The sequence below is a fragment of the Schistocerca nitens genome, chromosome 6, assembly GCF_023898315.1.
Source record: "Schistocerca nitens isolate TAMUIC-IGC-003100 chromosome 6, iqSchNite1.1, whole genome shotgun sequence".
NCBI lineage: Eukaryota > Metazoa > Arthropoda > Insecta > Orthoptera > Acrididae > Schistocerca > Schistocerca nitens.
Window position 1 is genome coordinate 435528432 of NC_064619.1, and position 72089 is coordinate 435600520.

Genomic DNA, 72089 nt, shown 5'->3' on the forward strand with positions numbered 1-72089 from the left:
TTCTATGTATTCGCAGCATATTACACTTGTCTACATTAAGATTCAATTGCCATTCCCTGCACCATGCGTCGATTCGCTGCAGATCCTCCTGCATTTCAGTACAATTTTCCATTGTTACAACCTCTCGATACACCACAGCATCATCTGCAAAAAGCCTCAGTGAACTTCCGATTTATGTATATTGTGAATAGCAACGGTCCTATGACACTCCCCTGCGGCACACCTGAAATCACTCTTACTTCGGAAGACTTCTCTCCATTGAGAATGACATGCTGCGTTCTGTTATCTAGGAACTCTTCAATCCAATCACACAATTGGTCTGATAGTCCATATGCTCTTACTTTGTTCATTAAACGACTGTGGGGAACTGTATCGAGCGCCTTGCGAAAGTCAAGAAACACTGCATCTACCTGTGAACCCGTGTCTATGGCCCTCTGAGTCTCGTGGACGAATAGCGCGAGCTGGGTTTCACATGACCGTCTTTTTCGAAACTCATGCTGATTCCTACAGAGTAGATTTCTAGTCTCCAGAAAAGTCATTATACTCGAACATAATACGTGTTCCAAAATTCTACAACTGATCGACGTTAGAGATATAGGTATATAGTTCTGCCCATCTGTTCGACGTCCCTTCTTGAAAACGGGGATGACCTGTGCCCTTTTCCAATCCTTTGGAACGCTACGCTCTTCTAGAGACCTACGGTACACCGCTGCAAGAAGGGGGGCAAGTTCCTTCACGTACTCTGTGTAAAATCGAACTGGTATCCCATCAGGTCCAGCGGCCTTTCCTCTTTTGAGCGATTTTAATTGTTTCTCTATCCCTCTGTCGTCTATTTCGATATCTACCGTTTTGTCATCTGTGCGACAATCTAGAGAAGGAACTACAGTGCAGTCTTCCTCTGTGAAACAAATTTGGAAAAAGACAATTAGTATTTCGGCCTTTAGTCTGTCAACCTCTGTGTCAGTACCATTTTGGTCACAGAGTGTCTGGACATTTTGTTTTGATCCACCTACCGCTTTGAAAAAAATGGTTCAAATGGCTCTGAGCACTATGGGACTTAACATCTATGGTCATCAGTCCCCTAGAACTTAGAACTACTTAAACCCAACTAACCTAAGGACATCACACAACCTAGCGCTTTGACAAAAGACCAAAATTTCTTAGGGTTTTCTGCCAAGTCAGTACATAGAACTTTACTTTCGAATTCATTGAAAGCCTCTCGCATAGCCCTCCTCACACTACATTTCGCTTCGCGTAATTTTTGTATGTCTGCAAGGCTTTGGCTATGTTAATGTTTTCTGTGAAGTTCCCTTTGCTTCAGCAGCAGTTTTCTAACCCGGTTGTTGTACCACGGTGGCTCTTTTCCATCTCTTACGATCTTGCTTGGCACATACTCATCTAACGCATAATGTACGATGGTTTTGAACTTTGCCCACTGATCCTCAACACTATCTGTACTTGAGACAAAACTTTTGTGTTGAGCCGTCAGGTACTCTGAAATCTGCTTTTTGTCACTTTTGCTAAACAGAAAAATCTTCCTACCCTTTTTAATATTTCTATTTACGGCTGAAATCATCGATGCCGTAACCGCTTTATGATCGCTGATTCCCTGTTCTGCGTTAACTGTTTCAAATAGTTCGGGTCTGTTTGTCACTAGAAGGTCTAATATGTTATCGCCACGTGTCGTTTCTCTGTTTAACTGCTCAAGGTAGTTTTCAGATAAAGCACTTAAAAAAATTTCACTGGATTCTTTGTCCCTGCCACCTGTTATGAACGTTTGAGTCTCCCAGTCTATATCCGGCAAATTAAAATCTCCACCCACAACTATAACATGGTGGAGAAATCTACTCGAAATATTTTCCAAATTATCCTTCAGGTGCTCAACCACAACAGCTGCTGAGCCAGGGGGCCTATAGAGACATCCAATTACCATGTCTGAGCCTGCTTTAACCGTGACCTTCACCCAAATCATTTCACCTTTCGGATCTCCGTCAATCCAGGACGGTGTTCCGTATTACCCTCCTGAACTCACCGATTCCATATTCTGCTAAGAGTCATTGGATCTCGACCAACGCGAGCAAGCAATGTCGCGATGCGATAAACTGCAATCGCGATAGGCTGCAATCCGACCTTCATCAAAGTCGGAAACGTGATGGTACGTATTTCTCCTCCTTACACGAGGCATCACAAGAACGTTTCACCAGCAACGCCGGTCAACTGCTGTTTGTGTATGAGAAATCGGTTAAAAACTTTCCTCATGTCAGCACGTTGTAGGTGTCGCCACCGGCTCCAATCTTGTGTGAATGCTCTGGAAAGCTAATCATCTGCATATCGCAGCATCTTCTTCCTGTCAGTTAAATGTCGCGTCTGTAGCACGTCATCTTCGTGGTGTAGCAATTTTAATGGCCAGTAGTGTTTCATTGACTGGAAACGGTTGTACTCGACTAAAATGACGGAATTTTTATGGATGAATATCGCCATGGGCCGAGCCACAGTTGTTCGCGATTGGTTTGAAGAACACTCTGGACAATTCGTCCTATGATTTGGCCCGACATGAATCCCGTCGAACATTTATGGGACATAATCGATGAGGCAGTTCGAGCACAAAACTCTACACCGCCAACAGGTTTGGAAATATGGACGGCTACTGACGCAGCCTGATTAAGTATTTGTGCAGGAGACTCCCAATGATTTGTTGAGTCCATAACAAATCGCTGCACTATGCCGGGCAAAATGTGGTCTGACCCTGTGTTAGGAGGTATCCCATCACTTTTGCCGCATTATTGTAGGTGGTTAATGAAAAAGTGTGGATCGTAGAACTCACGCCAGCCTCGTAGTTTAATTACCACTGGCGTCAGGCCTGCACATGCCTCTTTAGTCGCGTAATAAGCACTTATTACGAAATGTAGGCAGACGTGTTTTCTCTGCTGCCGATAACCCTGAAAGTCGTAAGCGGAGGTTGTGTGGCTGAAAAGCGCAGTGATCGGGGGAAGCTCGGCTTATCTGAGGCGGCTGCCCTCCGTGCTATCTCGGGCTACTGCCACGGAGGGCGTTACGCAGGAAGAAGCGGGCAGCCGCTGCGACGCCAGAAGACACGCCAACACCGCACCATGAGGACCACGACAGCCCTGCTCGCCGCCTTCTGCGCAGCCGTGCTGCTGGCCGCGGTTCACGCCGACGTCAGCATCGAGATCGTCACCGAGTGCCCGCGTAAGCAACCACGCTCTTTTTCGTGCCATCTGTACCATTAAACGACGTTGCGTTCACCTCCGTAACTAGATGCAGGGCACCTAGGATAGATTGCCGTCGGAGTTGCAGATTTTCTCCTATCGGGGACTGGGTGTTGGTTGTCCTTATCATTCTTTCATCTTCACTGAAGCTCAAGTCGCCTAAATGACCTCAAATAAAACGGCTGGCACTAGGCGGCCATTAATACCACACGGTTATTTCATATGAACGGCGCTGCGATGTACCGTAACTACAGCTTTTTGAGCAAGCCTATACTTGTTCATCACTAATCTAAATACAGGGTGAAGTAACTTAGACAACTTAAAAACTTTGTGTTCTGCCTTATGGCAGGTCTTGCCATGAGGAAAGCCTCCTCAGAGAGGTCCACCGCATGAGCGTCTAGGGAAGTGATTCCAGTGGTGGTTTCCCGTTGCCTTCCGTTGATGATGATGAAATGATAATGAGGACAACACAACACAGAGTCCCTGAGCGGAGAAAATCTCCAACCCAGCCGGGAATCGAACGCGGGCTCCTTGGCGTGACGGACCGCCGCGCTGACCACTCAGCTATCCGGCGGACTACTTAGACAACCACACACAACGAAAGAAGATTTTTTTTTTTGAGTCATTAGTCTTCTGACTGGTTTCATGTGGCCCGCCACAAATTCCTCTCCTGTGCCAGCCGCTTAATCTCAGAGTAGCTCTTGCAACCTACGTCCACAATTATTTGCTGGATGTATTCCAATCTGTACCTTATTCTACAGTTTTCGACCTATACGGTTCCCTCTAGTACCAAGGAAGTCATTCCCTGATGGTTTAACAGATGTCCCATCATCCTGTCCCTCCTCCTTATCAGTGTTTTCCAAATATTCCTTTCCTCTCAGATTCTGTACAGAACCTCCTCGATCCTCACCTTATCAATCTACCTAATATTCAGAATTCGTCGGTAGCTCCACATCTCAAATGCTTCGATTCTCTTCTGTTCCGGTTTTCCCACAGTCCACGTTTCACTACCATACAATGCTGTGCTCCAAACGTACATTCTCAGGAATTTCTTCCTCAAAGTAAGGCCAATGTTTGATGTTAGTAGACTTCTCGTGGCCAGAAATGCCCTTTTCTCCAGTGCTAGTCTGCTTTTGATGTCCTCCTTGCCCCTTCCGTCATTGGTTATTTTGCTGCCTAGGTAGCCGAATTCCTTAACTTCATTTACTTAATGAACATCGAGCCTAATCTTAATTTTATCACCGTTCTCATTTCTCTTACTTCTCATTACTTTCGTCTTTCTTCAGATTATTCTCAATCCATATTCTGTACTCATTAGACTGTTCATTCCATTCAGCAGATCACGTAATTCTTCTTCACTTTCATCAGCGAACCTTTCATGATATACTTTCACCTTGAATTTTTATTCCACTCCTGAACCTTTCTTTGACTACCATCACTGATTTTACGATGAGCACATTGAATAGTGTGTGTGGGGGGTGGATACTACATCCAGGTCTTAAACCCTTTTTAATCCGAGCATTTCGTTCTTGGTCGTCCAGTTTTGTTATTCTCAGAATTTGGAAGATCTTGCACCGTTTTACGTGTCCTATGAACGTGTCTTGATTGTCCTTTAGTCTTGCTTGCATTATCAACTGCAACGTCAGAATTGTCTCTCTGGTGCCTTTACTTTTCCTAAAGCCAAACTGATCGTCGTCTAACACATCCTCAGTTTTCTTTTCCATTCTTCTGTATATTATTCTTGTCAGCATCTTGGATGCATGAGCTGTTAAGCTGATTGTGCAATATTTCTCTCACTTCTCAGCTCTTGCAATCTTCGGAATTGTGTGGATGATATTTTTCCGAAACTTGATGGTATGTCGTCAGACTCATACACTTTACATACCAACGTGAAGGTAGTTCTTATTAACTTTTAAAAATCCCTGAAGCGACGTAGTTGACGCTGGCACAAATACGTTAATATAAGACACATGGAGCCGGCCGCGGTGGTCTCGCGGTTCTAGGTGCGCAGTCCGGAACCGTGCGACTGCTACGGTCGCAGGTTCGAATCCTGCCTCGGGCATGGATGTGTGTGATGTCCTTAGGATAGTTGGGTTTAAGTAGTTCTAAGTTCTAGGGGACTGATGATCTCAGCAGTTGAGTCCCATAGTGCTCAGAGCCATTTGAACCATTTTTTAAGACACATGGAGTCGCAAATGTCGGGAAATACTCCAAAAGTGGATGACAAGTGTCTAAAATGGGATGTTACTAGAGGGTGTGCCTCGCCATACTTTCCGCACTCTGGCTTGTCGATTCTACCCTCGCTATCAGGGGGCAGTCCTGCACGTTCATTCTTGCATTATCCAGTGTGATACGGTAATGCTGGCATATAGGAACAAAGTATAAATCATTTTATACGTCACATCTTGTCTGATAATTGACCTCGACTTCAGAACACAGCACGTGTGACGACTGTGTTACATTTCCTGAATATATTTTTTTGCCTTCAGTGTTTACTTAAATACAGAGCCCTGTTTCACGCATTGGACAAGCCACGGTTGCAAACCTAATGTGAGAAGGTAAAAGACGCTGTGAGAATCGTTATGCGAAAGTGCTGCAAGTAGCATCATAACACAGATAATCATATGCAAGCTCACTAAATCTGAATCGAATTCATCGTAGTATTACCACTACCGCGAGCACTACTGTATCACATTGGATAATGCAAAATCGTAAACGAATCAATCTAGCGGAGCACTGCCCCCTACTGGCGAGAATAGGTGCGACAATTTTCTCCTCCGAATGCGGAAATATTTTGTTGACACCGACCTACATAGGGAGGAACGATCACCAACATAAAACAAGGGAAATCAGAGCTCGTACGGAAAGATATAGGTGTTTATTCTCTCCGCGCGCTATACGAGACTGGAGTAACAGAGAATTGTGAAGGTGGTTCGATGAACCCTCTGCCAGGCACTTAAATGTGATTTCCAGAGTATCCATGTAGATGTAGATGTATATGTAGACAAGTCCAAATGCTGCTGGTTCGAAGAGGTGCGTTATCTGGTGACGTCACATGTTAAACATTTGTCATCCGCGTCTGGGATATTTTTCTACATTTTCGACCCCGTGTGTCTTATACTAAATCAATTGTCTCAGCGTCATCTACGTCGCTTCGGAGGTTTTAAACATTAATAAGAATAAACCTGTATACAGAAATCAGGCACCACTCGTGGTTTCCAGACTGAAATGGGAAACTCCTCATAGCATCCCATTCAGATTTAGTGGTAAGATGGCCCTGTGGATAGCTCGTCAAAAATTGAAACAGATGAGGCATGAAAACAGGAAGAAGGTGTGCTGAACTGTGAAAAAAGAAGAAAAATAAAAATAATGAACAGTCCAATTTTAAGATGAGCAACATCATCACAGTAATATTGTACGAAGAGTATTCTCTAAGAAAAGTTCTGGTCAGTAATTAAGTGTCGTGCCTTGTGAGACACTGCCGTATTCACTTCCAGGGCGTGATAGCGCTCTGAAGAGTACTGTTTCTGTCTATCGCTTGCGTCTTTGTCCCGCAGCCTTCGCAGGGTCGGCGTAGTTACAATCGGGTTTGTCATGGTTAGTTTGAAGGGGTGACCGGATGCCCTTCCTGCCGCCACCCCGTATCCCTCGGGACGAAATTAGTCCACCCCCGGCTGTCTGCATCTAGTGTGAATCATGAAACAGTGCGAACGTGTTGGAAATGTTTGAGCGTCGTGTAACGAGGCGGGACGTGGGTACCAGCGCGCTACTCATGTAGTGGGATGTCGAAAACCGCCTAAAAACCACAGTCAGGCTGGCCGGCACACCGGCCGTCGTCGGTAGTCTGATCAAAACGTCGATTATTCTTTGAAGTGGTCCGTAGATACAACATTGCACCCTGATTTTCACCTGGATTTATCGCACACAGTCCTGTGTTACAAGACTTTTGTTGTCTTCCGGATTCGTCGACTGACGTTTTAATTTTTACCTACCTGCGTAAGTCCAGAGGCAATAATTCTGGTGAGCGCACACACCATTTTGTGTTTCCTGAACGACCTATTCAACGATCTCCCAATGTTCTATTGCGAACATCTGTATTTATGTGCACTTCGTATTTTCGCTCAATCCGAAGATGGCAGGACGGTATTCAGTCGAAATATTAGAAGAGGAAGTCGAATTTATGAGGCTGCCCGCCAGAAATTTTATGGAACCATCTGTAATTATCTTTTCGAAATGGGCGGGACATTCGTCGTGTTGGTACCGCCAAGTATAATCTTATGTGTAGTGGGACGTCGTCCTGTTGTTCCTGACGTTTCGTATCCTGACGCGGTAGTCCTCAGAGGCCACAGAAATACAAGGTGTGCAAAATGAAACAGGTCTGTAAACTGTAAATCACAACGCCTTAAAAAAAAAAAAAAAAAAAAAAGTGAAGCACTCAGAACTAGAAACCTCACGATTTGTAAGGATATGTGATGCTGTTACAGTGATCACAATATCGAGTAAAATTTTCAAAAATGTTGAAATGTGTGTGAAATCTTATGGGACTTAACTGCCAAGGTCATCAGTCCCTAAGCCTACACACTACTTAACCTAAAGTAGCATAAGGACAAAAACACACACACCCACGCACGAAGGAGGACTCGACCCTCCGCCGGGACCAGCCGCACAGTCCATGACTGCAGCGCCTTAGACCGCTGGGCTAATCCTGCGCCGCGTCAAATTTTCAAAGAACTTGTCAGCATGAGCTCCCTTACCAGAATGAGACTGCACTCCCGCTGTCCTGGATGCATGCACTGACTCGTTTGGGAACGACGTCGTAAGACTGTCGTATTCTCTCCTGAGGCAAGCTGGCAGTGTTGACGTTCGAGCTGGTCTTATGCGTGTTTTCTCGGGGTTGGGTCTGGCCACGAGAGCTCCTCAACATCACGCAGACAGTTCACAGAGACGCATATCATGTACGGATGGGCATTGTACATTTCAAAAGTAGAGGTCGCATCGCAGGTAACACGTGAGAATGCAGGATGTCCGTAACGTACCCTCAGTCACTACCAGCCGTGAAATCAAACCAAACAGCATGCCGCGCGGGATAGTCGTTCGGTCTAGGGCGCCTCGCCACGGTTTCCGCGGCTCCCCCGTCGGAGGTTCGAGTCCTCCCTCGGACACCGGTGTGTGTGTTGTCCTTTGCGTAAGTTAGTTTAAGTAGTGTGTAAGCCCAGGGAACGATGACCTCAGCAATTTGTTCTCATAGGAACTTACCACAAATTTCCCAACTGCTTACCGCACCATTACGCCTGGAGTAACATGGGTCAGGAGTAATACCATTGCTCCTCTCCTAAACGTTGAAACAGTGGAACCTCCGACGATATTCGTCTGGGGTAGTGCAGAATCGCGATTCATAGTGAATACAATGCGACGCCATTCATGAGCGGGCCATGCTTCCCGGCCAAGGCAGCACTCCAAAAAGCGGCAGTCTATGTTGTCGTGTTAATGGCAACATACGTATGGGATGGTAATTAGTCTCTGACCAGTGTTGAGGAATGACCCAGAATGTTGCAAGGTGTCCGTTACTCGTTCTCGGACGGCAGGCGTGGATGTGTGTGGTCGGTGCACAATACTGCCTTCTCCCCGTCTGGTGATCAAATACGGTAGACGGGAACCTCGACTATTAGTGTGCCTTACTTGACGTTCCCATGCAGTTCAACATTGGATCGCTGTACCATCCGAAAGCCTCACAAACTGGATACTGCACGATTCGATGAGCCTGCTAAGTGGAGACCCGCAGTGGGGTGCCTTTCAAACTCTGCCAGCTGCCGAGAATACTGTCTCACACGAGTACTTCGTGTCTCTGTGTCCTTCTCAGCGGTCACTCAAGCCTCTTATATGCCCTATCAGGCCTGGTAACAACATTAAACACGAAGAACATTAATGCAGTCTATTAATAAAATGGAGGACAACGGCCTTGCCTTTGGATACACCGGTTCCCGTGAGATCACCGAAGTTACGCGCTGTCGGGCGTGGTCGGCACTTGGATGGGTGACCGCCATGCGCCGTTGCCATTTTTCGGGATGCACTCAGCCTCATGATGCCAATTGAGGAGCAAGTCGACCGAATAGTATCGGCTCCGGTCAAGAATACCATCATAACGGTCGGGAGAGCAGTGTGCTGACTCCACACCCCTCCTATCAACATCCTCCTCTGAGGATGACACGGCGGTCGGATGGTCCCGGTAGGCCACTCGTGGCCTGAAGACGGAGTGAGTGCTTAATAAAATGAAACACTTACAGCTATCCTTATGATGACATTTACCACATGGCTTCAGGCCTTAGCCGATGTCGAGGAGGTTAACACCATCTGTATACACGATGCACCAATGGCCAACATCTTAACTGGTTTTCGCAAACTATCTTCAACCGCAATTTTGTGTCTCCAACCATCGAATTGATGGTATTAGCCCCCTCAGTGTCAGTTAAGACCTGAAGATGGACCACTGAAGCACCGAAATTGGTACCGGGTGGTAAATGACGTCATAAGGACTGCTGTAGGTGTTCCGTTTAATTATATAAGTGAACGACCAAAGTCCATTTGTAATACAACAATGCAAAAATGTTTCAGTATGTAAAGTTTGTGATGTGCATCGTTGCTTAACACAATAAAAGTAATATACCATGTCTTATTACGGATTTGCTCCACCAAATAAATAATATGTATCTTGTGTGATCTGTGGTGCTGCTTCTTGGTGCTGCCGTAGGTTCATCTTGATGTTACTGCATCGCCACATGGGAGTCTTGTAATGGTGTAAATAAGTTTCACTGCTTCTTGTTCACACAAAATTTTATTTCGCACGCTAGATGTTTGGCGGCGAACTACATGCATAAAACTGATCTGAAGACTGACTTAAGACTGTCTTCGGCGGCGTACAAATCACTGCTATTTACATGATTTCAAACAATTACTGGTACTGTTACATATTGAATTTTGCATATTTACCCATTGAAGTTTTTACATACATCTTCCTAAACTCCATTGAAAATTACATGGATAACACTGAATAATTTCATGCAAAGACAGGAAAGAATCTGTTTCTATAAAGACCATAAATTACTTGTTTTATCATTGCAACAATATTTTTTACTAATTTGCATACATTACTTTATTAAGTAAAAGGAGAATTATCCTAGAATTTTCAGGTGAACAGAGCGATTAATTTTATTGAACAAAAGGCCTAGATTTAATTAATTAAATTGTAACAGTAAAATTTAACATTTTCTTTATGTTCGTAATTACAGTTCTATTAACTGACACCATTTAGGACATGACCGAGTTTGATCCTGACTGAAAAATCATCATGTCATATTTTTATTAGGGATACAAATTATTTCAGATCTAACAAAACACAAAAATAGCTGTCTCTCGATGACATTGGAACTTTAGTTACGCTATAAATACAATAGCAATTTTATTCCTACTATGTGCCTGTAGTTTTTATTGTGTGTAAATTGTGATGGGACATTAGTTTTTAATCCAACATGTTTCCTTCATTCTACATACTGGTGAGGCGCAGCGCAAACAATGTCAGAACAACAGTTTAAATTAGTATAAAGTACTAACATTACATGTATGTCCTCTTCGGGAGAGTGGAGATGAGACTGGAATGGGATACAGGATCCCAATAGGGGTTGTGGTATTGCACCTCAGACCTCCAACCCAATGATGGACATACTAGAACTGAACGCACTCTGATGGCCATGTTACACGTCAGATTGCTCCTCTAGTCGCTTGCGGTCTCTTTTTATGTAATCCATGTCCTCTCTATTTCTCTATCCTTCCTTTTTTTCATTGTCGACTAAACGCAGAGCGATTGAGATACGCATGAAGCAAAAAAAAAAAAAAATTATTTTTTCCATTTTGGTTGAAACCAACAGCAGAAAAAACAGTAAAACTAAAGAACTAATGACGTGTTACAAACAGATCCACGAGATGGGTGCGATTATGCCCTAAAATGTGAAGTACACAGATGAAAAAATTTCTGTTGATCATAATGAGCGAAAGGTTTCCGTCCTAACAAATGATCCTTTTATTGTCATGCGATAAAGCCCGAGTTCTGATTGGACCACACTATGAACCAAATGACGGACCCGACTCTATGCCGTAAGAGCACATGTTAGACCTTTGGCCTACGAACTGTCCAATCAGCGAAACATTCGCTTCGTCTTTCATTTAGCCGATAACCTCGTTAGCCGGCTTTGTGACTTACCAGTTATCAGCTTAGTATAAAAACGAGTTGAATACGTCGGAGGAGCACCTTATCGCTTCACATGGGTCGCAGTTCATTACGCTGAGGTGACACGGACTGTATCCATAGAGAGCATCTTTGCTTCTTCAAATATGAGTCTTAGCGAGTTCATAGTGAAAACATTTCTCGCGGAGCTTAAACATGAACGCAACATTAACGGATTTCGATCATTACAGTCCTACGTTCGTAATTTCCGATGTCTCAAAAAATCTGTCACAAAAAATTGTAATTCGATAAAAATTTGGCTCGGAGAAAAACTTCTGCAACGTTCTCCAACCTCCATCTTTTCCTCTTTCCCACTTTTACCACTAGCTTACCAATCTACTGGCGCGGTGTTTTTGCTCTTTTCGATCGTTTTGCCAAGCTCCGCTTCATTTACTCATTTGAAAACAGTTTTTCTCAAAACTGCACCCCGCTAATAATCTTTAAACGACTCAAACCTGTATAACCTAACAACCAGCAGCGCTGATTTAAATTTAACGACGCATCGGATTTTTATTACTTCCGTCTCCATTTCGAGAAATTCCCGGAGATACCTAAAGCACACCATTATTTTCAGCCCCCATCGTCAACAGTCTGAGAAGGTTACGTTTGAGAAATAAATCGCTTTCAGCTATATATGAACTTTTACAGCTACGCGACCAGTTTCGTGATGTCAAATCACATCTTGAGGTGTAGATACGCCTAATACGTATAAGAGGGGTACTCAACCTTCTCAAGGTAAAAAATCATTACCGGCAACAGCAGGGCGTCATAGTTCATACTGACCACGTGAAAAACTGATATTTCGAGTAGCCGTGCGGTTCTAGGCGCTACAGTCTGGAGCCAGGCGACCGCTACGGTCGCAGGTTCGAATCCTGCCTCGGGCATGTATGTGTGTGATGTCCTTAGGTTAGTTAGGTTTAATTAGTTCTAAGTTCTAGGCGACTGATGACCTCTGAAGTTAAGTCGCATAGTGCTCAGAGCCATTTGAACCATTTGAACCATTTGAAAAACTGATATTTCATTTCTGAAACATGGATTACTTCAGCTGCGGTTGCTCTCAACAGGAAACCACTTGGAGCCTGAGAAAGGAATCGTTTCGCGTAACTTGGTACTCTGGACATAGTGGCAAATCTTTGTGATCGTCAGGCAAAGTAATAAGTCACATCAGGTCCATCTGTGGTTGCCGTTATGTAGCTACTGGTCACTGAAATTCACTACATAGCCTCCTTCAAAAGACGAATATTTCCTACTACAGAGTGTTATCTCTGAGCGCCTAGAACCGCTTGGCCACCCCGGCCGGGTATAGAGTGTTCACCATTTCATTTATCGCTTATATAAGAGATACGTTTCCGAAATATGAGTGCTGAGATTCTCTACATGCGTAATGATGGTTCGAATAGTTTTCTTTTTCTGGGGCCTAAACGAGTTTTAAGAAGCATGCGGAGGCCCACCTTACGGTTGTTCGTCCCTATTGGTCCTTAACGTCACGAAAACACAAAAAGCATTCACACTAATGAAGATGGAAAATGTTGTTTGGTTAGTGGCGAAGATAACGGATATTTTTCCACCACCGAGTGCAGTGGAATACGTTTTGAGCATGATGATCCCACCCCTGTCTACAGTGGCTTATGCAGCGCACACACACACACACACACACACACACACACACACACACACACACACACACACACACACACACACACACACAAATTAACCACCACGCAGGGATTATTCGAATGGGACGGAAAATTGTAGATGTGGTGTATAAGTACAGACAAACAAATGGCTACAATTTCAAAAAAATTAGATGATTTCTTCAAGAAAAAGAGCTTCATGAATTGAACAAGTCAATAACGCGTTGGTCCACCTGTGGCCCTTGGGCAAGGAATTATTCGGCATGGCGTTGACTGGTAGTGCTGCTGGATATCCTCCTGCCAAAGTCTGAACAACTGGCGCGTCAGACCGTCGAAGTCTCGAGATGGCTAGAGGGCCCCTGCCCATAGTGATTGAAACATTCTCAATTGGGGAGAGATCCGGCGACTTTGCTGGTCAAGGTAGGGTTTGGCAAGCACGAACAAAATCAGTAGAAACTGCCGCTGTGTGTGCGAGGGCATTTTCTTGCTGAAATATAAGCCCAGGATGACTTGTCATGAAGTGCAACAAAACAGGCCGTAGAATAATATCGTCGACTTATCCCTATGCTGCATCCAGAAACTCTGTCAATCAAAGCCAAGCCGAATAAAAGCTTGCTCAAGGGCCAGAGGCAGACCAAAACGTTATTGACTGCCTTAATTCGTGAAACTCTTTCTCTGGAATAAATCATCCAATTTTTTTGAAATTGGAATCATATTTTGTCTGTATATGTTGATCGCATCTACTAATTTCCTGTCTATTGAGATAATTCCTTTTTTGATCTTACATGTACCACGTATTGGTTTTCAAGGTGGTCGCTGAATAAACGGAACGATAACAGAACTGAATCCACGTATGGGGCTTCTGACAAAGTTGAAAGCATTCTGGGCGTCTACGTTGGGATTATGCACTCTACTTTGTCATCTGTGTTAGCTACTACTCGACGTATAAGTTCCGAATGAACAGTAAATTGAGGGAAAATATGGAACCAAGAAATAAGCTGAATGGTACAGATGAAGAAGCAAATAAATAGGTTAGGAACTAGAGAATAGATACCTGAAACTATGTATTTAACATAAAGAACAATTTAAGTCATCCTCCGCAGCTGAATAACTGTGTCTGGAATTGAGTAGCAGTAACTTTTCTCAAAATCTATTCCCATCCATAAATTACATAACTTTTTCAGAGATATTTTATGTTCATTTGTAAACTTAGTTCATATTGATGCAATTAGTACGTGGTTTTAGAATTCAGTGAAGTGCCTTTTCACATATTACAATTTCAAATAACTGCTGACAGTGGTGTATTTGTGTCTGCTGTAGGTTTCATACAGTTCAGAAACAAATATTACAATAGACGCAGAGTATCACAATTTGTTTACTGTAACGGATTTTTCAACATTGTGTTCATCACGTAACTTTTTTGGATTTGTTTATTTTGCTTATTGAACATAGCTGACAACGAATTGAACTAGTCAACGTACATATAGAGAAAGATATTCATTTTTGGAATGTAATTTGTTTTTATAAATAATAATAAATTATTTAAAAAAGTCAGTGTGGACGACTGCCATGCTGAGAACTCCACTACCGCCAAGTATTTTTGCCTCATGGTAGGACTGGAACCTCCACTACCTGGCTTGACAAATAAGACAAAACGATCTGAAAATGCGGAGGTAATGGAGATTTCTTCTCTCGACAACTGTAAATGATTTGTATGAAGCTTCATGCTGTACATAATGGTTACCGGACTCTATTATACATCGATTTTCAAAGGTGAAAGAGTCCTTCCTAACACTGATTTATGTAATAGATGTCGCAAACAGTAGCGATCAGAGAACTGACATATGAACAATAGCGATTATAAGAAGAATAAGTTGGAGACGAAGTACCTGGACTTTTTTCATCTCACGTTGTCAAATAACACCAAGTAACCACTCGAGTGAAAGTAGCGGGAGAGTAGAGTAAAGTGGAGTGAGTGAAAGAGCGTAAAATGAGGTAGCTGCACGTTTTCATATCTGATATCAGTGAAACCATAACTGAAAGTAATAAGCGTACATTAACTGCTTCACAAAAAGCGTCGCGCATAGTTCTAAATTAAACCTCTGTTATCTTTTTTATGGACGTATAACCCCAGAAGATTTCAAGGCTCGGTATTTTTATGAGTTGCCTATCTTAACCATTATGGGCCCCTCAAAGGGCGTCCTTGATCTTTACGGTCAAATTTGTACTGATAATTTAGGAACATAAATAGACTTTTCTGCGATGTGGACCTAATGGCCCCAAATTTAGATTTAGTTTTATTATTCATGTAGACAACTTATACCTAAAAGTAACAAAGATTTGTTCAACCAGTCTCACATTCTCAGTGCTGAGAAGCCAATTTACGACGTTGAACCCTTTATTCAAAATCATTCTGGAAACTGCTTAGCCGGCCGTTGTGGCCGAGCGGTTCTAGGTGCTTCAGTCCGGAATCGCGCGACCGCTACGGTGGCTGTTTATGGACGATGTAACCCACCAAATTTCGCGATAATACAAAACGTGCTGCCCTTCTTTGAACTTTTTCGATGTACTCTGTCAATACTGTCTGTAAGAATACCACAGCGCGCAGCAGTATTTTAAAATTCTAAAAAGAGGACGGACAAGTGTAGTATAGGCAGTCTCCTCAGTAGATCTGTTACATTTCTTAAGTGTCCTGCCAATAAAACACAGTCTTTGGTTAGCCTTCCCCATAACATTTTCTGTGTTCCTCCCAATTTAAGTTGTTCGTAACTGTAATTTCTAGGTACTTAGTGTGGAAAGTATGAGAGAGAGGTATAGCACTCAGTCTCATGTTTAACTTTTCAGTTACGATTATGTAAACTGAAGTGACAGACATTCTGACTTCACTTGCAGTTTCTTCACGCGTTTTTCGCCGATCGTCTCTCAAAATGTCATTAACTACAGAGGTGTAGTCTGTTACAGTCAGTGGTCTTCCCTTTCTTGGGCTATGCTCTGTTTTTACCAGATCTTTAAGGAAACGAACAGACCACTGTGATACAGTGCTACTATATAGTACACTATTCCCGCAGACCTCTCTCAAAGCACTGTGAAATTCCGTTGGGTTCTTTCCACACTGGGATTCGACTTAGATGTACGAACGCTTGTCACGACGTTTAACCCGAGCTGATTCGGTTTCAGTCCCCATTATAAAACTGAATTACTCACGACACAGTGACGCGAGCCAGCAAACAACAATACGACTGACATGAATTTCTACTTTATCACGCCACCGTAACGGTCGTTCTTGAGCGTTCTGCAATGACTTTCAAAATGACCATGGTATCTAATCGACGTGAGTGTGTCGGGAAGCACAGCACTGATACTTTATTCGAACATTACAGGATTGGTTTTCCTAATCATCTTCACTAAAATTTTTACTCATTTAGAGGAAGCTGTTATTCATCAAACCAATAGTATTCTTTCTATACAAGTCATCCTGAATACTACGGCAGCCACTCAAAGACAACATTTTCGACGTTTTCCATTACATTGGGTTGGGTTGTTTGGGGAAGGAGACCAGACAGCGAGGTCATCGGTCTCATCGGATTAGGGAAGGACGGGGAAGGAAGTCGGCCGTGCCCTTTGAAAGGAACCATCCCGGCATTTGCCTGGAGAGATTTAGGGAAATCACGGAAAACCTAAATCAGGATGGCCGGACGCGGAATTGAACCGTCGTCCTCCCGAATGCGAGTCCAGTGTCTAATTTCCATTACACTACACCGTCATCATAAACAGTCATAGCTACTGCACACCCTGCCCACTATGGTAAATTTCTTCCAGCTGGACTGATACCTTATGCGAAATATTTCTTTCGTCAATCATTGGGCTTTGCGGGCAGAACATCCACCCGCAACACCTTTCAATAAATGTCAAAATACCAAGATAGTTAAGCACATCTCCAGTTTATTTTATACGCTACCTGTTTCGGCGGTATAATACGCCATCATCAGGCCCTGTATACTAGATACTGGTTGAATTTTCCAGTCACAAAGTTATATATGCCTTATGTGAAAATAACCACTAGCAAGCGACATTACATACGTGTTACTACAAAGAATAATGCTCCATCTTCTGTAACCAGTCAAGAACTGTGAAGAGAGAGAAGCTCCACCATTTACACATTGCAGACGAGTGTGCACTGTTTTTCAAGGTAGCGCCACCAACGTTAATGTGGCAGACAGTTCTTTGTTATGAAACATAAGCAATTTTAGAAACACATGCCTCATACGCAATGTTCATTCAGAATTTTGTACAGCCTTCAATACACTCTAAGAAAAATAAAAAATAAATTAATAAATAAACGAAAAACGGCGGACCACGAAGGAATTACCCGAACGAGACGAAAATCGACGGATGTGACGTGCATGTACAGACTAGCAAATGATTACAATTTCAGGAAAACTGAATGATTTATTAAAGTGAAAAAGTTTCACAGATTGACAAGTGAGTAACGCAGTGGTCCACCTCTGGCCAATATGCAAGCAATTATACGACCTGGAAATGACTGAGAGAGATGGTGGATGTTCTCCTAAGGGATATTGTACCAAACTCTGTCCAATTGGCGCGTCAAATCGTCCAAGATCCGAGATGGTTGTAGGGCACTGCCCATAGTGCGTTCTCAAGTGGGTAGGGATCCGGCCACCTTTCAGGGTAAGTTATGGTTTGGCAAGCAAGAAGACAAGCAGTAGAAACTCTCGCCGTATGTGGCGGGCGTTATCTTGTTGAAATGTAAGCCCGGGATGGCTTGCCATGAGGGGCAACAAAACCGGGCGTAAAATATCATCGACGTACCGCCGTGCTGTAAAGGTGCCACAGATGACAACCAAAAGAGTCCTGCTCAACAAAAGAAATGGCACCCTGGCTGTCGGGCCGTAAGCCGGCAACAGTGTGGTATCCCATCGCTGTCATGGGGTGTCTTCAGAGACTCAGTTCAAAGCGGGACTCACCTCTGAAGACAATTCTATTCCAGTCAGTGAGATTCTAGGCCGAAGACGTATCTCGAGACACCCCGGATGGCGCTTTTCTTCTACAGATTCCCATTTCAGTCTCCCGAACGTCTCTGTCACGTTCAGGAGTGGGCTATTCCGTCCCGTTACAATGTTAGCAGCGCGCTTCTGCATTCGTTCCATGTCTGCTGTCATGACTAGTTGGCAAGGTCAATAAAACGCTGGAGCAATTACTCTTGAATTGGTTGCACCGCCATTTTTATACTCTTCTGCTTTCACAGGTGCTCTGTACTTTTCCAGCATCAACAAATCTGCCGACCATTCGCCTTACCTAATACGCGTTTCACCTGATCGTCCCGTTTCGTATACACTGAGGCGATAAATGTCATGGGATAACGATACGTACATATACAGATGGTGATACTATAGCGTCCATTACGTACAAAACGGCACTTTATTGGCGGTTCTGTCATTCGTACTCAGGTGATTCATGTCAAGAGGTTTCCGAGGTGATACGACCGCACGACGGGAGTTACAGAATCTGAACACGGGATAGCGGTTGGAACTAGCCGCGTAGGACGTTACATTTTGGAAATCGTTAGGGAATTTACTTACGGAGAACGAAGGTGTCAAATTAAACGCCCTTCAGCCGTGAAGTTTCAACATTAAAAATGTCAGCGCACACTCCGCTGCAGAGTGAAAATCTCATTCTGGAAACATCCCCAAGGCTGTGGCTAAGCCATGTCTCCGCTATATCCTTTCTTTCAGGAGTGCTAGTTCTGCAAGGTTCGCAGAAGAGCTTCTGTAAAGTTTGAAAGGTAGGAGACGAGATACTGGCAGAAGTAAAGCTGTGAGTACCGGGCGTGAGTCGTGCTTCGGTAGCTCAGTTGGTAGAGCACTTGCCCGCGAAAGGCAAAGGTCCCGAGTTCTAGTCTCGGTCGGGCACACAGTTTTAATCTGCCAGGAAGTTTCATATCAGCGCACACTCCGCTGCAGAGTGAAAATCTCATTCTGGAAACATCCCCAAGGCTGTGGCTAAGCCATGTCTCCGCTATATCCTTTCTTTCAGGAGTGCTAGTTCTGCAAGGTTCGCAGAAGAGCTTCTGTAAAGTTTGGAAGGTAGGAGACGAGATACTGCCAGAAGTAAAGCTGTGAGTACCGGGCGTGAGTCGTGCTTCGGTAGCTCAGTTGGTAGAGCACTTGCCCGCGAAAGGCAAAGGTCCCGAGTTCGAGTCTCGGTCGGGCGCACAGTTTTAATCTGCCAGGAAGTTTCATATCAGCGCACACTCCGCTGCAGAGTGAAAATCTCATTCTGGAAACATCCCCAAGGCTGTGGCTAAGCCATGTCTCCGCTATATCCTTTCTTTCAGGAGTGCTAGTTCTGCAAGGTTCGCAGAAGAGCTTCTGTAAAGTTTGGAAGGTAGGAGACGAGATACTGGCAGAAGTAAAGCTGTGAGTACCGGGCGTGAGTCGTGCTTCGGTAGCTCAGTTGGTAGAGCACTTGCCCGCGAAAGGCAAAGGTCCCGAGTTCTAGTCTCGGTCGGGCACACAATTTTAATCTGCCAGGAAGTTTCATATCAGCGCACACTCCGCTGCAGAGTGAAAATCTCATTCTGGAAGTTTCAATATTCTTTTGTTGGGCAACCACTTTCAGCGTTTCACTACGCCATCTTCAGGCCGCTGACCGACATATAGGAATAATCTACCTCGCTTGTAAACGAAACAGTGCCCAGAAATACCAGGAAGAAGGTACACGGCTCGTGTTGTTTGTAGTTTAACCATGCCTAGACGGTCAATACCGATGTTCCATCGCGTCTGCTTTGTTACCTTGTGCCAGAAAGGGTTCTCAACAAGGGAAGTGTCCAGGCGTCTCGGAGTGAACCAAATCGATGTTGTTCGGACGTGGAGGAGATACACAGGAACTGTCGATGGCCTGCCAAGGGTTACTACTGCAGTGGATGACCGATACCTACGGATTATGGCTGGGAGGAACCCTGAGAGCAACGCCACCATTTTGAATAATGCTTTTCGTGCAGCCACAGGACGACTTGTTAGACTCAAACTGTGCGCAGTATGCAGCATGATGCGCAACTTCACTCCCGACATCCATGGCGGGGTCCATCTCTGCAACCACGTCACAGTGCAGCGTGGTACATATGGGCCCAACAACATGCCGAATGGCCCACTCGGGATTGGCATTAAGTTCCGTTCCCTTCACCAATGAGTGTTGCATATGTCTTCAACCAGACAATCGTCGGAGACATGTTTGGAGGCAACCCGGTCAGGCTGAACGCCTTAGACACGCTGACCAGCGAGTGCAGCAAGGTGGAAGTTCTCTGATGTTTTGGAGTTGCATTATGTGGTGCCGACGTACGCCGCTGGTGGTCATGGTACGCGACGTAACGGCTGTACGATACGTGTATGCCGTCCTTCGAGCGATACTGCTACCATATCGTCAGCATATAGGCGAGGCATCGTCTTCATGGACGACAATTCGCGCACCCAGTGAGTGTGCACATCTTGTAAATGACTTCCTTCAGGATGACAACATCGCTCGACTAAAGTGGCAAGCATGTTCTCCAGAAACGAACCCCATCGAACATGCCTGGGATAGACTGAAAAGGGCTGTTTATGGACGATGTAACCCACCAACCACTCTGAGGAATCTACGCCGAATCGCCGTTGAGGGGTGGGACAATCTGGATCAACAGTGTCTTGATGAACTTAGCCGGCTGGAGTGGCCGAGCGGTTCTAGGCGCTACAGTCTGGAATCGCGCGACAGCTACGGTCGCAGATTCGAATCCTGCCTCGGGCATGGATGTGTGTGATGTCCTTAGGTTAGTTAGGTTTAAGTAGTTCTAAGTTCTAGGGGACTGATGACCTCAGCAGTTAAGTCCCATAGTGCTCAGAGCCATTTGAATCAATTTTTTTTAAAGCAGAATATTAAGTTTCCATTTGGTAGAGCGAGCCCAGTATAGTGCAGTTCCATATTTGCTTTATCGGTATGTATTAAAAGGGACAGCAAAAGACGAAGAATTCGATCACAACTGGCAGTAGCGATAGCACTGCACGGCCCGTGTTGACTGCTACTGCCAATCACGCAGCGCTACTGGGTCGCTGCTGGAATGCTGTTTATTCTTCGTGTTTCACGTCCCTGTTAACGCACATCTATAAAAATAATGTCGCACTAGAATAATCTGGTACCGCTCTGTCGTATGGGCACGTAAAATTCCGCTTTAAAAATCATTTTGTTTATAACGGGAAACAAACCGACTCTTTCCGTCAACATTTGGCTTCGCATGAAAGACGTGAAGAGCACTATTTCTTTGGGCTGACACCAACTATACAACGCAAAAATTAATTTCCTAAAATCTTCTAAAACATCCGAACAAATGCGTCTGACTACGCTTACGAGTTATTTATTGCCGTTGCGCAATACGAGGTGTCTGGCCATTGACGCTTAGTGCTAACCTTGCGAACCCGAGGTTCGTCGCCATTTTTTTAAAAGAAATTCCAGTCCTGCGAGAAATATAACCTATTTTTTAAATTTTTACTCTCAGGTTGAATTACATTGTTCTAGAAGATGTGTATTCGTCTTATAGTTACGTCCGTTTGTTGCAGATCATCCAGGACAGTGCTTCCACTCAAAGACGGGCAACTTCTACAAGAATGGCGAGAAATGGCGTGTCCCAGGAGAATGTAGGGAGTACAGCTGCTCGTTCCCGCACATTAATGGTGTAGGGTAAGTCCTGCAGCACTTCGTACTTAAATTTTTGTGTGCTTAGTAAGTTTCGTCACTTACTGTGACCAGAGTCTTCCAGCCGCCTCCCATCTCTCTCTTCTCTCTCTCTTTTTTCTCTCTCTCTCCCTCTCCCTCTCCCTCTCTCCCTCTCTCTCTCTCTCTCTCTCTCTCTCTCTCTCTCTGTGTGTGTGTGTGTGTGTGTGTGTGTGTGTGTGTGTGTGTGTGTGTGTGTGTGTGCCTGTGTGTGTGTGTGTGTGTGTGTGTCTGTGTGTGTCAGAGGGGGGTGGCGCGGGGCGGGGGAGGGAAGTGGTTAAATGGGAAACAATCGAAGGTCCGTGGTCGATTATTTATGGTCAGAAGACATTTCATCGCCACTGGCAACATAGAGAAGGGAATGGGGTGATACTAAAATACGCTGTCTGGTCACAAGTATCCGGACGCCTCTATGTAATGCGGAATTAACCACTAGATGTCAGGTGAGGCGGGGGGTATTGTGTTGTCAGTATAGAGGCAGTCACAGTAGAGTGGATCAATCTGGAGATGTCAGTAACTTCGAACGTTGTCTATTCATATCTTCAGAGTAAAAAATACATCAGCGACGGTTCAATCCCTCTAAAGCTGCCCAAGTCGGCTGAGGTGAATGTGAAATGGAAACGTGAAAGAACAATCGTGGCTAAACGGAGATCAGGCGGATGTAATCATTTAACGTAGAGGAAGGTATCAGCGATCATAAGATTGTGACAGCATCTATGACGACGGGTCGTATAAGGAATGTTAAGAAAGGTAGGAAGATATATTTGTTAAGGAAGTGTGACAGGATACAAATTTCAGAATACCTCAGCAGTAAGCATCAAATATTCGGTGATGAAGACGAAGATGAGAAGAACAATAAATTCAAAGGAATCGTTCAATATGCCTTAGACAAGTATGTTCCGAGTAAGGTTTTAACGAATGCGAAAGATCTACCATAGTTTGATAGCCATGTTAGAAAAGCGCTACGTTAACAAAAAGCACTTGATCTCAGATTCAATAGAAGAAAAAACCTAGCTGACAAACACAAGCTGAACGAAGCGAAAGTGAGTGTAAGGAGAGCAATGAGAGAAGCGTTCAATGATTTTGAAAGTAAGTTGTTGTCAACCGACGTGAGTAAAAATCCTAAGAGGTTTTGGTCGTATGTAAAATCAATAAGTGGGTCAAAATCATCTATTCATTCTCTCAGCCATACTGGCACCGAAAAGAAAGATAAGAGAGAGTGGCCTAAATATTGAATTCGGTGTTCCGAAGTTGTTTCACCGCGGAAGGTCGTAGCACTGTTCCTCCTTTCAAATGGCAAATATTGAGGTAACCGATCGCGGAACTGAAAAGCAACTACAATGGCTTAGTAGTGGAAAGACGCCAGGTCCACATGAGATACCTAAAATATTCTATAAAGATTATGCGAAAGAACATGCTCCCCTCCTAGCAGAATTTTATCGTAGATTGCTTGAGCAACGAAAGGTACCTAACTACTGGAAAAAAGAGCAGGTCATTCCCGTTTTTAAGAAAGGCAGTAAGACAGATCCACTCAATTATAGACCTATATCGTTGACGTCAATTTGTTGTAGAATTGTGGAACGTGTTTTATGCTAAAGAATTATGACTTTTTGGAAAATGAACATCTCTTTAAAAATCAACATGGATTCTGCAAACAGAGATCCTACGAAACTCAGCTCGCTCTGTCCCTCCTTGAGGTCCACAGTGCAATGGACAACGGCGCTCAGGTTGACGCCGTGTTCCTTGATTTCAGGCATCTGACACAGTCCCGCATTGCCTTCTAATGAAAAAGTAAGAGCTTACGGAGTGTCGGAGCAGATCTGCGATTGGATCCAAGACTTTCTTGGAGATAGAACTTAACATGTCGCCCTTAACGGAACAAAAATCAACATACGTAAAGTTAATATCCGGAGTACCACAGAGAAGTGCAATAGGACCGTTGCTGTTTACAGTGTATATAAATGATCTAGTAGAACGCGTCGGACGCTCTTTAAGGCTATTCGCAGATGATACAGTTGTCTGTACCAAAGTAGAAACGCCAGGAGATAGGATTTGCAGAGCGACCTGGAGGGTATAGATGACTGGTGAAGGCTCTGGCAGTGGACCCTGCACGTCAATAAATGTAACATATTGCGCATACATAGGAAAAGAAATCCACTACTGGACAGCTGCACTATTGAAGACAAACGGCTGGAGACAGGGTCTGCCGTAAAATATCTAGGCGTAACTATCCAGTGCGACCTTAAGTGGAATGACCATATAAAACAGATAGTGGGAAAAGCTGACACCAGGCTCAGATTCATCGGAAGGATCTAAAGGAAATGTAACTCATCCACGAAAGAAGTGGCTTATAAGGCGCTTGTTCACCCGATTATTGAGTATTGTTAATCTATCGGGGATCGCTGTCAGGTGGGACTGATGGAGGAGATAGAGAAGATCCAACGAAGAGCAGCGAGTTTCGTCACGGGATCGTTTAGCTGGTGAGAGAGCGTTACGGAAATGCTAAGCAAACTCCGCTGGCAGACGTTTCAGGAGAGGTGTTGTGCATCACGAAGAGATTTACTGTTGAAATTTCGGGATAGCACTTTCCAGAAGGAGTCGGACAACATACACTACTGACCATTAACATTGCTACACCACGAAGATGACGTGCTACAGACGCGAAATTTTACCGACAGGGAGAAGATGCTGTGATAGCTTTTCAGAGCATTCACACAAGATTGGCGCCGTTGGCGACACCTACAACGTGCTGAAATGAGGAAAGTTTCCAAACGATTTCTGATACACAAACAGCAGTTGACCGGCGTTGCCTGGTGAAACGTTGTTGTGATGTCTCGTGTAAGGAGGAGAAATGCGTACCATCACGTTCCCGACTTTGATAAAGGTCGGATTGTACCCTATCGCGACATTGCTGCTCGCGTTGATCGATATCCAATGACAGATAGCAGAATATGGAATCTGTGGGTGAAGGAGGGTGATATGGGACGCCGTGCTGGATCCCAACGGCCTCGTACCACTAGCAGTCGAGATGACAGGCATCTTATCCGCATGGCTGTAATGGATCGTGCAGCCAGGTCTCGATCCCTGAGTCAACAGATGGGGACATTTGCAAGACAACAACCATATGCACGAACAGTTCGACGACGTTCGCAGCAGCTTGGACTATCAGCTCGGAGACCATGGCTGCGGTTACCCTTGACGCTGCATCACAGACAGGAGCGCCTGCGATGGTGTACTCAACGACGAACCTGGGTGCACGAATGGCAAAACGTCATTTTTTCGGATGAATCCAGGTTCAGTTTACAGCATCATTATGGTCGCATCCGTGTTTGGCGACATCGCGGGAAAAGCACATTGGAAGCGTGTTTTCGTCATCGCCATACTGGCGTATCATTCGGCGTGATGGTATGGAGTGCCATTGGCTACACGTCTCGGTCACCTCTTGTTCGCATTGATGACACTTTGAAAAGTGGACGTTTCATTGCAGGTGTGTTACGACCCGTGGCTCTACCCTTCGTTCGATCCCTGCGAAACCCTACATTTCAGCAGGATAATGCACGACCGCATGTTGCACGTCCTGTACGGGCCCTTCTGGATACAGAAAATGTTCGACTGCTGCCCTGGCCAGCACATTCTCCAGATCTCTCACCAATTGAAAACGTCTGGTCAATGGTGGCCGAGCAACTGGCTGGTCACAATACGCCAGTCACTACTCTTGATGAACTGTGGTATCGTGTTGAAGCTGCATGGGCAGCTGTGCCTGTACACGCCATCCAAGCTCTGTTGGACTCATTGCCCAGGCGTATCAAGGCCGTTATTACGGCCAGAGGTGGTTGTTCTGGGTACTGATTTCTCAGGATCTAGGCACCCAAATTTTAATGGCCAGTAGTGATTTACTTGATCCCACATACATCTCGCGTATTGACTACGAGGAGAAAATTCGATAACTTAGAGCCAATACAGAGGCTTACCGACATGTATTCTTCCCACGCACTATTCGCGAGTGGAACAGGATTGGAGGGTTGAGATAGTGGTACCGAAATTACCTTCCGCCGTGCACCATTAGATGGCGTGCGGAGTATGATGTAGATGTAGATGTTATAGACTGACGGACGGGGATGGTCAAGCACTGAGGAAGGTGGTTGTAACAAATCGGATAAGCGGAAGGAATCACTCGTGAGTTCCAAAGTGCTGCCAGCAGTCCAGCTAGCATAGTGGCTGAGGGCAGGGAACTGCAAAGACTGGACCGCAATGGTCGAGCAGCTCCTCATAAGCCACGTATTTCCGTTGTCAGTCCTAAACAACGCTTGAGGTATTGTAAAGAGCCACGCTACTGGACAGTGGGTGACTGGAAATGATTAGAGTCACGCTATACCCTGTGGCAATCCGGCGGAAGAGTTTGCGTTAGGCTAATGCCTGGAGAACTTTAGGTACCAGCGTGTGTTGTGCCAAAAGTAAACTACAGGGGAGGTGGTGTTACGGTGTGTGGGTCTTTTTCTTGGTTAGGATGTGCTCTCCTTTGCGCTGAAGAAAACGCCAAATGTGGAAGAATATGAACGCATTTTAAGCCTTGTGTGTTGTGTACAGTAGAGGGATAGTTCGGAGACGACGAACCCTAGGAAGCTAAAAAAATTTTGGCCAGGAGGAACATAGAGAAAATCATTTTCTATAATAAACAAACTTAAATACTAAAATACTTAGATACTAATGCACACATTTTTTATACTGATCATTTCACTTCAAGATAAACTCTTTCTTACCAGAATTTGATCTCAAAAGGTATTATTCTTTGAACTAACACTTTACCAGATTCTACTAATTTGGCTACACTGTGACTAAATTTTACGTAAGCAAGCTTCTGTTATAACACTTTGCAATTGTTAAGAAAACACAAAAACAATTTAAATGGCGCCTCTTTAAATTAACTTTGCGCTTCATGTGTCTGGAAAATAGGGTACTCGGATTCGTCCAACTCCAAGAAGGAATCCTAAATAGGTGTATTATTGGACAAAATAACAGGGTAAACCACTCTATTTAAAGTTTAAGAACGATTATTAAAACACAGTTTTAATTAATGGTTCACGGTGTATAAAAGTAAATTTACTATAAAAAAGTCTTATCTGGTGGCTGTATGCTGGATGTGGCGAACAATTATGGCGGCTACACTACCCACAGTACAGCGTCCAAGTCTCTTGCTATATGGGCTTAATTTCTCTTTTTGGATTCGTTCAATTCTACAAACATTATCCCAACAACTCGCAGCTATGCCGAAGCCGTTTGCAGTCTCCATCCGAGGCATTTTGTGCGAATTTGCAGGCAAAGCTTCTCCTGCTTCACAAAGGTGTTGCGTCAATCACTGATGTCTACAGACTGCGTGTCTTACTTCCCGCGTTTGCTCTAGGTAGCGAGCTAATTCGCCCTTGCCACCTTTTCCATTCCCCAGAGCCACTTTCTTTCTAAAGAAAAGCGCACTGGCTTTAACATGACACCTGTTTCTTATATTGTTGCTAAGCGTGACCATTTCTTAAATTGTCAGATTTACATCAACATGAACCATTTATACACACAAATATTTTCAAACACGAAAGGTCATCAGAAAATTATTTAACACAGTAAACAATTTACATAGTGTTTTACTTCCTTTACTCACATACAGTACAATGAACTTCAACCTCCAGTATAACACACTTTACATATACAGAAAATATAATACCAATCTGTGACAATTTTTAAAACAGAAGAATTATAAAAAATTTAAATGAACCGTAGTCAAATATTGTTATATATACCTCTGTTTCAATTATGTGTCCTTACAGGTAAGCATGATTGAAATACCCAAAAATAATAGGGTCATTTACATTAAAGCATTGTCCTCCTGAACATATTCTGTACACTTAAGTGCGTTACAAGATACATCATAAAACAAAGTTTACACATAAACATTTTAATATTAATAATACAAAGTCCTACAGTTTAATACAACAATTGGCTGCCCCCAATTTATGGCAGTCCTTCTTGGCTCCTGTGAACCATTAGCATACATTTTTCTTTTGGCTGCCTCTTTATGAGATCAAAAGGAGTCCATTTTACCTTTTCTTTAAGAAGACTTTGTGTATTCTAAAGTAAATCCGCAAAAGCGACGATGTGTTACCCGAGAACTAATCCTGGCCTCTAATGTTGCAGGTGCGGTACGGTGGGCACGTCACCTCCGTGTCAGGTGGTGAGTGGTGATACGTCCAAGCCGTACCCAGAGTGCTGCCCCACCGTCAAGTGTCCATAGAGGCAGTCTCTGACTCGTCGTCCACATTTAATTACTGTTTTCTGCTTCAATAAACCAACTGCATGTACCAGCCACGAAAACCAACCAACGACTATCGTCAGTGTACCTTGAGCTTTCTTCGACCTGTTCGGTACATTGTCAAACTCTCTTTGTTCTTGAACTACGTGTTCTGCACTTCTTACGCTTGACATAGCACCGGTGGTTGTAGTATATAGAAAATAACAGAGCTTCTCGTGATCTACTATTTTACATCAGGGAAATTCTGCACTGAGTAATTGAATATCCAGACAAGCCAATAAAATTTCTGCTGTTACAGTAACGTCTTTTACAATGTGGTATGATGGGTATGAGACGCTTAAAGTAGTAAATGAGTTTTGCTATTTGGGGATCAAAATGACTGATGATGGTCGAAGTATAGAGGATATAAAATGTAGATTGGCAATGGCAAGGAAAGCGTTTCTGAAGAAGAGAAATTTGTTAACATCGATTGTAGATTTAAATGTCAGGAAGTCGTTTCTGAAAGTATTTGCATGGAGTGTAGCCATGTATGGAAGTGAAACGTGGACGACAAATAGTTTAGACAAGAAAAGAAGCTTTCGAAATGTGGTGCTGCAGAAGAATGATGAAGATTAGATGGTTAGATCACATAACTAATGAGGAGGTATTGAATAGAATTGGGGAGAAGAGAAATTTGTGGCACAACGTGACTAGAAGAAGGGATCGGTTGGTAGGACATATTCTGAGGCACCAAGGGATCACCAATTTAGTATTGGAGGGCAGCGTGGAGGATAAAAATCGTAGAGGGAGACCAAGAGATGAATACACTAAACAGATTCAGAAGGATGTAGGTTGCAGTAGGTACTGGGAGATGAAGAAGCGTGCACAGGATAGAGTAGCATGGAGAACTGCATCAAACCAGTCTCTGGACTGAAGATCACAACAACAACATGATGGGTATTTGCTGTCATGGGCGGCAATGCGTTTCTATAACAGCAACAACGTCACAGAAGGAAAAAGTTACTCTCTGTGGTACTCTGCCCGAGGCAACCAGAAGACATGGTCAAATATCAATGTAAAGGCGTCGCCACACGGACCGTGCATCCGAACGTTGAGCGTTGAGCGTGCCGATTTTTTGACGTCCTAGCGTGGAATAGCATGTTCGGAAATCTTTCCAAAAGTGCAGAGGAATATCTAGCATGTCAGATATTCTGAGCGTGCGTCTGAGTGTTGACCAATGAGATGGCCCAACGCTACCCACATCTCATGCATGCCATCTCCCTTCAGCACTGAGCTGTGAGACGCCATATTGGTATTCAGTTCAAGCCTATACGTATATATGCCGTTTCTGAGCATCAGCAATTTAAGATTCAGTCGAAAACGCGTTGTTAACTGTGTGATTCGTTGCAACAAAATAATTAGACACATCATATTCGTGGCAAAAGAATTATTGTAACTGCATATTGTGAGAGTAAGCCATTTGAAGGCAACGACACATGAGGATCCACGAAAACCGCATTGTCCTTGCTACAATTTGTTATAATTAAATTACAATTAGTAGCATAGCTACGACTAAATCTTTTAGCAAGTGCTAATAATCTAGGATTCGCCAATAACGATTTTTTGTCGGTTTAGCGCAGCCGGCACGTTAGCTCAGCGTGTTCGGTCAGAGGGTTAGCTGCCCTCTGTAGTAAAAAAACTGAGTTAATCGATCAACAACTAATTTAAACGGGTGTCTTACGACATCCGTCCCGAGCAGAAGCAACGATCGAAAAAACAGCGTGCTCGGTCAGAGGGTTAGCTACCCTCTGTAATTAAAGAACTGAGTGAACGGATTAACAAAGTACCTGAACGGGTGTCATCGGACGTCTGCCCCGAACAGATTCAACGAACAATATAGAAAAAAACTGATATCTACTAAAAAAAGGGTTAACTATCCTTCCTAATAAAAAACTGAATGAAAGGATCAACGAAGACCCTGAACAGGTGTCTTCGGACGTCCGCCATGAACAAATTCAACCAACAAAGTAGATGAAGAAAAAGAAAGCATTGTGAGCAGCGTTATCTGTTCACAACCAGAATCGTGATATGGTGGTGGCTCGCGTCTCGCCACGTCTTAAATTTTTTTTCCTAAAATTCGCATTTTTAATACGTTCTGATGCTTTATTATTGGTGTAATATGCGTATGTACTATACGGTAATATTTGATGTTACGTAAATGTAAGTTCACCTTCTTTTGAGGAGTGGGTTTGTTCAACTGGCTTAACCTACAGGACAGCTTGCGCTACTTGTATAAAATTATGTTGCTCCCTTTTTCTTTTAAGTTTCGTATTTCACATGTAAAGGTTCCTGCTACTGGGTAGGAACATTGATGAAGTTAAAATGACCTTAGGGTTTTATTACAATGTGGGAATGATGAAATAATGTGGAGAACAATTGCAAACTTGTATCGGATTGTTTATATTGGAACTTTTATAAGCCTATGTGCTTATTGATTGCGCGTGGTTCTTTCCTTTTTGTCTTAAAACATGTACATAGACACTGAAGCTTTTATTTGTGTCTATTGCATACAGAACAACGTGACTAGCATATGGACAATGGAGGAAATGTGCGTTTTAATAGAGCTAACGTGTGAATTTTAGACGTGCCCGTTTAGCAAACTGTGTGAGTTACGAACTAGAAACATCCCACAACTGCCGCTGGAGTGCGTTGCGATCGCGTGTACCACACTGGGGCCCATCGTTTCTGAGCGTACAGCAACACGTTGAACTAATCACGCTCAACCTTGACGTTCGGCAGCACGGTCCGTGTGCCGACGCCTTAACTCCCTGCACGTACACGCTGTTGGCAAGTATACTAACGATCTGTTGCAATTCTTTGTGGCAGGTAGAAAGGCGACATGCGTTAGCGTTGTTCGTGTTTCATGTTGTTACCAGGTCTGGCAGGATATATAAGGGGCATGAACAGCGTCAGACTGTAGAGTGATCACGGAGAGGCTGTGAGACCATTACCAGCAACTGACGGAGTTTGAGAGAGGTCTCATTGTAGATGTCCATTTGGCCGACTGGTTGAACCTTGCAATATCCAGATCTGCAAGTGCAGGAATACTCATCGTCAAGGTTACAGTCGATCACGTATGACCAACACATCGGAGGGTCGCCAAATTCTGCACTAAGGACACTGTAATACCTTTACGTTTGCGGCTGACATTCGAGAACAAATAGTGGACTACATCTCACCTTTGCTCAGAGACTAACAGCAGCGGTATTAGGGAATTATTGCATCATGCACTGGCTACCGCTAACACCACAACACAAACGGCTGCTTGTAGAATGGTACCAGACTGGGAAGCATGGACTGCTGATGGACGGCGTCACTTTGTGTTCATAAATGTATCGCGGTTCTGCTCTACCGAGGAGGGCAGCGACCTTGGGAGACGTCCCATTCCCCCAGTGTATTGCGGTATTACTCTTAGCGTCATAGTGTGAGAAGCTATCAGGTATGACCTCAGGTCATGGTTGGTAGCGACTGAGAGGACTCTGACGGCACAACAGTAAGTCATGGACGTCCTACGTCCTCATGATTTCTTATAATTCAATTTTCCCCCGAGTCATTTGTCTCATTTTTATCTACGATAATGATGGAAGCTGTAGAAATGAATTAAAATTTCTGCCACGGCCGGGACTCGAACACAGGTCTTCTTGCGAAGAAGGTAGAAAAGCTGACCATTTTTTTGTTCTTTTATTGTTTTTCACATTTTTTTAAAGGAAGGTAGGATAAACAGAAACCTTTATTATTCACAAAACTATAGTACGTCCTTATACATTATAACAGTCCTGAAAGGAACCTCGCTGCCGTCCTACCATGGAGCATGAAATAACAACAAAGTGGGGCCACCTCCGGCACCCTTAAAAAGTATTGATAGATATTAAAACAAAATTCGAAGTAACATTCCATTGCTAACTGTGCAAGTGTTAGTTCTTCCTGGGTCTCATACTCGCAAAGTTGTCCTTAGCTGATCACTTTACTTGGTCGGTTTCACAACGACAGCACCGCCGCTCATCTTTGCGCACCCGACACACCCCAAGTATATGGCGGGTCCGCAAAAACCGTTACTAGGAAACTGGCATACCAATCCTTGTACTTTCGTAGCCGTAATAATTTTGTGTGTCCATCTTGCAAGTATTGCCAGTAATCCAGTACGTTCAGTACGTTCAGACGTGTGTCTCTATATATGTAATGGACCGTCATACCTGTGATCAACGCCACTGATTACGTCTTATGACGCGGAAAATACGTTTCCTCTGGAAAAAATACTATGTCGGAAGATATTGCTGTATAGATAGTGCGCCGCATGAACGCTATTATCTGCCTTGCGAGACTTCAGACAGCCAGTGCCTCGCCGCTGACCAGCCGATGGTCGTCCGTATCCAGCACGCCGCGTTGCTGACACATGGGCGAATCCGCCAAATGTATTGCATACCTTTTATCATTCGTAGGGTATTTCCGGTTCACTACAATGTACCATGTTGACCTGACTGTTGTAGGTAGGTGGGGGTGGTGTACCGTGCGCCACACCACGTGCCAATTAACGGCTGGATGTTTCAGTTTCACCCTGTTCCGGGCGATCTGTTTCCGGGCGATCTGTTGAAGAAGCAGATGGTACACGTCCTTCGATGTCGACTGTCGGGACGTCGGTAAACGCTTTCGAACGTAACTGTGTTCAACGATGAACGTGCGGACTTACGTTAACGGGGGCGATATATGGCCGACACTGAATGGGGGAAGATGCGATGTTGGTACTAGTTCTTCGATGATCGTCACTGTAAGCGAGCGATTCCTGTTGCTCCACCGTTTTAGCATAGTATTACTATACATGGCACACGCCTTCTCATGCACGTTCACTAAACCAACGCCCCCTTCCCGTGCTGGGAGGGTAAGCGTGTTGTACTGTACCTTAAACAGCTGTCCCAGGCTTACATAGTACCCAAAAGCCGTCTGAATCATCATAGCCATCGTGCGCACCAAGGGGAGAAGGTGTGTCAGGTGGCACATCATGGGCGCGAGATAAAGGTTGACGAGTAACACTCGTTGCAGCATATCCATCGACCGTAGGGCGTTTAGTCGTACTGCCGTGCGGGCTCTGAGTAACAGCCGTCGGTAGTTGTCCGCAGCCGTTCCTGCCGTCTCCTTATGAAAGGTGATACCCAAACAGCGGAGGGTGTGCACCACAGGTAAGGGTCCTTCCGTTCCTGGTTCTAGTCCACACCCCGCATGCATGAATTGCGATTTTCGGAAGCTGACCTCGCTGCCAGCTGCCATCCCATACCTCTGCCAATCCAATGCTGATTGAGTCTCGCCCTTATTCCGGACAAGGAACTCGATGTCATCCACGTATGCTCTGCATTTGAATGATAGATGCCTTAGGGAGATCCCGGTAAAACGGTGGCGAAGGCCTGCGAGGCACAGTTCTAAGGCGATCGCATATAGGAGGATCGACAAGGGGCAACCCTGACTGAGGCAACCCTGTCTGACTGATCTTATGATCTTAAAATACCCAGTTCTCCCTCCGTTGATCACCAACGCTGATGCGGCGCCGTTCAACAGCCGCATCACTGCAGTGGTCAATAATGGCGAGACACCCACCCCGTTCATCACATGATCCAACCATTACACCACCGCAGAAGTGTAATTAACATCGCTGCACCAACTAATGAAGTCGAATGCCCTTTCCAACACAAACTTCACATCTTCAGCTGATTTCCCCCCCTAAATTATCACTATTGCCAGAGTAACAGTATCGTAGTGCCATTTTTCAGCAAGGAAATGCTCGTCCACCCATACCTCGTGCCTCTGTGAACCGTCTGTGTGATGTTGAAGTACTCTATGGCCACAAATGTCTCTAGATCTCTCCTCAACAGTACATGTATGGGACTAGCCTGGACGTCAACTACTTCCCAGTGCCAGTATTCAGAATATCAAGGACCAGTTTCAACAGATGTGGGCCAGCTTACTTCAGGAGAGTACATAATGGCTTTTCGACACCCTTCCAAATCGAATCAGTGCATGCATCCAGGGCAGAGCTGTGTAACGTATTAGTGATAAATGGGTTCTTACTGCCACGTGCTTCATAAATTTGACTCGATTTTGCAGTCACCGAAATACCATCACGTACCTATCAACGCTTGAAGTCTCATTTCTTTTCCTCCGCCTCTTCTGGGTGCTTCACTTTTACGTTAGGTAGTGTCTATGAACACCAAAATGACAGGTCGCCATTGGTACATACCATGAGTAAAAAGTTTCCCGTTTGCGACACCAATGATTAACATTTACTTAACACATGACAACATGTAAAACACGTAGCGATAAGGACACCCCACTATCAACTGATATGGGGGTGGGGGTTGTCTGGGAAGTGGCAGGGGTCGGGAATAATCTTTTATTTAACAGAAACATCAGGGTTCATTGATAATTGCCTTGTGATTACAAATTAAGACCTCAGCACCAAGGCATTAATAAAATCCAAAAGATTGACTGCAACGTAACACAGCGCCAAAATGGCAATAACTTTCAAGAACATTTTCTTTTGGTACAAGTGAAATAGTATTCCAGCAACCTCAGCTGTGACTTATCTACTTAAATACTGATGAGTATTCACCGTTAAATTAAACTGTGGAATACAACACAGCACCAAAATGACACTATAAATTTAAATAAAATTCTTCTTTAAAATAGGTTAAATAGCACTTCAGCAACCTCTGCAGTAACTTATCTTAAATACTAGTGAGGAGTCACCGTTAAACTAAACTGTGGAATGCAACACAGCAGCAAAATCAATATAACTTTTAATACAATTTTCCTAACGAAGAGTCACCGTTAAGCCGACCGAGGTGGCCGAGCGGTTCTAGGCGCTACAGTCTGGAACCGCGCGACCGCTACGGTCGCAGGTTCTAATCCTGCCGCGGGCATGGATGTGTGTGATGTCCTTAGGTTAGTTAGGTTTAAATAGTTCTAAGTTCTAGGGGACTGATGACCACAGATGTTAAGTCCCATAGTGTTCAGGCCACTAGTCACCGTTAAATTAAAATGTGGAATACAACACAGGAGCAGAATGACACAATAACTTTTAATAAAATTCTCCTTGAGGCAGGTTAAGTAGTACTTCAGTAAACTCAGCAGATACTTTGCTTAAATGTTAACGAATAGTCACCATTAAATTAGACTGTGGACTACAACACACCAACAATAATAATTTTAAAATGTTTTTGTTTAAGTGAGTTTCCATTAAATGCGAAATCAGCTGTTTTTAGGAGTAATGAATCAGTCTCACTGCTGAGTAACTAAAGCTAAACCGCTCAATTCGACACGGCACCAAAATGCAAATAACATATTTTTAATAATTTTTTTCAAGCTTCAGTAAATATCAAGAAAGAAATTCGCAGAAACGGCCTTAGGGGCTACAGTTACATACTGCCAAATGTTGACTAGATAATGCTGTATCTACTTAGTATGAGAATTAAGATGAGCCATACATAAATACTGGCCAACAGTCCCTCACTGGTTTATATTCTCGCATTACTTCCGGCCGAGGGTGAATTCCCTGCCAGCTGAACCAACACTTTGCAAAACAAGAACAATCCTAAGTTAGTTTAAAACTGGCCACTAATACAACAGATAAATCTGCCATCAGATACAAGGACAATATTGAATCGTAAACATCAATAAAACGAAACTTTTGGCGAGCTTATGGATCCAGATAGTGCTCTGTGAAGAAGAAACAGAACTGGTTAGTGCAAACACAGTGATATTTTTCTGCGATGTTGAAACTCGTCCACTGATATGGCACTATGAGCGTTCGTCACGGCAAAGCGTTCAATGTCAACAGTCACTTCGAGCCACACAGGAAGTGTTGGAAACTACCGGACAGCGAAAATTTGTGCTGGGCCGGGACTCGAACCCAGATTTGCAACTTATCGCGAGTGGTCGACTTACCATTTGGCTATCCGAGCACGGGTCACGGATAACCCAAACTTCCATACGTCGTCAGTCAAGTGTCTACAACCCTACTCGTACATCCATTATGTATATTCCCGTACAGGGGAGACATCACATCTCAAATTCGATCGCCCAGTGTCGGCGGGTAAATACGATATTGCAGTGCCTGTGTTATTCCCAATTACGGTGCGAAGTTTCTTCGGACATGCATGTATGCCAGCATGTTTTTCCGAATTAGATGCGAAGCTCCTTCGGACGTGCATGTACGATGGAACTTCTTCTTCTTCTTTTGGTGGTGCCTTGTCCCGCGATTTCGCAGGGTCGGCATGGTTAGGAATGGATTTGGCAAGGTTAGTTTTAATGGGTTGCTGGATGCCCTTCCTGCCGCCACCCCATATCCCCTAGGACAGAATTAGTGTACCCTGGCTAGTGTAATCCATGGAATAGTGCTAACGTGTTCAGATGGCTGCAAGTCGTGTAACTGAGGCGGAATGTGGGGACCAGCCCGGTATTCACCTAGCGGGATATGGAAAACCGCCTAAAAACCACATCCAGGCTGGCCGACACACCGACCGTCGTCGGTAATCCGCCGGGCGGATTCGATCCCGGGTCGGCGCGCCTACCTGAGTCCAGGAAGCAGCGCATTAGCGCTCTTTTTTTTATTTTTTTGATCTCATTTTGTTTGTTTTCGTTCGTTGTATATGCTCGGCGCGGACGTCGCAAGACACCCATTACAGTTCGTCGTTGATCCATTAGATTTTTTATTACAGAAGGCAGCTATCCCTCTGACCGAACACGCTGAGCTACCGTGCCGGCGTGCTCTTGGCTAACCTGGCTTGTGTGCATGTCCGATGGAACATTCCACTGCAATTCGGAATAACATATGCACTGCAATATAGTACGTTACTCCAAACATTCCATATACACAGTCGCCACGCCGCCCTTGCTTCCTCGTTCGCGCCACACGAGGAAACAGGGCCAACTAGCTGTAGTACCCTCATCCTAGCTCTCTCGCGTCGACCCACTTTTCAAAACCCTCGCCCAGCCACCTTTTGGTTGACCAGACAGATTCCCCTTTTTTGTTGAGAGATCAGTCGTCTGATTTGATGCGGCCCGCCACGAGTTCCTCTCCTGTGGCAACCGCTTAATCTCAGCGGAGCAATTGCAAACTACGTTGTCAATTATTTGCTGTTTGTAGTCCAATCTCTGTCTTCCTCTACAGTTTTTAACCTCTACAGTTCCCTCTTGTACCATGGAAGCTATTCCCTGATGTCTTAACAGATGTCCTACTATCCTGTTCCTTCTTCGTTTCAGTGTTTGACATGTATTCCCTATCTAGCTGATTCTGCGGATAAACTCCTAATTTCTTACCTTATCAGTCCACCTAATTGTCAACGTTCTTCTGTAGCAGCGCGTATCAAATGCTTCGATTATCTTATGTTCCGATTTTCCCACATTCCATAGCTCGCTACCACACAATACTGTGCTCCAAATGTACATTCAAAGAAATTTCTTCCTTACTTTAAGATCTATGTTTCATAATAGCAGACTTCTCTTGATGAGGATTGTCCATTTTGCCAGTGCTAGTCTGTTTTTACGTTCTCCTTGCTCCGTTTGTCAAAGGTTATTGTGCTGCCTAGGCAGTAGAATTCCTTAACGTCGTCTAATTTGTGATCACGAATTATGATGCTAAGCGTCTCGTTGTTCTCAGTTCTGCTACTTCTAATTACTTTAGCCTTTCTTCGATTTATTCTCAATCCATATTCTGTAATCATTAGACAGTACATTCCATTCAACAAATCCTGTAATTCTTCTTCACTTTCACTGAGGACAGTAATGTCGTTAGCGAATCGTGTCATTGCTATCCTTTCACACTGAATTTTAATACCACACATTAATTTTTCTTTTGTTTCTCTCATTGCTTCTTTGACGTACAGACTGAAGAGCAGAGGTGAAAGACTACACCTTCGCCTTAGACCCTTTTTAATCTGAGCTTCATTCTTGATCTTCCAGTGTTATTGTTCCCTTCTTGTTTTTGCACATATTGTATATTAACCGTCTTTCCCTATAACTTACCTCTATTTTTCTCTGAACTTGGAACGTCTTGCACCATTTGACATTGACGAACGTTTTTTCCAGTTCGACAAATCCTATGAACGTGTCTCGATTTTTCTTCAGTCTTTCTTCCATTACTAACCTCTAAGTCAGAACTGCCTCTCTGCTGCCTTTACCTTTCCCAACCCAAACTGCTCGTCGTGTAATAGATCCTCAGTATTCTTTTCCATTTTTCTGTATGTTGTTCTCGGCGGCAACCTTGATGAATAAGCTGTTAAGCTGATTGTACGACAATTATCGCACTTGACGGCTCTTGGAATCTTCGGAATTGTGTGGATGATGTTTTTTCGAAAGTCTGATAGTATATCGCCAGTCTCATGTATTCTACACATCAACGTGAGTACTCGGTGTTGCCACTTCCCTTCAAAGATTTTAGAATTTCTGACTGAGCGTTATCCATCCCTTCTGCGCTATTGGATTATAACTCTTCCAAAGCTCTTTTAAATTCTCATTCTAATATTGGATCCCCAATCTCTTCGGTATCGACTTCTGCTTCTTCTTGTATCACGTTATCAGAGAAGTCTTCACCCTCGCAGAGGCCTTCAGCGTACTTTTTTTCACCTATCCGCTCTCTCCTCTGCATTTAATAGTGAAACTCCCGTTGGACTCTTTTAATGTTACCGCACTTTCTTTTAGTTTCACCAAAGGCTGTTTTGACGTCTCTGTAAGCTGAGTCAGTTCTTCCGACAGTCATTTTGTTTGCGATTGCTTCACATTTTTCATGCAGCTATTTCGCCTTAGCTTCCCTACACTTCCTGTTTATTTCGTTCCTAAGTGATTCGTATTTCTGTGTTCCTGAATTTTTCTGAAAATTTTTGTATTTCCTTCTTTCGTCGATCAGCTGAAGTATTTCATCTGTTATCCATGGTTTGTTTGCAGTTGCCTTTCTTGTACCTATGGTTTTATTTCCAACTTCCGTGACTGCCATTCCTCTTCAGCAGAACTCCTTACTGAGCTATTCATTATCGCAGTAGCAATAGCTTCAGAGAACTTCAAGCGTGTCTCTTCATTTCTTAGAACTTCCGTATCCCACTTCTTTGCGCATTGATTCTTCCTGACTAGTCTCTTAAGCTTCGCGCTACAACTCGTAACTACTAAATTGTGATATGACTCTGTATCTGTTCCTGGGTGTTCCAGGTCGACAAATCCTATGAACGTGTCTCGATTGTGATATGACTCTGTATCTGTTCCTGGGTATGCATTACAATCCAATACCTGATTTCGGAATATCTGTCTGACCATGATGTAATATAGCTGAAATCTTCCCGTATCTGCCAGCTTTTTCCAAGTATACCTCCTGCTCTTGTGATTCTCGAGCACAGTATCTGCTATTAATAGCTGAAAAATGGTTCAAATGGCTCTGAGCACTATGGGACTTAACATCTGAGGTCATCAGTCCCCTAGAACTTAGAACTACTTAAACCTAACTAACCTAAGGACATCACACACATCCATGCCCGAGGCAGGATTCGAACCTGCGACCGTAGCGGTCGCGCAGTTCCAGACTGAAGCGCCTAGAACCGCTCGGCCACACCGGCCGGCTATTAATAGCTGAAATTTATTCTGTAACTCAGTTAGCCTTTCCACTCTCTCGTTCCTACTAACAACCCCATATTCTCGCGTAATCCTGTCTTCTACTTCTTCCCCTACGACTGCAGTCTAACCCCCCTTGACTATTAGATTTTTCTCTCCCTTTACGTAATGAATTGCCCGTTCAATATCTTCATATACTCTATCTCTTCATCTACACAACTCATTTCTGTAAAAGACACCATGAGTATTTTCGATTACTTCATCGTTAATAGAATTGGGGGAGGGGGGATTCACAAAATTATTCCCAAGAAGTAAAAACGTGGGAACTTAATATAATCAGTTATTTTGATCAAAAACAAACACGGATGTATCAAATACTACTTTCTAGAGAAACCTTTCCAACCTAACATCACTTTGCACGTTTTCGACGGTCGCAAAATGCAAAAATCAGCAAAAAATCAGTGGTTCGGAAGCAAGGAACAGGAAATTCGTTTATTTGTGGATCTAGACAGCATTCAACAAACAGAAATAGTGAAACCAATCAGGGATCCTATTATTAAAAGCCAATACTACCTGGAGACCTTACAGGGGAAGTGTTACAAAAAAATCTGGGTTTCAGGATACAATACAATATATGCATAACCATGGAAGTGTACGTGTTACTAAAGTTGTAAGGCCATCGAAATCCGCAGATTCTTTATCTACTCGTAGTGATAAAGTATTTCAGCAAACCCCTGAACATGTTCTAATAACCTGAAGTATACACGCTACTGAACATGCTCTTCTTCAGTGCTAAAAATGTATGTTTTGAATCTTTCCACGTAAATGTTATCGATTATTGTTGTACTGCTGAAGAATCTTTAACTATACACAAATTCTCACTCGAATTGCAATTCGTCGAAGATTGGGATGAAATTCATGATTTCATAAGAACTTTATATAAGGTACTTCATAGATCAAATAAAAAAAAATACTGTAGAAATTGTAGGAGCCAAATTCATTTAAATCAACATTTACGAGAACAACAGCTGCAGCAACGATCAAACAGGATGGTGTAATAAAAATAACAAATTTTCAATGTTTGGACTTCAAGAACATCATCTGTCGTCATTGACGCCTATCCTCGAGCATCCTGGGATCATTATAAATGCTTAAAACCAAATTCAGCTGCAATGTTTTCCAACAGTTCTCCATTATACGTTCTATGCAGTGCATCTAACTTTTGGCCCACGGAAATTTCCAACTTATTTCTATTTGACGTTATTTTACACTCGCAACGAACAGGGGCAAAGCCGTACTGTAGAATTCACTGTTAACTGACACCTTGCCAAGTATGGAGGTTGGTTGAAATTAAACTCGATGATTGTCGTCGTAGATTGTTGCTCCTATTACTTACGGGGTATCAAATACTGTATACTTACCGTACGATAAAAAGAAAAAGAAAACATGCAGGTGAACGGAGAGCTGGATTAATGGGGCCATGATAAACGAGGTTCCACTCTATTTACACCTGCAAATTGCTCATCGTGGACGGCAGACGAGCATGAAGCAGCTTGCGAAGGATATACCAAGTTGGGCGTGACACATTTTTCTCTGACGCCTGTAATTGTAAGCGCCGAGGACAGAATACGTCTGGTGGCATTCCTCGCATCGCTTGCGCTAATTAGAGCGCCGCACATGCTCATCAGGGCCGCATAACAAAGAGCTGCCCTCAGCAGTCAGCACCGGGCGCAGACACCTGCCCACTTGCAGACCTGTCTGGGGCGCCCACAGCCAGCTGGTGAGGCGGTCTGCTGCTTAGCCCTGCGCAGGCCCAGATAACGCCAAAGTGTCTCGCCGCGCTTGACGGCTCTCTATATCTCATTAGTAATGCATTCCAGGAAACATCTGATAAAAGCCCGGCGCTTGATGAGGAAATGGGCAGGTAAAACGAAAGCGAGACATGTTGCGAGAACGAAATAAAAATTACTGCGTTGTAATCTCGTCTCCGTATCTAGGTAAGTGAAAACGAAAGAAGGGCACACCTATGCTAATTCGACTACCTGCCTCAAGTAGCATCTCGGCTCGTTAACATCCATCATCGTAATAACACAGCTATTCGAGTCCACTGTTGGACGCCTGTCGTTTCTAAGCATTTCAAAGTGCTCGTGTCTGGACCTTCCTCGGCTCCTTTGTTTTCCGCGGTCCACTGTCTAGATTTTTAGTCGATCACCAGTCTTCCAGCGTTTCAATGTATTCGGCTGTCGCCATTTGGTCATGGCAGTGCATACTGTGATACAGTGTTCTTGAAGGCGTTCGGTACACCTTCGCATTATCGGCTTATGAACAGAATGTGAGCGTACGGAATATCAGACCAGCTTTATAATTTGACTGAAGAGTTCCTAGCAAATAGAAAACAACGTGTCTTAAAATTTGCATTCTTTCATCGGAAAAGTCTGTAGTTTGTGGAATAACACAGTAAATAATGAAATTTTCCGTAATAAATGTTCAAATGTGTGTGAAATCTTATGGGACTTAACTGCTAGGGTCATCAATCCCTAAGCTTACACATTACTTAACCTAAATTATCCTAAGGACAAACACACACACTCATGCCCGAGGGAGGACTCGAACCTCCGCCGGGACCAGCCGCACAGTCCATGACTGCAGCGCCTAAGACCGCTCTGCTAATCCCGCGCGGCTTTCCGTAATAACCAAGCGGCAAAATACTCTCCCCTTTGCGTACTATCATTTGCCAAAATATCATTTCAGTATCTCAAACTGTTTATGAAATATGAGGGCAGTTGTTATTTTATTCTGGCTTTATCGCTGGCGCGCGCGATCGCAAATGAGTGAGCTACATCGCACCAATTTTTTCGATATCGGTGACAGGCTGTGCCTCCACCCAAGTCTGAAGAAAAATTCATTATGTTAACTATATTTCATACTCAGCAACATCTTATGTAATATGCACCAAATGCAAAATCATAGCGATCCCTATTTTTCATTGCAAACTTTGTCAAATTTCGCGTAGTGATTTACTTAAATGCAAATATCACAATAACTATGATCATTAACGAAATTGTGGGCACGTCTTCTTCATGAAATTTACCTTTAAAGCTATATGTAACGCAAAAATGAATTTCTTTTACCGAATAGTTTCTGTAAAATCGATTGAGAAATACTTCAGGGCATGTACCTCGATTCTATCGTCGCCAAGAAGACGGTCATCAAGTCTTAGGAATACACTGAAGAGTTAAAGGAACTGGTACACCTGCCTAATATCATGTAAGGCCCGCGAACACGCAGATGTGCCGCAACACGACATGGCGTGGACTCAACTCTTGTCTGAAGTAGTGCGGGAGGGCACTGACACCATGAATCCTGCAGGACTGCTCTTAAATCCGTAAGAGTATGAGGGGATGGAAATCTCTTTTGCACAGCACATTGCTAGGTACCCCAGGTATCCTCAATAATGTTCATGTTTGAGGAGTCTGAGGGTCAGCGGAGGTGTTTAAACTCAGAAGAGTGTTCTTCGAGCCACTCTGTAGCAATTTTGGAAGTTTGGACTGTCACATTCTTCTGCTGGAATTGCCCAAGTCCGTCGGAATGCAGGTGATAAGACAGGATGCTTATGGACGTGTCAGCTGTCAGAGCCGTATCTAAACGTATCAGGTGTCCCATATCACTCAAACTGCACATCCCCACACCATTACAGAGACCCCCACCAGCTTGAACAGTCTCCTGCTGACATGCAGGTTACATGGATTCATGAGGTTTTCTCCATATCCGTACATGTCCATCCGCTCGACACAATTTGAAACGAGGCTTGTGCTACCAGGAAACATGTTTCCAGTCATCACCAGTCAATGTCGGTGTTGACTGGCCCAGGCGAGACGTAAAGCTTTGTGTCGTGCAGTCATCAAGGGTCCACGAATGTCCTTCGGCTCCGAAAGCCCATATCAGTGATATTTTGTTGAATGGTTCGCACGCTGACACTTGTTGATGGCCCAGTACTGAAATCCGCAGCAATTTGCGGAACTGTTGCGTTCTGTCACGTTGAACGATTCTCTTCAGTCGCTGTTGGTGATCTTTTACCGGATTCCTAATATTCACGGTCGTGCGGGAAAATCCCCACTTCATCACAACCTCGGAGATGCTGCGTCCCATCGCTCGTGCGCCGACTATAACACCACGTTCAAACTCACTTAAATCTTGATAACTCGCCATTGTAGCAGTAGTAACAAATCTAAAAACTGCGCCAGACACTTGTTCTCATATGTAGGCATTGCCGACCGCAGCGCCGTATTCTGCCTTTTACATATCTGTGCCTGAATGCGCATGCCTATACCAGTTTCTTTGCCGCTTCAGTGTTTGACATATTTCAATAACCTCCTCCTTGGAAATCGTTCCGCATACAGGCACTTTGTAGTTCGACTCCTTTTGCATAAATGAGATGCGTAGAATAAATTACTTTATTTTCGTCTATATCACAGAATGTTAGGCCCTCAGACTACAAGTTTCGGTCAGCAAAGAGAATCTTCAGATCTGGAGCAAACCAATGAGAGAAAGAGTGGATTGTCTATAGCGGATACAATAGGCCATAATGAGAAGTTTTGACATACATGTGAAAATTATGCGCTTTAACTATTTTGAGGCATACCTGTTTTAAAAATATGTCTTAATATGATGGGGCCATAGTGGCATTGTCAAAAGATAAACACGAAATCAGATCAGCATCGTTACACATAAATGAAATATTGTATGTACTAGAGTCATTTTGGTAACAGAATAGCCGCGCGAGATTAGCCGAGCGGTCTCAGGCGCTACAGTCATGGACTGTGCGGCTGGTCCCGACGGAGGTTCGAGTCCTCCCTTGGGCATGGATGTCTGTGTTTGCCCTTTGGATAATTTAACTTAAGTAGTGTGTAAGCTTAGGGACTGATGACCTTCGCAGTTAAGTCCGATAAGATTTCATACACATTTGAACATTTGGTAACAGAACTACTGTTCAAAACAAAGTGCCGAAGGGTAGCCACAAAATGTTTGTGTTGGAAGCTCGCCAGATGTCGGTACTGTAGGTGTACAGGTATTATTCAACCTAATAATTGTGCAATATACAACCAGTTTTAGAGTGAGTGTCAAGCTTATCACGTGTATAACTCTTAAGAGTTAATATTTTGTTTTCTTTATTGTTATTTCATTTCCGGTCGTCCCATGTAAGGTGGGGTTGGGGGTGGGGGCGGAGGAGGGATTGTTTTAGAAACAGTGACAAAAATGTGGGCAAAAACGCTTGAGAAACATTTGAACACGAAAGCAATTGAAAAACATTGGAAAACACTGTACACGACAGAAGACACTGACCATTAAAAACGAACCAACGTGTACTTTCACTGTAATTGGAAAAGGGCCTGCCTGGTGTGTTGAATTGTAGAGGAAAAGAAAGGGAGGGGTAAAAACGACCGAAGATTGTTGAAAAGAGAAATAGTTAAGTGATAATAATTCTGATACGCTCTAGTGGCGAATTTTAGATAAAAATATAGTGAAATATGTAAGAACAAGCTTGCGGGGTTCAGAGAATAATATGAAACTGATAAAACAAATTTGGAAAGAAGGCAAATGAACGAAAACCAATAGTAGTAAGTCATTAGCATTCTTGGTTGGTGTGACAGCCAAATGAAGCGTAAACGAGAAGTGGTCAGAGGAACTCAACGGCCAGAGGACCCCTTGTACTCTGCGACACGCCTTTCCAAGAAAAGAGTGATAAAACACCTTACCAGCCCATTAACAAGATTATCTAGTTAATGAAGTATATTATATTAAAAGACAAATGACAAGAAAACACAACAGTAATACGCCTAACGCAAGAAATAGAAGTAAATGTGTAAAGAACTCTATACTGGGTAAAGACAAAGGTGAGATATATATATATAGCAGGCGTTCGATAATTGAAGCAGAATACTGTGAAGCAAAACAGAGCAAAAGCTAAGCACGTATTTGGTATAAAATCGCTCTGCCTCCTGTCTACTTTCACTGCGTTTGTTTCCTTTTTTTTTTTTATAAATGTCAAGCTTTTCTAATAAGAAGAGACCAATGCATTTCTGCACTTTGTGGAGAATACGCATATTATTCTCAATGTTCCCTATAGAATGACCAGTTTCTGATAAAGGCAACCCCAAAGCACTTTGCAGCGTGGCAGTGGACGCTCTTTAAACTTTACGTTAAAAGAGCGGCCGGTTTGTCCGAGGTAACATTTATCGCAGTTACTACAATCAATCCCGCATGCTCCAGAACCATCAAATTTGTCACACGCCATTCAGTTGACGTTTTACTCGCAATTTTAGGGTGGTTTTGACTTGAAAGCCACATTTAACATTAGATTTCGTGAAACATTTCTCTATTTGTGATCATAAAGGGAAATGAAATTTATTCTTCACTTTCTGGATCACTATTCGATTCGCGACCATATCGCTGCTTGTGAAATGAAATGTATGTCAGGTAACTCGGCTAGAGTGTAATCAGCCATCAAGAACCTGCAAATATTAGTAAAAACTTTCATGTAAACCAAATTTAACACAACCAATAATAAAGTGATCGTTTATCCAGAGACATACCCGCTGCTAGCAGTAATGAAAACTTACAGTTCCACACAGTGAGATGTAATTGTGTTTCAAATTCCAACATCAACATGCTACATATGAAATTGTCAAAGGAACTGTGAACTTTGGCCTATGAGAAGACCAGCATCAAATTTACAAGCAGTCATCTGATGACACCAAAGTTTTATTTGGGATTCCCAAATGAGGTGTGATAGATCCTCTGTTATTCTTAACCTACACAAACGATGTAAGAAACAATCTGAGCAATTCTGTTTCATTCTTTGTCGATAATGTTGCTGTTTACCGTCTAGTAAACTCATCAGAAGTCCAAAAGGAATGTAAAATGTTTACACAAGATACCTGTACGGTACGAAAAGTGGCATTTAACCGTGAACAATAAAAAGTGTGAGATCCTTCACATGAGTACTAAAAACGTCCGTTAAATTTTGATTTCACAATAAATTACGCAAATTTAAAGACTGTCAATTCAACTAAATACCTTATTTTGGCTATACTTAAATTGTACGCACCACACAAAAAATATTAAGGGAAAGCGGAACCAACGACTGCGTTTTATTAGCGGAACACTTCGAAAGTATTACGAATCTATTAAGGAGACTGCCTACACTGTGTAACATCCCAAATATAGAACCCATAATGAACACCCTTTTTGTGGCAAAAGAAATAGCAAAATTAGTCATCCTGACAGTGACGGCCTCTACTGACAACAAAATTGACACTCTTTTTAGTTTGATTAACAGGAATACTATATAAATACTAATGCTTATCATGAAGAAAGAACTGAATGAAAGAATACTATACGATTCAAAACAGAAACTTTAAAGAAATAATTCAAAAATTACTATTTACGAAGGTTAAAGCCCAGACCATAAATTGACCAAAGATAACATATATCCTAGAAGAGAGTTGTAGCCGCATCGAGCTGTAAGTTCGCTGTGACTACAATGTGACTCGGCAATGGAGATGTTAACTTCACCTCTCTTGTACGCGGGCAACAGTAGTACGCATGTTAAGCGCTGCTATATTGTTTTAAAACTAATTTGAAGTTTAAAGTCTTACGATATAAACTAGAAATATTAGTCAGAAGTCGGACTAAAGTAGGATCATCTTTACCGGTAGACAAATGATGGGATTTTGATGTATGTGACAGAAAAGTGAATCGTGTGATTAGTGATTTGTGATGGGACTTAGCCTTCGTGATACTTAATAGTCACGAACATCAAAGGATACGGGAAGAGACTGATCGCTGACATTAACTCGAGTAGGCCACAACTAAACGCAATCACGAAGAAATTACAATTTTGCCGTGTTGTCAGAAGTTAATGTCCAGGTCAGAATTACTGATGTTAACATATGCAATTCCTTGAGTGACATATCGGTGTGTGTGCTCAGCATAGGGATAGACAATAATTACGAAGAACAATAAACCTTAATTCAACTTTAATTCTCCGTGTCGCCTATATCATTTAAGGGACATTTAAAGTGTATTCGTGAAATTAACTGATTATTCTGATAACATAAAAGTGCTAAGTGATTTAGTGACAATTCAATTGTGAACAGTAATAACTTTACACTAAAAATACGGCGCATTCTGAACAATGCTCAAGGGTGGAATTACGTCGTACGCGACGTACTGACTTCTTGACAACGGAATACTAATTAACAACATAATATCCTCGCAAAATTCATAATGTGGCCTCGGCTGGGGTGATGGAATGATGATTCAAGATACTATTTATTAACGTTTGAATAACCATTCTCAAACCGGGCATAAGAACTGTAGTCAACAAGTTCGCGTAAACCGAAGGGTCTGTCGCGAACACGCAAAGGACTTTTGGCTATTTCAGGTGAATGGAGGCATCGCGTTATCGAATGGTGCAGTCGCTACATTCGTAAGTGAAGAAGATCGACAGCAAGGGCGGCGCACACACTCCGGCGTGCTGCTCCATCGAGACAGTGATATAATTTCCCAGATACAGTATCTGAAAATAACGAAACCCCGCGAGGAGTTTTTTTTTCGAATAGTTACAGATTGGTGTTGTCGTGATCGACGGACGCCGTTCCACGTCACCTCGACTGGGACACCCGTCACCATCGACCCAAGAGATAACAGCACCACAACTACCCTTTTCCATCCTCTCCTGGAGTGTTGCTGTGTACTATGGGATATTTACCGGATAGGATTAATGGAGGACGACGAAGAAGTTCAAAGAAGGGCAACTCGTTTTGTTTTATCGCAAAGGGATGGAGAGTGCTTAATGTATACGATTAACGAGTTGGGAACAGCTCCAAACACAAATTGACCCATTTGTGTAGGACAGTAAGAAGTAGAATAGATATATATACTGTTTTGCAGTTGGGATGTAAGAAATCTTTGTGAGGAGAACGAGGGCCTAAAACTGCATGTCGTTAAATGAAATTAAGAGAGGAAAGAGCTAATTATCGTTCTGCGACTTGTCTGAAGCTCATCAGCCGTTAATGACGTAAACAGAGTTAGGGTCATTAATGAAGCGGAATCTGTGTCACAGAGTAGAGGTAATGTGACCAGTGCCTAAACTGATAACATATAAGGATCTGATCAACTATTTGAGAAAGTTACGTAATCGTAGACATATTAAAAAATCAAAGTAACTGGCTATATAGCTGAATACCTAGAGTTAATCTAAAAACACACACACATTCCAAATGGACCATGTAGCTAGATCCTATCCAGACCAGAAAGAGATCCATGACATTTAGGATCGCAGCAGAAGTGCGAATGTTGATTCAGAATACTACATAATTCGACTCAGATGAAATTTACACCGAAGAAAATCCGTCGGGAAAGACGACACACAGAAGTCTGTCACGAGAAACACCATATAATCCAACGTAAAGCAGGAATCGGAAAGACAACAAGCAAACGCATCGGAAGAATTCCATAGAATGATCACAGATAAAGCAAAAGAACTGATACCACGGGAAAAGAACACTAAACGCCATTGAGGAACTCAGAATGTGAAAATACAGGACAAAGATGCAGACAAGCCTTCCAGGAAAAAGGCTCCTGAAAACCTCTATCGCTTTAACGAGTCCAGAAAACAGGCAGAAAAACTTATTAGTCAAACCAAGACAAAGTACTTGGAGCAACAGAACGTTGTAGAGGAAAATTTCCGCAACCACAACACGATTCGACAGAACTCCCGCAAGGAGATCCGCGGGTACCTCCAAATTTATGCTTCACCAAATAAGATAGAAAACTCGCATTAACTAATGAAGAGAATTCCCAGGAAACTGACACGTTATTTCTCTGATCTCTTTAACTGCCCCGACGAAACAAGACTCCCAACACAGAACTGTACCTCCACTCAGCCAAAATCACTCCCACTGATACATGAAGAGAACCACAAACATATACTTAAATTAAAAAATAACAAGACATCCAGTGAAGACGGCATCTTTCCAGAGCTACCAAAGATGCTCGGACTAAAGTCTTTAAAGGAACTTACACAAATAATCACAACCATCTGGCAAACAGAAAAACTTCCTGAGGGCTGAAATGTGCACTTATCCACCAGCTGCACAAGAAAGGAGATAGGGCGAATGTGAACAACTACAGAGGGATCTCCCTGCTAGAAGTCACCTACAAAATTTTCTCAGCGTGCGTACTCTAGAGAACGCAAGAACAGTTGGAAAACAAGACTGGTGAATACCAGGCAGCTTTCCGTCCCGCTATTTAACGTACAGAAGAAATCTTCACTCTGAAAACAATTCTAAAATACACGCCCATCGGTAATGCTCCTATCAGTTGTACTTTCATAGATTTCAAGAAGCATACGATGCTGTTAACTGACAATTCTTATTCAACATCCTAGAGGAACAGGGTCTCGACCCAAAAACGCTGCGACTAAATCAATTAGACACTGGCTGGCACAACGTCGAAAGTTAAATACATGGGCGAAATCTGTGACCCTGATTAAAACTGAAGTACACCAAGGCGACGGATTATTCGAACTATTGTTTTGCCTAGTCCTGGACGAAGTAATGAGGAAGTGAGAAAAAGAACGGAAAATCTAAGGACACGACAAGAAAATCCCGGGCCAAGAGACAGAGAGAGAAATACTGAAAGAATGTGCAGAAAAATTTGGCCTGCAAATCTCTTTCCAAAGTCTGAATTCTTCTGCTCAAAATTAAGCATACAAAAATTAGACAAAAAATATGGCAAGATAAACAGAGGTACACATTTAAAATATCTAGCTGAAATCCTCGAACTTTCAGGAGGAGAAAAGATCTCACGGAAAACTCGACTACAAAAAATGCACAGAGCTTACGGTGGAACACAAAACATTTGTGATAATAAATGCTTGTCAGTTCTATCAAAGAGCAGACACAACAACACAGTAATCAAACCTGAAATACTGTATGTAAGTGAGACACTAACACATACGAAAAGCGATGTGGAAAACATAGTGAAGGAGCGTGGAGATCATCGGTCCAAAGTTGGCAGAAGAGGGATTCAGATTACACTTTAGGAAAACCACAGCCAGTGGTTGTCAAACCTAGCGGCAGATGTAAGGAAAAAAAAAAAAAAAAGGATTAAAGTTCTGTGATCACATCAGCAGGCTATCATCAACAAGACTCATCAACATAATTCTGACATACATACAAGGGGTCAAATCAACGATACCAAGCATCACACAAGTCAAACTTGACCTAGTAAAAGTTCAAATCTATCCAATAGAAATTCAAGACAGGAACATATGCATAGAAAAGATATACACTACGTGATCAAAAGTATTCGGACCTCCCCCCTCCCCCCAAAACATACGTTTTTCATGTTAGGTGCATTGTGCTGTCACCTACTGCTAGTACTGCATATCAGCGACCTCAGTAGTCATTTGACATCGTGAGAGAGCAGAATGGGGTGCTCCGCGAAACTCATGGAGATTTTTTCACTCGTAAACATCCCTAGGTCCACCGTTTCCGATATGATAGTGAAGTGGAAACGTGAAGGGACATGTACAGCACAAAAGCATAGAGACAAACCTCGCCTGTTGACTGACAGAGACCGCCGACAGTTGAAGAGGATCGTAATGCGTAATAGACAGGGCAGTCATCCATCCAGACCATCACACAGGAATTCCAGACTCCATCAGGATCCACTGCAAGTACTATGTCAGTTACGCGGGAGGTGAGAAAACTTGGATATCATGCTCGAGCGGCTGCTCATAAGCCACACGTCACTCCTGTAAATGCCAAACGACGCCTCGCTTGGTATAAGGAGCGTAAACGTTGGACGATTGAACGGTGAAAAAACGTTGTGTGGAGTGACGAATCACGGTACACAATGTGGCGATCCGATGGCAGGGTGTGGGTATGGCGAATACCCGGTGAAAGTCATCTTCAAAAATGGTTCAAATGGCTCTGAGCACTATGGGACTTAATATCTGAGGTCATCAACCCCCTAGAACTTAGAACTACTTAAACCTAACTAACCTAAGGACATCACACACATCCATGCCCAAGGCAGGATTCGAACCTGCGACCGTAGCGTGTAGTGCCAACAGTAAAATTGAGAGGCGGTGGTGTTACAGTGTGGTCGTGTTTCTCATGGAGGGGGCTTGCACCCCTTGTTGTTTTGCGTGGCACTATGACAGCACAAACCTACATTGATGTTTTAAGCACCTTCTTGCTTCGCACTGTTGAAGAGCAATTCGGGGATGGCGATTGCATCTTTCAACACGATCGAGCACCTGTTTATATTGCAGGGCCTGTGTCGGAGCGGTTACACGACAGTAACATACCTGTAATGGACTGGCCTGCACAGAGTCCTGACTTGAATCCTATAGAACACCTTTAGGATGTTTTGGAACACCGACTTACCGACTTGGTGGCAGGCCTCACCGACCGACATCCACACCTCTCCTCAGTGCAGCAGTCCGTGAAGAATGGGCTGCCATTCCCCAAGAAACCTTGGGGCACCTGAGTGAACGTATGTCTGTTAGAGTGGAAGCTGTCATAAAAGCTAAGGGTGGGCCAACACCATACTGTATTCCAGCATTACCGATGGAGGGCGCCACGAACTTGTAAGTCATTTCCAGCCAGGTGTCCGGATACTTTTGATCACATAGTGCACAAGTTGAATGTTAGGTCAGACAATGAAGTCGCAAAGTGGACTGAAGATAGAAAGAGACACCACGCAGAAAAAATTAGAGAATCGAGAAAGATCAGAAAGAATGCTCACATGAGACAGAATGATTTGTGTGATCGTACTGGGTCTTGAAATATATAATAATAGTAATAATAATATATCAGTTTTAAAAGTTAGTTACTTTTGTCAAGACCTTTGTATAACAACTTTTACCTCGTATCTCTTGAGTGTACTGTTTTTCTGTTCAGAAATGGTATTTTCATTTCTCGATTCTAATAGCATTTCGGCAGGTGGTGTGTTACGCACTGTATTTTCCAGTTTTTTGGAGTGATTTGCAGTGAAATACGGTTTACCTTATCGTCTTTGAAATACTGAATCATGACCACAGAAAGACTTTTTGCACCATTCGCATCAGTTGAATGAATTAGACAAATTCGTCTTTCATATTGCCGGTAATGGGATTGCTAGCTGGACTGTCAAAAACGTGAGTTGTGATAAATTTAGGATATTACACAAGTGACTTATCGACGGACGTTCTCCGTAAGCACTTCATTTAAAACGAGTAATGTATTAAACAGTCATAATTAATTTGAGAAATCAAGTTTTTAACTACGTTAGCAACATCGACGGCGCTTTACGGCCTTGGCAACAAGTTAATGCATGGTCAGCAAATTTGCCTAATTAAGTTTAGTATTTTTCACCAGCCTAGGACGCACGTTTCGCAGTATTAGGGTCACTGTCCTGATGTAACAAATCGGTTATCATCAACAAGGTCATCAGAATGTGAAGGAGAGTCGTTAGGTGTGTATCCGGAAGACAGTAATAACCTTGTGGATCATTTGTGAACTCATTATCATTAATCCCTCTAATCTCATGCGGAATGAGGCTGTGGCATTGTCCAATCCGCTTTAAGGCAATCATTTGCAACAGTGAGGCCAAATAATTGTGAAGATACCTTTCTCACAGCCTCCTCAGCCAACTTCTGAATGCTTCGATATAACCGTGAAACAAAACGATGTGTTCGAATGCTGATCATGTGCCGGCAAGGGCCTCGAGTCTACGGTCAATACAGTCATTTTAGATGCCTAAATGTAAACAAAAGGATACGAAACCTCATACAGTTTACTAGTACTTTTCGAATACGTTGATTATTCTGTAAAAGTTTCCACGTCATCTGCAGGTGTTTGCTTGCGATACTTTTGAGACATTTGTATTTAATATTAAAACACCCCATCCTGCAAACAATTAATTCTGATTTATGGGGATAATAGTATTGACATCCCTATTCTATGTATCCAATACCGTCTGCTCGATTTCTTCAGTTTTTTTTGTATCTTCTCCACTCACACTTCTGTCCCAATAGCACAGCAGACATACTCGTTGTCACCAAAACAAAAATCGTTCTACGCCTCTGTCTTTGAAATCTGTTTCTGTATCTGAAAAGAGATTGTGGAACGATTTTCCCTAAAAATGCAGAGATGTTACTTTCCTTCCCGACTTCAGAAGACAGGAAATGGGCGATCTGTCACAACAGCAATCTTTTCCGAATCAGCTCACGTCCCTCATTCCTCAACTTTTTTCGACAGAACCATCTTATGATTTAAACTTCTCTTCTGTCAAGGGTCTTCGGGTTTCGAATAACACAAACACGGCTTCTTAAATACCTACGTTGTTGCTAATCGTTAGGGTATACAGAATGTTTTACTGGTACCGTCTCCTCGGCTGTTACTACTATCGGTAATGACAGTTATTACGCTTGTCGTTAATTATAACTATTTTCGTAATCGTTTCTCTGTTGAACACGTAAATTACTCACAAGGACGAACAGAAATCAAGGAAGTATCCCCACTGGACTATCATAAAGAAACGCAGATCATATTAGACAGTATTTCCACTTGCTGCACTTAATGAAGCTCTCTAATTGCACATAAATGTAGGGTAACGCTCGTTACGAACAGAAAGACTCCTGTGGAATCTGATAACAAGATTAGTGATGATCACATTGTAAATGTGGAGGGGCCATACGATGTAGGAGTTGAAATGGGACAAGCACATGGAATAAATAGTAGGTGAAACTAATGGAAGTATAAATCCTTTGAGAAGATACTGAAAAAGCTGTAATGAAACCGTAGACAAGACGTTGGCGCTAATTATAGCGCAATACTTCGGCTTTTAGATTCATCAAGCAAACATGAAAAAGAAATAGAACGAATTGAGACACGCTAGGATCGTAACGTACCAACATCTATCATACCAAAGCGTATCGGAGGTGTTTTTTTGTTTTGCTATTTTATACAACATTATAGTTGATTCTTGCATTCTAGCTTCCAAAGTCTCCTATCATTCCAGTCTTCCTCCAGCAACTTTCTCTCTGACAGATTTCTTTTTATTCCTTGTCATATTGTTTTTGGGCTTCTTCCTCTTTTTTTTTCTTCTTCTTCTTCTTCTATTAGTTGGCTTCTTGGACCATCTGTCCTCACCTTAACGAGATACACGCTCATACCATCTCAGTTGCCTTGCATCAGTAGTGTTGCCCAGGTTTATTCACGTATGTATTCTTACTTTTGTCCTGTAGTGTCAACCTGTTACAAAACCTCCAAAATTCCATCTGCACTGACAAAATGTTCCTCTTTATTCCTTAAGTTATTTCCCATTTAGTCAATGCGGTTCGTAATTTCGCTGCTACTTGATCCGACTAACCTAATGATGACCCCTAAATATTGTTAAGTGTCCATCTATTCACTATCTCAATTCACTATCTCAAAATCTGTCACGTCTTACCCCAGTCGTCCGGGAAGCAAATACTCTCTTTTCTCCAAATCAATGATTAAACCTCATTTCTGCCAATGACTGCGGAGCTTTCTAACCATGTAGTTCATGTCGTCCTCATCCTCTGCTAAAATGACTTGGCGGTCAGCAAAATGCAAAGCGAAAGCTTGTCTCATTTATAGACAAACGCGTACTACTACAGGAACGTTTCCATAACTTTGAGGCAGAATTCAGATAAATTTTAAATAATGTAGGTGCTCTCGAACATCCTTGTCATACCATCTTTGGTCACTGGAATCTCTCCAGATATTTTTGTATCTGCATTAAATGTACAAGTTGTGCCATTACAAAAGGTGATTCAGCTATCCCTAACTATGGGTTTTACGCAAGCTGCAACATCTTCAAATTCCAAATGCACGATTTTCATATTCTCTACCTCACTATGTGTAAACTATTAGTGCTACAGAAAAAATGAACAGAACCTTTTTGTAGGAAATTTAATGTAGCTGAATTTTGTACTGGGATACGTTTTCGCTAGAGGAAGTAGTTTTTGAATTATTCGAAAAAAAACGTACAAAAGTGACATTCAAACGTGTTTTTCTTGAATAACTTCAGAGCCATGGCCTCCAGCAAATTCCTAGTACAAAATTTAACTACATTAAATTTCCTACAAAAACGTCCTGCTGATTTTTCAACTGGGCTAACAGTTTGCACATAGCGAGCATGAGGACATGAAAATCTCGTGTTTGGTTTTTGAAGCTGTTGCGGGTTGCATAAAACCCATATCTAGGGGCAGCTGAATCACTCTGTATAAAGCTCTAACACAGCGGCGTACATTCTTGGTAGCAATGCAGGCGCGAAACCCTCACTGTGACTACAAAAGGCTGCGTCCACACCGGACGCGCCGTTCCACAAACTCGCGGTGAAAAGTAGTGGAGAACGGCACAGACCAGGGCAGAACTGAGCGAAATAGAGCAGTCTTCGTAGGTGCACTGCAATATTTCAGAATGTGCGCACGTACATCAATAAAATGTACGGGTATGGAGACAACCTCTTGAATCCATGGACCCTGCATGGCATCAGGGGACTGTTCAAGCTTGTGGAGGCTATGTAATGGTATGGAGCGTGTGCAGTCGAAGTGATATGGGACCTCTGATAGGTCTAGATACGAGGCTGACAGGTCACACGTATGTAAGCATCCTGTGTGATCACCTGCATCTATTCCTGCCCATTGCGCATTCCGACAGACTCGGGCAATTCCAGCAGGACAATGCGAACCCCACGCGTCCAGAATTGCTACAGAGTGGCTCCAGAAACGCTCTTCTGAGCTTAACCCTTCCACTGGCCACGAAACTCCCCAGACATGAACATTCTTGAGTATATCTGGGATGCCTCGCGACGTGCTGTTCAGAAGATATCTCCACCCCGTCGTACTCTTACGGATTTAAGGGTAGCCCTGCAGGATTCATGGTGTCAGTTCCCTCCTGCACTACTTGAGACGTTAGTCGAGTCCATGCCACGTCGTGCTGCGGCACTTCTGCGATATCTCAGGGGCCCTACACGATATTAGACCGGTGTACCAGTTTCCTTTGGCTCTTTAGTGTAAATATTAATGACAGTTATTCAAAAACACAATAGGTAAAAAGGAAGCAATACATAATGCGTATAATAGTAATTGCTTGTTAAAGGTCAGAGCCACATTTCCCTCGGGACAGTAGAATATTTGACTAACATTAAAATTTATTGACATTTCACGGCTCACAAGCTTCGATCATAGGGACCAATTTTCAATGTAGGCATAAACACGTCAGGACATTTGCATCAAAAGACATTTTGTACGCAAACGATCTCTAAATTTACGAAGCATATGTGGTAACGAATGAGTTGAGTCACCAAGGAACTCTCCTGAATATCTCAACTACTACATACGACAAACCAAACTGTTTGTCGATGTACCCCATCAGTCCAAAATTTCCGAGTCCGAATTAATAAAAACAGACGAGAGTTAGGATGTTTTTTTTTTAATGCATCATGTGTTCTACGTGCCAACGGTCTTGCCGCAGTGGTAACATCGGTTCCCATCAGATCACCAAAATTAAGCGCTGTCGGGTTGGGCTAACACTTGGATGGGTGACCATCCGGTATGCCGAGCGCTGTTGGCAATTGGGGGGCACTCAGGCAAACTGAGGAGCTACTTGACTGAGAAGTAGGGGCTCCGGTCTCGGAAACTGACATACGGCCGGGAGAGCGGTGTGCTGACCACATGCTCCTCCATATCCGCATCCGGTGACGCCTGTGGGCTGAGGATGACACGGCTGCCGGTCGGTGACGTTGGGCCTTCATGGCCTGTTCGGGCGGAGTTTAGTTTTAGTTTGTGTTTTACGTGGGCGCCCCGCATTTGAGCACAACACACAGAACGTTTATGCAACGATGTGACTGTCAGAGAAGACATTCCTTGGGATGTTGTTCAACTTGCGCGTCATATTGGCTTGAACGTAGGTTATGTCGTCAGAGCAATGCCTATTTATGTAAATTTCTGCACTATGTCGTTTTGTGGAGGTTCGTATTGGTTTACACCAAGTATCGTCATCCGTCATGATATTTTCCAGAAAAGAATTGTCGGCGTTCTGCCTTTCAGTTAAGATGAAGCAGGTGTCCATGCATCGTTGCTTTTGTTCGGGACTCAAGGTGTGCGGGACAAACATTTTCACACACTCTTTTATTCTTCAAAACATTCTGGAGCTCCAATGCGATTTGTGACAACGACGTTGACATACTATGGCTGTACCTCCACTAATTAACACTGCCTGCTCGCAACTCACTGCCAGAAAGCGAATCTGTTGTTCGTACTTGTTAGTTGAAGCTGCCATCATAGTTACTGTGTTGACGTTGCTTGCACGCCAGGAATAAAATCAGTCTCTGAAGTTTTTGGACACTTTTCAGGAGCAGTACTGCTTTTGATGCTCCTTTACTTAGGTGTACACTGTTTAGTTGAGAATGACTTCTAAGTTGGAAATTGCCCTGTGGTAATGGAAATGTATTCTAAAATTTATCAGAAGGTTTGCAGTCCTTAAGAAGTGCATATTGTTTGTGGAACCGAGGGCTAGTGCCGTGGCATACTTACAAGAAACTAGAGTTGATAGTGAGAGTACGGCAATGAACGAGTAATAGCGTAGCAATAGGTAGCTGCAATGAAGGGAAACTATTCTCTACAATCGAAATTAACGTAAGTTACCTTACGCACTCATACAGACTCACGAACTGATAGACACTACCAGAAGCAGTAAACACAAGATTGCGAAGGTACATATAACAGCCATGAAATATTAGGATGAGCTAAATTTGATCCACACCAAAACAACCTGTGGGAAAACCTGGCGAAAATGTGAATTGTTCTGTCAACAACGAAAGCAATCCTAATGGATTGCAATAATGAAAATGGCACTTCCCTGTAAGAAGTCAGGTGTTTAAATTTGTACAACTCTTGGTTAATAGTGTACTTCAGATATAAATCTTTTCAATAGCATCGTAAAAAGCCCTGTTGGCCATCACGAACGATTGTGTCGGAATTTGATACGAACTCGAGTACCTTTCAGGGATACACTGCAAAGATATGTAACTCATTTCTTTAGTTTTAAGCATGTTCTCTCAAACATTATAGGTTTGTAAGAGATTAATATGTAGGGAATATGTGAAATAGCTTAATTGTTTTTTTGTGAATAAATATTTCGTATTATAATATGAATGTTATTTTACACTTGTTGCAGCTGAAACTATACTTTGCAGTCACGCGAATAGAGGCTCTGTATGCAGTAGAATGAGTCACGGTGAACAGGAAACGTCTGAAGGAGGAAAAGAAGTCAGGGAAAGAAATATTTTAGGGAAGGTATTATGTCCGATAAGGCAGAATGGTGAGCACGGAACATGGTTTAACAAGGAACTATGCTTGCATGTGGGAAAGGTAACTGAAGACTACTTTGATACACTGCTGTGTTGTACATCTATTTGATCTCGCTTTCTGCATCCAATCCTTGGTCTCCGTGCACAAGTTTTGCCCTACTTGTCTCTATTATTAAATGAACTATTCGTTGATGATTCAGAATATGTACTATTAACCGATCCCTTCCGTTTGTGAAGCTGTGCAACAAACGTCTTTTTGCCTCAGTTCGACTGAGTACCTCCTCGTTAGTTATTCTTTCTACCTTCATAATTTTCAACATTCTTCTGTAATACGACTTTTCAAAAACTTCTGTTTTATTGTCTGTACCGTTTATCGTCCATGTTTCACGTCCATATAAGGACAAATACTTCAGGAAGGGCTTCCTAACAGTTAAGTTCATATTCCATGTAAAAATATTTATCTTTTTCACAAACAGTTTTCTTGCTATTGTCGGTACATGTTTAATATGGTCTAATTTGGTTATCGTCTGTCACTACACTGCTTCATCTACTACTTTTAGCGTCTCGTTTCCTAACCTGTTTTCCTCAGCATTGCCTGATTTAATTCGACCATGCTCCATCACCCTCTTTTTAGATCTGTTGATATGCCTCTTGTAATCTCTGGAGGAGGATGTTTACTCGCTTACGCAGCATTCCTTCAGTTGTACGTGTCCCCTGGGTGGATCTAAACGAGTAACAATATTGGCGCCAGACACTCTCAGTAATCTCCTGGCATACGTCGTATCACCACATACGCAGTCGATACAACAAAGCAGAGCAACGGCCCTTTTAAGGACAACCTGCTTAGAAAATTTGGTTCCAGTGTTAAAAATATGCCAACTGAAGATTGAAGGCATTAGATGAGCCAAATGACAAGTTGTACGCAAGGTACTGGATGATGACGAAAGTGATTCCGTAGCCATCCAGGAAACTCAAGTAGAAACTGAACAGCAGCTTCCTTTAAGAGGTAAAATACTTCGATTTGATTTACTTGGTGCTTCATAGGACAGGATATATAGTGTAGCAACGTATATTCGGTAAGATACAGAAAAGGCCACACTGTTTCTACCAGCAACACGAATAATATTCACGAAGACACTGTCAGAATTGGAAAAATAACTATAAACCACCAGGAACCACGAGTCCTGCACATGTGCTAAACATTAGTGACATCCTTACGGTCTAGTTGGGAGATTTCAAAATTCATTATGGGCTAAGGAAATGCAAACAATGTAAATGGGAACGTGCCGGTTGACTGAACACAAGAACTTAATCTCTATCATGGTTTTGATGCTAAAGATCGGTGCCTGTCGAACAAATCACAATGGTGATTTATGTTGCTAAAGATCGGTGCCTGTCGAACAAATCACAATGGTGATCTATGTTTTGTATCACCCAGACAACAATGGCCTGCCGTTACTAATGTCAAGGAAAGACCTGGACGACTTCCCGCACAGCCTACATTGCCCAGTGCTTCTCGAATTAGATCACTTCCTTGACCTTAACGGAACTTTAAAAGAGCCGACTGGTCTCCGTCTTCTGAGAATCTCCACAAGTGTGTAGGATGGGTCCCACAAATAACCACAAACTACAAGAGGTTCATTGGAGCTATACTGTCCACAGCAAAGAAATGTATCCCAAAGGGCTTTCGAAAGGAATATATAACTGGATGGACAGGAAAGTGCGAAACTGTAAAACAATTTTGTGACAAGAATAACTGTGCAGTAGCTGACGAACTTGTGCAAAGTATCGATACAGCTCGTCGTATGCAGTGGGAAAACAGCTGAGGTCTTAGACTTTGGCACCTCAAGCAGAAAAGCCACTTCCCTGCTGAGAAGTATTGGAGGCGCCTACCCACCAGACCGCACGAAAGAGGCTGTTACACCCACGTCAGTAACAAATAACGTTGTGATCACCTCTAAATCTGCTAATATTCAGTGACAAACAATTAAAGTGAAGAAGGAAATGAAGACTAACTTGCCTGTTAACTTGCGTCAGACTACCACAGTAAGGCCGGCCGTTGTGGCCAAGCGGTTCGAGGAGCTTCAGTTCGGAACCGCGCTGCTGCTACGGTCGCAGGTTCGAATCCTGCCTCGGGCACGGATGTTTGTGATATCCTTAGGTTAGTTGGGTTTGAGCAGTTCTAAGTCTAGGGGACTGATGGCCTCAGATATTAAGTCCCATTGTGCTCAGAGCCATTTGAATTTTTTTACTCCAGTGAGCAGTGAGGAAATAATGACAGTTCTCAAAGAAATGAAAGCGGGAAAGGCATCTAGTCTTGATGGCATCATTAAGAATTCCTAACCCACAGTGGGAATTATGTAAAACACTGCCTAGCAGAGTTCTTTATTGATCTCCTCCAAACTGGTGACATATCCCCATAATATGGAAAGAGCAAAAATTACAGCCATCTTGACAGCAGATAAATTAAATGACAAACTGTAAAGCTACCGACCAATTGCTTTACTTAACACAGTGTATAAACTTTTGGAAAGAGAACTGTATAACAGAACCCGCCACAAAATTTTTCAAAACCTGTCTGCTGAACAAGCAGAATTTCGCCCAAATCACAGCTGCGCCGACCTCTCACTGACAACTTTTACTGAACCAGAATAGAAAACAAACAAAAGACTTCAACCGTGTTTATACACCTAACAGCGCCCAATGATAATGTGCGGAGGCAAGGGGTTACATTCAAATCATTAAGGGACGTACCATGTCTTAAAACTGAAAACCTCATTAATGCTACGTTAGGCAATAAAAAGTTCCTAGTTATAATAGGGAATAAGATGAGCCCCGTAATGAAGCTTAATAATGGCGTTCCACAAGAATCAGTGCTAGCCCCTCTTCTGCTTTCCCTGTATTAGCATACATGCCCAAGAGAACATCAAGGAAATTTGTATATGCTGACGATTGGGCTCTTGCTGCGACCCACATAAACCTGCGCCTTACTGAGTCTGTCTTCACTAATGATCTACATGTTGTTAGCAAATACTTCCATAACTGGAGGTTACAGCCAACTGCTGCCAAAACAGAAATCATCGGCTTCCACCTTAACAACAGGCTCGCAAATGAGGACATAATGGTATATTTTGAAGGGAAGCACCTGTGCTTAACCACGTTAACTAGGGGTCACTCTTGATAAAGATGAAGTCAAGAAACTTTGTGGGACGACGTGGGGATCATCTGTTCCAACACTAAGGACATTTCCCCTTGGACCGATGTATCCTGTGGCAAGATATTGCGCTGCATTCATCGACATTGTAAGGTAACAGGGGATAATATGGAACTCTTTCAAGTAATTTAAAATTTAAAGCACGGCAGCAGAGATAATATGCTGGGCAAAATAGACCGGAAAATACTTGTTTGTGTTTTGATGGACGTTGTAGTTCCGTGGGATAGTGTTTTGGTTTTCTTTTAATTGCAACGAATTATAAAGGTGTGGTGATAATTTGTAAAATTATATAATGTATTTAGATTTAAGTATTTAAATATTATAAAATATTGTAAACGAATTGTGGCCATGTTTAGCAATTGTTTTGACTACTGTGGTGTCATGTGACCCGACTCAGGACTGTGGATGTGAGCGGGAAAATCGGCGTCTTTTGTCGTTGGCCGTTGTGATGGTGAGTTGGGAGCGGGAAAGTGCCGCGAGTGCAAGCATGGACGCCAGGGTATGCGAAGGAACAAAGTGAAAGTGTGTGGGTGTGAGACAAACAGTGTACGAATTGCACCGATTATTATTTGTGAACTTAAAAATGCATGGCCACAACGTTAAAGTGTTTCTTTTGAATAAATAAGTTACAATCTGATCGTGTATAGTTCAATTCACTGCTCTTCAAAAGCCAGCCAATATCAGGCTCAATAATAGGGGCGCAAATGCAACCGTTTACTACCAACCCTCTTTACAGATGAGCCACGTGAAAAATAGGTAGTAAACGAGCCCGAGTACAGTTGCAATTGGGGGCTCGTCCGGGATAGGACTTTCTTCCATATTCCATAGTATTTCGGAATCGAGTGTCCTTCTGATGTTAGGCTTTTGAACAGTCAGTGTGGGGGCTCTGAGCTAAATCGGTGCATTAGGAGTACCGGAGTGTTTGTGCTGGACAAGATAGCGCTGCCCCGTGGTTACGCCGATATAAGGCCACCACGATTGTGAAGCAGTCAGTTACACAGTCTAATGAGTCGACCACGTGTTGCCGCGGGTAAAAACCGCCGTGCTTGCCGTATCCACGTGTTGCCGCGGGTAAAACAGTCGTCCGTGCCGCGATACGTGCTGCCGCGAGAAGAAACCGTCGTCCGTGCCACGTCCATGTGTTGCTACGGGTAAAGCAGTCGAAGCTGTATCCGCTTGCTGCCGACGATCAACGCCGTCGTCCGTGCCACCGACCAACACGACTACATGCTACCAGGGGCCTACGCAACGTGTTCTCGCTCCTGATTGAGTTTGCTGTGTGTCCACGCCGCCGATTAAGATTCATTGCATAGCTGTGCCGCGGAGCTCACTGCAGACGTCGCGTCACACGGGGTTTTAAAAGATAAGTACAGTCAGCAGCTACATTGCAAAATTGTGTCCTTTCATTAGCCATGGCCGATGAGACGCGTGAATCTCAAAGTGAAGGCGAGTCAGTGGATGTTAGGAGTACCTATAGTAGCCCTAGCATGCCAAAAGAAATAGGCTGGATACCAGGAAGTGACCTCAGCACATTTTTTGTAAAACTTACTAATAAATTAGGAGAAATAGACTCGAAAATAGGGAATATAAAAACTGCAATAGTTGGAGAAATGGATTCGAAAATAGGGGATATGGAATTAAGGCTTAGTGATAAAATAAAGACAGTGAGTGAAAAATTTGATCAGCTAGATCTCAAATTCACTCAAATTACAGATAAAGTTGAAAACACAGTTAAAATTGTTGAGGGAATTATTGAGAGAGTTGATGAGGTTGAAAGAGGCCTAGTAGCCAAGGTGGACACCGTGCAAAGTAATCTTGTGGGGCAGATTCAGGTACAGGAACAGAAATGCACATTATTTCAAAGACAAACAGAGGCAGACATTGAATCCATTAAGATAGGAGTGCTGGATTGCCATAAGGGAATTACTGACAATAAGAAGGAATTAGAAGGGGAAATAAATGTCTTGAGGGAAACAGTTAATACTGTGGCAGCAGGGAATGGAAATTTATTGTTGGGATATCCTCTGGGGCATGGATTTCAGTCAAAACCTTTTAATGGGGAGAATAAATACCATGCAGTTGACTTCCTAGCTGCATGTAAGGATAACTTTGTGACAGGGATGAGTGAGCAGGCAAAAATTAAATATGTTAAGAGGCAGTTGGAAGGGGGAGCTCAAACATGGGCAAACCAAAATGATGATAAATTTTGTGATTTTAAAACTTTCGAAAACCTGTTCTTGAACAAATACTGGGGCCAAGCAAAACAATTAAGATTGCTAAACGATTTTTTGAATGGATCCAGTTACAAGAGTGGAAAGGAAAGTATGAGAGAGTTCTGTGTTAGAGAACTGAATAAATTAAATCATCTGGATAGGCCACTGGGCGTATTAACAGAAATATCTACACTAAAGAGAAGATTACCAGAGCATTTGCAATGGGATTTGATTCACAGTGCAACAGATTCAGTGGAAGAATTTCTTAATTTTGTGGATAATATGGACAGGGCATTGTGCTACAGACCTAAATACATGGAACATAGGGAGAGTGGAAGGTATCATGAAAGGGGAAACAGTATTAATTATGAATACAGTAATAACCATAACAGGTGGAGAGAAGATAGAAGTAATCAGAATAATCAGGATAGAGATTGGAGAAGCACGCCACAAAGGTATAACAGAAATTTTGGAGGGAGAAGAGACAATTTTGATCAGATGAGGAGTGATAGAGAAGGTATGAGAGTAGGAATGCCAGATGCAAATGGACAGGGTAGGCAATCAAAAAACTAATTGATGCCTCACTTAAGGTCCGCAGGGGGGCTGGTAATTATGTGAACAGGGCCAGACAAGGACATGATGGGATGAGTAATAAAGTCAGCAAGGAGAATAGGGAAATTGGGATATGTCATATGGATGCTGTCTTAGGAAATGAAAATCTATGGGGGGGTTTTAACAATTATAGAAATACAGATAAAAGGTATAAGAGGAAAAAAGGGAACAAGGCTAATATCAGCAATGAACAGTGTGAGTTTTACATTGATGACATGTTTAAAAGGGAAGAGAAATTACAAGCAGAGGAGGACAACATTGGTTTGTGTGCAGCAAAATTCATTGAAAGATCAGAGACAGAGGTAGTTTCATCAAAAGGGGGAACAGAAGTGGATATGGAATTAAGGGGCAATGTTCACAGTAATAATGGGTGTGATGAATGGGTAGAGATGTCTATTGGAAATAGTATGGAGAATTGTGGAAAAGGTGAGGAGAGGGTTATTCAGTGTGATGTAAAGGCTAATATGAGTGGTGTATTTGACAATGTGGAAAATGCTGGTAAATTACCTACTGATAAGGTTACTGTGCTTGTGGGTGCAGGTGTTAACTGTGGTAGTGATAATGACTTCAGTGTGGATATGGAAATGCGTAATGATATGGAGAATGTTGCTGTAGGTTGCCCAGAAGATAAAATTGAAACCTATGTTTTCTTAACTGATGATGCAAGCCTCAAAGATGTTAATTGTGGATGGTTAGGAAAGGAGGAGGCTGATTATGATTTGAGTGATTGGGTGTCCTATGCAAAATTACATAAAGCTTTGATGCCTGAAGAATGGGGTAAAATAAAATTTAAAATTGCCAGAAAATTGGAAGAATTAAGTGAAGAAGACAATGTTGAGTTTGCTATTAAGGATCTGTTTGAAGGGGATACTGATGTATGTTTTGGAGAAAGACCTAAAGATATTTGCATTATGCAAGAGGAAAGCAGGAGTGAAGTAGAAAGAGATTTATTACAGGAATCAGGGCTGAACAGAGTAGAAATAGAGGTGATACAGCCAATAATTTATATCAGTGTGGGAGGAGTTGCAGATGTAGCATTATTAGACTCTGGCTCAAGTTTATCTGCAATCTCTGAATCTTTCTGGCAGCAAATTAAAGGTTTAGGATTAATAGAATTACCAGTTACAGGAGTCAAAATTAAGACAGCAACTGGGACATGTAGCAAGCCCATCAGCAGGGAAGTATTACTGGAATTTAATAGTAATGAGTATTGTTTTGATATTAGTTGCTTTGTGGTGAAGGGTTTGGCGTTGAAAGTAATTTTGGGTATGGACTTCTTGTACAAGTATGACTGTAGCATTTTTGTAAAGGACAGAGTGGTAGAATTTGATGCTGGTGGAAATAGACGAAGAATAAAATTTAAAGGGGAATTAAAAGGAGGTGAGACAATTACTCATTTACAAAGGCTAGAAGAGGTAGGTGATGAGATCTGCACTGAACAGCAGATACATGACAAAGTAAATGAAATGGGACATTTAAATGAGGAACAAAAGGTGCAGCTTACAGGTTTATTGTGTAAGCATAAGCATGTGTTCTCTGACAGACCTGGAAAAGTCGTAGATTTCAGTTACGTTTTGAGGGTATTGCCACATGAAGTGATAAGGGCCAAACCTTATCCTATAGCAATAGCTAATAGAGAGGCTGTAAGGGCAAGGATACAGATGATGTTGAAGTGGGGCATACTGGAAATGGGGAGGAGTGAGTATTGTAATCCAATAGTAGTGGTGAAAAAGAGGGATGGTTATATAAGAATAGTACTGGATGCAAGAAAGCTAAATAAAATAATAGTCAAAGAAAATGATCAGCCAGAGAACATGGATGAGCTGTTGCAAAAATTTTATAATGTTAAAATTCTGTCAAGTGTTGATTTGACTTCAGGGTTCTGGCAGGTGCAATTGGCTGAAGAGAGCAGAAAGTACACTGCTTTCTTATTTGAGGGCAGGACTTATATGTTTACAGTTGTGCCATTTGGTTTATCAATATCTGTAGCAGTCTTTGTAAGGGCTTTAAGTCATGTGTTGGGTGATGAACTAATGAGAAAATTGACAGTGTACGTAGATGACATTTTGATTACGAGTAGCAATTGGCAAGAGCACTGTCAGCTGTTGGAGGATGTATTCAAGGCTATATCTAAAGGGGGGATGACCCTAAAGTTAAGTAAGTGTGAATTTTTTCAAGCAACATTACTATTTCTCGGTCATCAGTTAACTCCTGATGGCATTCTGCCCAATAAAGAGAAAATCAAGGCTATTGTTGACTGCAAGGTGCCAACGAACAGGAAACAATTGAAATCATTTATAGGACTATGTTCATTCTATAGGAAGTACATAAGTGATTATAGCCCGAATTCACCTAACTTATGTAGACTATTAAAGAAAAGTGTAACCTGGTGCTGGACATCTGACTGTGACCAGGAATTTAAAGCCGTCAAGAATAGCTTAAAAAACAGCAAAATTTTGTTCTATCCAGATTTGTCTTTGCCTTTCTGTATTGGGGCAGACAGCTCAGATTATGGGATAGGGGCAGTGCTATTTCAGGAGAGGGTAGTAGATGGGAAGACCGAGCACAGGGCAATCGCTTTTGCAAGCAGAATGCTGTCCAAACATGAATTGATGTATGGTATCTCAGAGAAGGAACTGTTAGCCATAGTTTTTGGATTTCAGAAGTTCAGGATATATGTGGAAGGTAGGAAAGTGATTGTTTACACAGACCATAAGGCTCTGGGCTATTTGCAAGAATGTAAGCTGTTAAATAATAGACTCATGAGATGGGCCATGTTTTTGCAGCAGTTTAACTATGAGATAAGATATATTAAGGGCACAGACAACAATGTGGCTGATGCCTTATCAAGATTACCTTTCATTGGAGAAGAACATGAAGCGAATGGAGACGAGAAAGAACTACATATATTGTATATGAAAGGAGTGGGTGGAGAGAAGGAAATCAGATCCATCTGTAAGGACATGAGGAGACTTCAGAATGGGGACCAAACCTTGAAGTTTATCAAAACAAACTTTGGAAGTAAAGAACATGAAAAAATAGCTAAATATTATAGAATTTATAAAGGTATTTTATTTAGACGAAGAAATTTGGACAAAGAGGAGTGGAAGGTATGTTTTCCAGATGAGCATGTGGAAAAATTAATAAATTACATCCACCTTAGCCATGGGCATTATGGGGCTCAAAAATGTTTGGAAATACTGCAGGACTATGTTAGTTTTAACAACATGGCCAGGAGAGTAAAGAGACAGTTGGCTTCTTGTGACAAATGTCAAAAAGTGAAGTATAATACTATTGCAGTACAAGGAGAGATGCAGAATATTGTTCCTAAAAGAAATGGTGAACTGCTGGCTATTGATTTATTTGGGAGGCTGCCAACAGGCCGAGGGGGTGTAAAGTATGTTCTTTTAGCTGTTGATGTATTCTCAAAGTTTGTAAGGCTGTATCCTCTGAAAAAGGCCACTAGCCAGAATATAATTAACAAGCTAGAGAAAGATTACTTTGTGAATGTTATAAAACCAGAGAATGTTCTGTCTGATAATGGAGCACAATTTGTATCTAGTGTGTGGGGGAAGTTTATGCAAAGATCTGGGATGAAGCATATAAGGATTTCAGTGTATCACCCTGCGGGAAACCATGCTGAGGGGTATATGAGGGAGCTGGGTAGGCTATGCAGGACATATTGCAGTAAAAAGCATAGTACTTGGGCAGAATATATAACTGTGTTTGAGGATCTTATGAACACAGTGAAGAGTTGTGCAACAGGATTCTCACCTTATGAGCTCATGAAAGATATCAAGCCTGACAATCTAATAGCAGAAAACATAGATTTTCCTCCATCTCAAGACTTGACAAGTCAAGAGAAGATGCAGGTGGCCAGACAGCAAATGTTAAAGAAAGGACATGAGAGACAGAGGAGGCATGGAGAAAGGTATAAGACATCAAAGTTCAAGGAGGGAGATAAGGTGCTGGCGAGGAACAAGAAAAAATCCAGTGACATTGATGGCGAAATCAAAAAGTTATTTGAATTATACCAAGGACCCTTTGAGATAATGGGTTGTCCACACCCTAATGCATATAGGTTGGTATATCCAGTGTCCAAAAAGCCATTTGGACTGAGAAATGTAACGGAGTTGAAAAAATATGTGGTAAAAGAATAAAGATTAAGGAAGTGAGATTCCCATGTACACTATTGTCGAGTTAAAAAAAAATTATTGGGGGCTATGTATACGTGTATTTATAATTGGAGTACTATTTGTGTTACTGTGTATGTTGCGATGCCATTGTTGGTGGTCAACAAACTTCATTATACTGTATATATTTGCAATAAGGGAATCTGTTGTCCAATGGATTTGCACAACTGGTGTGGGTGTGATGAAAGCCTTGTTGAAAGTCATATGGGAACTGAAACCTACTGTGCATATAGTCTATTTCTGTATAAATATGTGGAGAATATAGGAGGGAGGAAATCTGCAAATAGTTTGTTAAAAAATAGTTTATATTTTTATTAAAATTTCTAATGTATCTGTGGCACCTGGAGTTGATACTGGTGCGTGGGGGTAGAAGTGTCGGAGGTCCTGATCTGGGAACATTTGAAGGGTGAAATAGAATATATTTAACTATGCCATGTTTGTGTTTGATTTGTGTGCATGCTTGTCATTTGTACAAACCTCAATAAGAACTGATCAGTGAAAACAGGATGTTCCAGGGAGGATTTGGATAGCCTGATTCCTGGGAAATGTGGGTCTGCATGTCTAGGCAAGATTTATGAGGATTTGATTAAATTTTGATAGGATGACTTGGCTAATGAGAGGAAGCACAGTGCTGTTGGCTGACAAGTTTGGAAAGACTGTATTCCAATGCATAAACCTGTGAACACAAGGATCTGGTTACAACAACTTCGTGCAACTTACAGAAACAACTGTGTAAAAAGTGGAAGTGTTAATGTGCAGTGAGTGGGCAACCTACATATAGACTAACATGGGCATTTATTTTGCCTGCCCAGTCGCTCAATAGGATACTATCTAATTGTATATTTGAGTTGGATACATTGTTGGATTATGTATGTATGTTTTCCTAATGACAGTACATACACTGATTAACTCACCACTATAACACTGTTCTACGTGTTTTGGTGCCATTATAGTTATAATTAAAATGTTTAATATATAAAGTAATATGTGTTCACTCCATTTGGTGCTACTTCATGTTGCCGTTACTAAGGTAATGTCACCATGAAGTGGGGGTATGTAAGGTAACAGGGGATAATATGGAACTCTTTCAAGTAATTTAAAATTTAAAGCACGGCAGCAGAGATAATATGCTGGGCAAAATAGACCGGAAAATACTTGTTTGTGTTTTGATGGACGTTGTAGTTCCGTGGGATAGTGTTTTGGTTTTCTTTTAATTGCAACGAATTATAAGGGTGTGGTGATAATTTGTAAAATTATATAATGTATTTAGATTTAAGTATTTAAATATTATAAAATATTGTAAACGAATTGTGGCCATGTTTAGCAATTGTTTTGACTACTGTGGTGTCATGTGACCCGACTCAGGACTGTGGATGTGAGCGGGAAAATCGGCGTCTTTTGTCGTTGGCCGTTGTGATGGTGAGTTGGGAGCGGGAAAGTGCCGCGAGTGCAAGCATGGACGCCAGGGTATGCGAAGGAACAAAGTGAAAGTGTGTGGGTGTGAGACAAACAGTGTACGAATTGCACCGATTATTATTTGTGAACTTAAAAATGCATGGCCACAACGTTAAAGTGTTTCTTTTGAATAAATAAGTTACAATCTGATCGTGTATAGTTCAATTCACTGCTCTTCAAAAGCCAGCCAATATCAGGCTCAATAATAGGGGCGCAAATGCAACCGTTTACTACCAACCCTCTTTACAGATGAGCCACGTGAAAAACAGGTAGTAAACGAGCCCGAGTACAGTTGCAACATGCAACTCAACCAAACTCGTCATCACAGAAACAATCACAAACACTCCAACTTTCTGGTTGTCCAATCTCAGTCGTATAGCTCCCTCATTTCTGCGCCTTGAATCTGCTCTCAGGTGGGAGTTTACAAAAATGTTGATTCTTACCTCCCTATTTATGAGGACGCTCTTGTACTAAGCAGAAAAGACTTCTCTCCCGTCACCCACCTCCAGAAGTTGCAAATTCTCCGGTGGATAACGGAGCATCAACAGCAGTCTGATGGACAGAAATATGGCAGATTCTCCATTTGCGTGGCTTTAGTGTCCGTAGTTGCTATACAATTCTTGAGGGTATTTTTGTTCTGTTGCTGCAACTACAAAAACGCGTAATTTTTGTCACCAGACGCGTTTCGCTTTATTGAGGTAAACCATCATCAGTGGTCTGTAATTAAATTATTTACATTCTGATTTTCTTTCAGACCGAAAAAAAGTTTAACGAATTTTTTTCTATCTAAAAGCAAATCAAAAAGTAAATAATTTAATTATAGACCACTGATAATGCTTTACCTCAATAAAGCGAAACGCGTCTGGTGGAAAAAATCACCCATTTTTGTAGTTGCAACGACAGAACAAAAATACCCTCAAGAAATATGGCAGAACAACGCTACCCCACTACAGCTGCATCTCGACTAGATCACCACGGTTTGAAGAGACTCACAAGATCTGGTCTGCACTCAGTAGAATAAGGCAAACAGTGGAAGATGTGCTGATTCAATGCATATTAACAACATCGTCCAGCTGTGACTGTTGCACAGGACGATGGACTGTTCAGTACATCGTATGTATGTCCCAAAATTGATCCTTTTCTGGCTATCCGAAGGAGTTCCTGTTAACAGCTAAGGCGTCA

The 72089-nt window shown here is 42.6% G+C and overlaps 1 protein-coding gene and 1 non-coding gene across 2 annotated transcripts; both read left to right on the plus strand.

Annotated features, from left to right (window-relative positions):
* Window positions 1–3037: 3037 nt before the first annotated feature.
* On the plus strand, window positions 3038–28266 carry LOC126262631 (venom toxin OcyC11). The gene is made up of 3 exons (XM_049959388.1): window positions 3038–3210; window positions 21749–21869; window positions 28086–28266. The coding sequence occupies exons 1-3, from the start codon at window positions 3111–3113 to the stop codon at window positions 28180–28182; spliced, it is 318 nt and encodes a 105-aa protein (XP_049815345.1). The 5' UTR covers window positions 3038–3110; the 3' UTR covers window positions 28183–28266.
* Trnas-cga (transfer RNA serine (anticodon CGA)) lies at window positions 19301–19375 on the plus strand. Its single transcript has one exon. It is a non-coding gene; the product is annotated as a tRNA-Ser (tRNA).
* Window positions 28267–72089: the final 43823 nt, after the last annotated feature.

Coding starts and splice junctions, on each gene's coding strand:
- LOC126262631 (XM_049959388.1), top strand. CDS start 3,111: ATGAGGACCACGACAGCCCTGCTCGCCGCCTTCTGCGCAGCCGTGCTG. Junction 3,211..21,748: donor GATCGTCACCGAGTGCCCGC/GTAAGCAACCAC, acceptor CGTTTGTTGCAG/ATCATCCAGGACAGTGCTTC. Junction 21,870..28,085: donor CCGCACATTAATGGTGTAGG/GTAAGTCCTGCA, acceptor CTAATGTTGCAG/GTGCGGTACGGTGGGCACGT.